Genomic DNA, 72,089 nt, shown 5'->3' with positions numbered 1-72,089 from the left:
CCCTCTCTCTCCCCTATGGTCCATGTAGGCCCAATACATCCCCCTGGGGGGGGGTCCGGTAACCCCTCGGTACTCCAATAAATATCCGAAATGTCCCAAAACAATTCTGGTGTCCAAATACCTTCGTCCAATATATCAATCTTTACCTCTCGACTATTTTGAGACTCCTCGTCGTGTCCGTGATCTCATCCGGGACTCCGAACAATCTTCGGTCACCAAAACACATAACTCGTAATACAAATCGTCATCGAACGTTAAGTGTGTGGACCCTACGGGTTTGAGAACTATGTAGACATGACCGAAACATATCTCCGGTCAATAACCAATAGCGGAACCTGGATGCTCATATTGGTACCTACATATTCTACGAAGATCTTTATCGGTCAAACTGCAATGACAACATACGTTATTCCCTTTGTCATCGGTATGTTACTTGCCCGAGATTCGATCGTCGGTATCCTCATACCTAGTTCAATCTCGTTACCATCAAGTCTCTTTACTCGTTCTGTAATGCATCATCCCGCAACTAACTCATTAGTCGCATTGCTTGCAAGACTTATCGTGGTGTGCATTACCAAGAGGGCCTACAGATACCTCTCCGATACTCGGAACGACAAATCCTAATCTCGATCTATGCCAACCCAACAAACACCATCAGAGACACCTGTAGAGCATCTTTACAATCACCCAGTTACGTTGTGACGTTTCATAGCACACAAGGTGTTCCTCCAGTATTCGGGAGTTGCATAATCCCATAGTCAAAGGAACATGTATAAGTCATAAAGAAAGTGATAGTAATAAAACTTAATGATCATTATGCTAAGCTAACGGATGGGTCTTGTCCATCACATCATTCTCCTAATGACGTGATCCCGTTCATCAAATGACAACACATGTCTATGGTCAGGAAACTTAGCCATCTTTGATTAATGAGCTAGTCAAGTAGAGGCATACCAGGGACACTTTATTTTGTCTATGTATTCACACATGTACTAACTTTCCGGTTTATACAATTCTAGCATGAATAATAAACAGTTACCATGATATAAGGAAATATAAATAACAACTTTATTATTGACTCTAGGGCATATTTCCTTCAGTCTCCCACTTGCACTAGAGTCAATAATCTTGATTACATTGTAATGCTTCTAACACCCATGGAGTCTTGGTGCTGATCATGTTTTGTTCGTCGAAGATGCTTAGACAATGGGTCTGCAACATTCAGATCCGTATGTATTTTGCAAATCTCTGTGTCTCCCTCCTTGACTTGATCACGGATGGAGTTGAAGAGTCTCTTGATGTGTTTGGTTCTTTTGTGAAATCTGGATTCCTTCGCTAAGGCAATTTCTCCAGTATTGTCACAAAAGATTTTCATTGGACCCGATGCACTAGGTATTACACCTAGATCGGATATGAACTCCTTCATTTGCTGCTTCCGAAGCAGCTATGTACTCCGCTTCACACGTAGATCCCGCCACGACGCTCTGTTTGGAACTGCACCAACTGACAGCTCCACCATTCAATATAAATACGTATCCAGTTTGCAACTTAAGAGTCATCCGGATCAGTGTCAAAGCTAGCATCGACGTAACCATTTACGACAAGCTCTTTGTCACCTCCATAAACGAGAAACATATCCTTACTCCTTTTCAGGTATTTCAGGATGTTCTTGACCGCTGTCCAGTGATCCACTCCTGGATTACTTTGGTACCTCCCTGCTATACTTATAGCAAGGCACACATCAGGTCTGGTAAATAGTATTGCATACATGATAGAACATATGGCTGAGGCATAGGGAATGACTTTCATTTTCTCTCTATCTTCTATAGTGGTCGGGCATCGAGTCTGACTCAACTTCACACCTTGTAATACAGGCAAGAACCCTTTCTTTGACTGATCCATTTTGAAGTTCTTCAAAACTTTATCAAGGTATGTGCTTTGTGAAAATCCAATTAAGCGTCTTGATCTATCTCTATAGATCTTGATGCCCAATATATAAGCAGCTTCACCGAGGTCTTTCATTGAAAAATTCTTATTCAAGTATCCTTTTGTGATATCCAGAAATTCTATATTATTTCCAGTCAACAATATGTCATCCACATATAATACCAGAAATGCTACAGAGCTCCCACTCACTTTCTTGAAAATGTAGGCCTCTCCAAAAGTCTGTATAAAACCATATGCTTTGATCACACTATCAAAGCGTATATTCCAACTCCGAGAGGCTTGCACTAGTCCATAAATGGATAGCTGGAGCTTGCACACTTTGTTAGCACCCTTAGGATCGACAAAACCTTCTGGTTGCATCATATACAACTCTTCTTTAAGAAATCCATTAAGGAATGTTGTTTTGACGTCCATTTGCCAAATTCCATAATCATAAAATGCGGCAATTGCTAACATGATTCAGACAGACTTAAGCATCGCCACGAGTGAGAAAGTCTCATCATAGTCAACTCCTTGAACTTGTCAAAAACCTTTCACAATGAGCTTTGTAGACAGTAACATTACCATCAGCGTCAATCTTCTTCTTGAAGATCCATTTATTCTCTATGGCTTGCCGATCATCGGGCAAGTCAACCAAAGTCCATACTTTGTTGTCATACATGGATCCCATCTCAGATTTCGTGGCCTCAAGCCATTTTGCGGAATCTGGGCTCATCATCGCTTCCTCACAGTTCGTAGGTTCGTCATGGTCTAGTAACATGACTTCTAGAACAGGATTACCGTATCACTCTGGTGCGGAACGTACTCTGGTTGACCTACGAGGTTCGGTAGTAATTTGATCTGAAGTTTCATGATCATCACCATTAGCTTCCTCACTAATTGGTGTAGGCATCACTGGAACTGATTTCTGTGATGAACTACTTTCCAATTTGAGAGAAGGTACAACTACCTCATCAAGTTCTACTTTCCTCCCACTCACTTCTTTCGAGAGAAAATCCTTCTCTAGAAAGGATCCATTCTTAGTAACAAATATCTTGCCTTCGGATCTGTGATAGAAGGTGTACCCAACAACTTCTTTTGGGTATCATATGAAGACGCGTTTCTCCGATTTGGGTTCGAGCTTATCAGGCTAAAGCTTTTTCACATAAGTGTCGCAACCCCAAACTTTAAGAAATGACAGCTTAGGTTGCTTGCTAAACCACAGTTCATATGGCGTCGTCTCAACGGATTTAGATGGTGCCCTATTTAACGCGAATTCAGCCGTCTCTAAAGCATAACCCCAAAACGATAGTGGTAAATCGGTAAGAGACATCATAGATCGCACCATATCTAATAAAGTACGGTTACGACGTTCGGACACACCATTACGCTGTGGTGTTCCAGGTGGCTTGAGTTTTGAAACTATTCCACATGGTTTCAAATGAATACCAAACTCGTAACTCAAATATTCCCCTCCACGATCAGATCGTAGAAACTTTATTTTCTTGTTACGATGATTTTTCACTTCACTCTGAAATTCTTTGAACTTTTCAAATGTTTTAGACTTATGTTTCATTAATTAGATATACCCATATCTGCTCAAATCATCTGTGAAGGTCGGAAGATAAAGATACCGCCACGAGCCTCAACACTCATCGGACCGCATACATCGGTATGTATTATTTCCAATAAGTTAGTTGCTCACTCCATTGTTTCGGAGAACGGAGTCTTAGTCATCTTGCCCATGTGGCATGGTTCGCAAGAATCAAGTGATTCATAATCAAGTGATTCTAAAAGCCCATCTGCATGGAGTTTCTTCATGCACTTTACACCAATATGACCTAAACGCCAGTGCCACAAATAAGTTGCACTATCATTATTAACTTTGCATCTTTTGGCATCAATATCATGAATATGTGTATCACTATGATCGAGATTCAAAAAATAGACCACTCATCAAGGGTGCATGACCATAAAAGGTATTACTCATATAAATAGAACAACCATTATTCTCTGATTTAAATGAATAACCGTCTCGCATCAAACAAGATCCAGATATAATGTTCGTGCTCAACGCTGACACCAAATAACAATTATTCAGGTCTAAAACTAACCCCGAAGGTAGATGTAGAGGTAGCGTGCCGACGGCGATTACATCGACCTTGGAACCATTTCCGACGCGCATCGTCACCTCGTCCTTAGCCAATCTTCGTTTAATCCGTAGCCCATGTTTCGAGTTGCAAATATGAGCAACAGAACCAGTATCAAATACCGATGCGCTACAACGAGCATTAGTAAGGTACACATCAATAACATGTATATGAAATATACCTTTCAATTTGCTATCCTTCTTATCCGCCAAATACTTGGGGCATTTCCGCTTCCAATGAGCAGTCCCTTTGTAGTAGAAGCACTCAGTTTCAGGCTTAGGTCCAGACTTGGGCTTCTTACCAGGAGCAGCAACTTGTTTGCTATTCTTCTTGAATTTCCCCTTCTTCCCTTTGCTCTTTTTCTTGAAACTAGTGGTTTTGTTAACCATCAACACTTGATGCTCCTTCTTGATTTCTACCTCTGCAGCCTTGAGCATTGCAAAGAGCCCGGGAATAGTCTTTTCCATCCCTTGCATATTATAGTTCATCATGAACCCTTTATAGCTTGGTGGCAGTGATTGAAGAACTCTGTCAATGACACTATCATCCATAAGATTAACTCCCAACCGAGTCAATTGGCTATGGTACCCAGACATTTTGAGTATGTGTTCACTGACAGAACTGTTCTCCAGCATCTTGCAGCTATAGAACTTGTTGGAGATTTCATATCTCTCAACTCGGGCATTTGCTCGAAATATTAACTTCAACTCTTGGAACATCTCATATGCTCCATGAAGTTCAAAACATCTTTGAAGTCCCGATTCTAAGCTGTAAAGCATGGCACACTGAACTATCGAGTAGTCATCAGATTTAGCTTGCCAAATGTTCATAACTTCCGGAGTTGCTCCTGCGTCAGGCCTTGCACCTAGCGATGCTTCAAGGACGTAATTCTTCCATGCAGCAATGAGGATAATCCTCAAGTTACGGACCTAGTCCGTGTAGTTGCTACCATCATCTTTCAACTTAGCTTTCTCTAGGAATGCATTAAAATTCAAGGGAATGGTAGCACGGGCCATTGATCTACAACATATATATGCAAAAACTATCAGGACTAAGTTCATGATAAATTTAAGTTCATTTAATCATATTACTTAAGAACTCCCACTTAGATAGACATCCCTCTAGTCATCCAAATGATCATGTGATCCATATCAACTAAACCATGTTCATTTAATCATTCATGTTTGACCTTTCGGTCTCAGTGTTCCGAGGCCATGTCTGTACATGCTAGGCTTGTCAAGTTTAGCCCAAGTATTTTGCACGTGCAAAACTGTCTTGCACCCGTTGTATGTGAACGCAGAGCTTATCACACCCGATCATCACGTGGTGTCTCGGCACGACGAACTGTCGCAATGGTGCATACTCAGGGAGAACACTTATAATTTGAAATTTAGTGAGGGATCATCTTATAATGCTACCACCGTACTAAGCAAAATAAGATGCATAAAAGATAAACATCACATGCAATCAAAGTGTGTGACATGATATGGCCATCATCATGTTGTGCCTTTGATCTCCATCTCCAAACACCGTCAAGATCTCCATCGTCACCGGCTTGACACCTTGATCTCCATCGTAGCATCGTTGTCGTCTCGCCAACTATTGCTTATACTACTATCGCTAATGCATAGTGATAAAGTAAAGAAATTACATGGTGATTGCATTTCATACAATAAAGCGACAACCATGAGGCTCCTGCCAGTTGCCGATAACTTTTACAAAACATTATCATCTCATACATCAAAAAATATCACATCATGTCTTGACCATATCACATCACAACATGCCCTGCAAAAACAAGTTAGACGTCCTCTACTTTGTTGTTGCAAGTTTTACGTGGCTGCTATGGGCTTCTAGCAAGAACCGTTCTAACCTACGCATCAAAACCACAACGATTTTTTTGTCAAGTGTGTTGTTTTAACCTTCAACAAGGACCGGCCATAGTCAAATTCGGTTCAACTAAAGTTGGAGAAACAGACATCTGCCAGCCACCTTTATGCAAAACAAGTTGCATGTCTGTCAGTGGAACCGGTCTCATGAACGTGGACATGTAAGGTTTGTCCAGGCCGCTTCATCCAACAATACCGCCGAATCAAAATAAGACGTTGGTGGGTAAGCAGTATGACTATGATCGCCCACAAATCTTTGTGTTCTACTCGTGCATATCATCTATGCATAGACCTGGCTCGGATGCCACTGTTGGGGATCGCAGCATGCAGTTTCAAAAAATTTCCTACAATCACGCAAGATCAATCTAGGAGATGCATGGCAACGAGAGGGCGAGATTGTGTCCACGCACCCTCGTAGACCGAAAGCAGAAGCGTTAGGTTAACGCGGTTGATGTAGTCGAACGTCTTTGCGATCCAAGCGATCAAGTACGGAAGTACATCACCTCCGAGTTCAGCACACGTTCAGCTCGATGACGTCCCTCGAAATCTTGATCCAGCAAAGTGTCGAGGGAGAGTTTCGTCGGCACGATAGCGTGGTGACGGTGATGGTGATGTGATCCGCGTAGGGCTTCGCCTAAGCACTATGTGAATATGACCGGAGGAGTGAACCGTGGAGGGAAACGCCGCACATGGCTTGGAACTATTGGTGTGTCTCCAAGGGGGGAGAGGGAGGAGGCCAACCAGGGGGCACGCCATAGGGGGGAGTCCTACTAGGACTCCCAGTCCTAGTAGGATTCGCCCCCCTCTTATTCCTTCTCATGGAGGGGGAAAGGGGGGAAGGAGAGGAGAGGGGGAAGGAAAGGGGGGCCGCGCCGCTTCCCCTTGTCTAATTCGGACAGCCCATGGGGGGAGTGCCTCCCCTTGTGGGCTTCCCTCTCTCTCCCCTATGGCCCGTAGGCCCAATACTTCCCCGGAGGGTTCCGGTAACCCCTCGATACTCCGATAAATATCCGAAACGTCCCGAAACCATTCCGGTGTCCGAATACCTTCGTCCAATATATCAATCTTTACCTCTCGACTATTTCGAGACTCCTCATCATCTCCGTGATCTCATCTGGGACTGTGAACAATCTCCGGTCACCAAAACACATATCTCATAATACAAATCGTCATCTAACATTAAGCGTGCAGACCCTACAGGTTCGAGAACTATTTAGACATGACCGAGACATATCTCCGGTCAATAACCAACAGCGGAACCTGGATGCTCATATAGGTTCCTACATATTCTACGAAGATCTTTATCTATCAAACCGTAATGACACCATACGTTATTCCCTTTGTCATCAGGATGTTACTTGCCCGAGATTCGATCGTCGGTATCCTCATACCTAGTTCAATCTTATTACCGGCAAGTCTCTTTACTCGTTTCATAATGCATCATCCCGCAACTAACTCATTAGTCACATCGCTTGCAAGGCTTATCGTGATGTGCATTACCGAGAGGGCCTAGAGATACCTCTCCGATACTCGAAGTGACAAATCCTAATCTCGATCTATGCCAACCCAAAAAACACCTTCGAAGACACCTGTAGAGCATCTTTATAATCACCCAGTTACTTTGTGACATTTTATAGCACACAAGGTGTTCCTCCGGTATTCGGGAGTTGCATAATCTCATAGTCATAGGAACATGTATAAGTCATGAAGAAAGCGATAGCAATAAAACTTAATGATCATTATGCTAAGCTAACGGATGGATCTTGTCCATTACATCATTCTCCTAATGATGTGATCCCGTTCATCAAATGACAACACATGTCTATGGTCAGGAAACTTAACCATCTTTGATTAACGAGCTAGTCAAGTAGAGGCATACCAGGGACACTTTATTTTTTCTATGTATTCACACATGTACTAAGTTTCTGGTTAATACAATTCTAGCATGAATAATAAACATTTATCATGATATAAGGAAATATAAATAATAACTTTATTATTGCCTCTAGGGCATATTTCCTTTACTATCCTTATAATCGTGTGCGGGATATATAATAAACGTTAGTTTGAATTTTTGTTCTCTTTACTTTCATGTTCAATAAATAGAAAGGAAATAAATGAAAAAGATCATATGCTAATTTTTTGGTAAGTAGTGATATCACATAAGGAAGAGTATAATAGTAAATTTTATTGGAGATTTACAAACATAACATTGGTCAATGATGCAATTCATGAAATAATTAATAAGGGAAGAGAAGATTCACATGCAAATACACTATCCTAGACATCTTTTGAGATTGTGAGCCCCCATCAAAATATTATATGCCAAAATTGTTGACGTTGGACAAGGAAGACAACGTAATGATTTATGTTTGTTCATATTCACATAGAAGTTATATTGTCATAGATCCTTCAATAGGTGGTGCTTGCCCCCATCTTTGATAGCTAAAAATTCCGCACCAAGTAGAGATACTACTTGTGCATCCAAAACCTAGTTCATCTCTTGTGTTCAATCTTTGTATCGGAACCTTAGATTGGTGCTTGTGGGTGACTAGTAGTGTTGATTACATCTTGTAGTTGATTACCATATGGTTTATTTGGTGGAAGATTATATGTTTAGATCCATTATGCTATTTAATACCCCTCTGATCTTGATCATGATTATCATTTGTGAGTAGTTACTTTTTGTTCTTGAGGTCACGGGAGAAATCTTGTTGCAAGTAATCATGTGAACTAGATATGTGTTTGATATTTTGATGGTATGTATGTTGTGATTCCCTTAGTGGTGTCATGTGAACGTTGACTACATGACACTTCACCATACTTAGGCCTAAGGGAATGCATTGTAGAGTAGTTATTAGATGATGGGTTGCGAGAGTGACAGAAGCTTAAACCCTAGTTTATGCTCTATTTCATAAGGGACCGATTTGGATCTAAAAGTTTAATGCTATGGTTAGATTTTATCTTAATACTTTTCTCGTAGTTGCGGATGCTTGCGAGTGGGTTAATCATAAGTTGTCGACGTCTTGGGAACCAGGGTATCCAGACTTGCCTGCCAGCGGCCCACGGCGTGGCTCCATCAACGGCCTGGTACGACCCATCTTCAACATCGGTAAGACAAGACCCTCGCAAAGAGCTAGCCTCGCGAGGCGGACGACACCAAGACCTCCAGAGGGAGCGGCCTCCCGAGGCTAGCTCTTGAGGAGCGGAGATTCCGATGCAAGCACCCATCTCATGAGATTTGGGTGACGTAATCCATGACGATAGAGGCCAGGCGGGCGCCAGCGGGCGCAGAGGAGCAGGTTTCCTCTTTAGTGCTAAGGAGGCAAGCGCAGGCGCGGAGTCCCGAGGAACCAGCCAAAGGTTTCCATTCCCATGCAACGAGACCAAGACCGCCAGGACGGAAGGACGGATGTCATCGCCGAGCCCACCACGACGTCATGACTAGAAGCTTTGTAGGCGAAGACCACCTTTCACTAGGACAAGATGTACTACTTGTCCCCCTTCAAAATTGGCCACTGTGGGATCCCTTCTCGCCTTCGTTTTGGGGGAAGAGGACCAAGGCCACTATAAATATAGCTTAGCCACCACCATAGGAGGGGGGGGGGTCCAATCAAAACCCTTGCTAGCTCACACGCATACAAGAACAAACCTCCTGAGGTTGTTCTTCCTCTGTACTAGTTCACCCTTAGCCCCTCGCGAGGCTAATCCACCCCAAAGCAGGAGTAGGGTCTTACACCACAAGGTGGCCCAAACCTAGGTAAACTGCTGTGTCTCTTTCCTTTCCTGTTCATCGAGCTAGGCGGTGAGAGCGCCGAGTCGGCTGGCTGGAGAGGTTGAGTTCTTCGCACACGCCCCAGAGTTCAAACCTTTCTTGGGTCAGCGGAACCCTGAATCCGACATTTGGCGAGCCAGGTAGGGGCGTGTCGAAGCCTCTCTTCCGTCGGTCATTCCGCCGCCGTTCCACCGTTCTCATGGCTGACGCTCATCGAGTTCGTGCTGAGCGCCGGGCAGCCCTCGCCGCCCGCATTGCTCAGATAGCGCCTGCGGGCGACGATGCCCCTCGCCGCTCCCCGTTGTCGGTGTCAAAACCGGCGGTCTCGGGTAGGGGGTCCTGAACTATGCGTCTAAGGTCGATGGTAACATGAGACAAGGGACACGATGTTTACCCAGGTTCGGGCCCTCTCTTTGGAGGTAATACCCTACGTCATGCTTGATTGATATTGATGAATATGAGTATTAAAAGAGTTCATCTACCACGAGATCATAATGGCTAAACCCTAGAGGTCTAGCTTGTATGGCTATGGTAATGAATCTATCTATCTCTCCGGACTAAGTCCTCCGGTTTATATAGACACCGGGAGGATCTAGGGTTACACAAGGTCGGTTACAAAGAAAGTAATATACATATTTGGTCGCCAAGCTTGCCTTCCACGCCAAGGAGAGTCCCATACGGACACGGGTGCAGTCTTCGGTCTTCGTGTTCTTCACATCCCATCAGTCCGGCCCATGGATAATAGGCCGGACACCCGAGGACCCCTTAGTCAAGGACTCCCTCAGTAGCCCCTGAACCTGGCTTCAATGACAAGGTATCCAGCGTGTAGATCTGTCTTCGGCATTGCAAGGCGGGTTCCTCCTTCCGAACTCCAAGATAGTCTTCAGACGTATTGAACGTGTCCGGACCTGTAACACACGCACCACACACAATCGTAGAGAGAATATAATATTCCACAAGTCCAATCTGCTGACAACTTTTCACAACATGACACCATGTCTGCCCAGTCATAATTTTGAACCATTTTTCGTCTGCCGCTCCATATTTCGAGATGCGGTTGCCATTGGCACGTCTTGTCGAAGCAGAGATCGTGTCCCCTTATTGCGGGATTCTCATCAATACGGGTGTGGGTAACCCAACCGTGTCGTTTACACAACCCTTGGGAGTAGGCGAGTTTTAAGGCGAGTGGGGAGGCGTTCAATATTCACTGCCCTTATAAGGAGATAAGAATCCCCTTTCTTCTCCCACGCCTTCTCTCTTCCTCTGCCCTTCCACTCTTGAGCTCCAGCGCCCAAGTTCTCATCTTTTTCCCACTCGAGCAAGCACTCAACCATGTCCGGATCCGGAGGTCAAGGCAAGTGGATGGCCTCCTCTGTCAAGGAGAAGGACATTGCCGAGCTTCGGGCGGCCGGGTATCTGGCGAAGGAAATCGCCCACCGTCTTCCAGCCAAGGGGCAAATCATCCCCACACAGAAGCCTAGCGAGAGGGTGGTATTCATCCCCCATTTCCTCCACGGGCTAGGGTTTCCACTCCATCCTTTCGTCCGCGGGCTGATGTTCTATTACGGGCTAGACTTCCATGATCTATCCCCGAAGTCCTTCCTCAACATCTTGGCGTTCATCGCCGTGTGTGAGGCCTTCCTCCGCATCCAACCCCACTTCGGGATGTGGCTCAAGATCTTCAACGTGAAGCCGAAGGTGGTGGATGGCCAGCATGCGGAGTGCGGAGGTGCTATGGTGAGCAAGCTGACCAACGTCTCCTGGCCAAAATGCACTTTCGTGGAGACTGTAAAGGAATGGTAGAAACAGTGGTTCTACATCACAGAACCCCGCGGCGCCACCTGGGTCGCGGCTGCCAAATTCAACTCCGGTTCTCCAATGCAACTCACCTCCTGGGTTGAGAAGAGCCCGAATTGGTCTTCGTCACACGAGCTGATAGCACTGCAAATGCGCATTCAAATCATGGTGGATAAAGACATCAAGCTCGTCGACGTAATCCAAGTGATGCTGGTGCGCCGGATCCTCCCCTTCCAAAGCCGAAGCCGCCCTCTATGGGAGTTCAATCCGAAGAAGCACCATACCCTAGAGAGGCTCTTCAAAACAACTCACGAAGATGCCTAGAAGTTGCTCTTCAAGGGCAATGAGATACCGCCGGCCATAGATTCGGACCGCGGGCATGACATTAACCACCTCCCCAACGAGGTATGTTATCTTCAACACATACCCTACTTGCTTGTTTCAAGGACGATATCTAAGCTTTTATTATCGTTGCTTCCTCAGAACTGGCTGGAGAGGGCGAAGCAGATCCGGTGTCCGGCTCCGCTGCCTGAAGAACCAGTCATCCCACGTTTAGCGAAGATGCTGGAGCCGGCGCCCTATAAGGCGCTGGAGAAGAAGGCCCAGGGGAAGGCCAAGGGGGTCCGGAGTGGCCCCCGCCACAAGGGCGCTTAGGACGTGATGTCTGAAGACAAGACTCGCTCCTCTGCCGCCGAAGACGACGACGATGAGGAGGAGGAGGAGAACAACCCTCCCCCTCATGAGGGGAAGAAGAAGAGGGCGGCCTCCACGAACCTGGAGGCGGAGATGTCCAAGAAAGGGAAGGGCTCCCTTGCGGATAACTCCGCGTGGGACGTCGACAGCACTCCGGAGAGACGCCCCTGCACTAAGCCTCGGGCTGCGTCGCAAGTGCTAGGACTCATACATGCCCATAAATCTAGCCTCTCCTCTTTGTTGTATTGACATGATTGGTTATACTATTGCAGTCCGGCCCATGACAGCTCCCGGCGATCCTCGTCAGGAGGTTCGTTGGATTCAAAGGCGATGGCCAGCGAGTCACCGCCGACCGCTCACTCCCCCAAGGCCAAGGACGACGCGGAGGTGCTGTCCCGAAGGACTTTCCCAGGCTGGGGAGAGGCTCAGGAGGCGCCAGAAGGCGATGCCTCTGTTGCCGGACACCAGGGGGAGTCGATCCCCATGGAGATTGGTGGTGAGGAGGGCCGTATTCAGTTCGACCCTTAGCCGGACTCAATTCCGGAGACTGATGCGGCTCCGGAATCCGACACACAACCTCCTTCGAAAGAAGGGGGTATGCCTATTCCGTCGGTGACCCCTGTCCAACCAGGGGCACCGGATAATCTATTGGAAGTGCTGCGAGGCGCTTCCATTGTGGATGAGCACCGTGTTCTTATGGGCATGGTAATTGAAAGGGTTCAGTCCACCAAGAGCGGACTAACCGAAACCTGCAGCAGCCCGCTGACAGGTTTTGAGGTAAGCGACGCCAAAAAGAGAAAATCCCAATATAGACAGTAGCCCCTGAGGCACTATCCGGTGTTCGGAAAGAAAAAGGCGGACAGAGGATCAATCTCCTATTCCAGGAAACTAGCTAAATTTGTCTGAAATGAATATGCAGGCGTCGCTGTTGGCCGCAGCCTCTCATACTGGTGAGGTCTCCGAACTGAAGCGGAGACTGGAGCAGGCCGTGGAGGAGCTCGGCCAGGTGAGGAGGCAGCTCCAAGAAAAACAAGGTATGTAATAACCAATTATTTATTTGAAAAAAGTAAAATGATATGCATAGATCGAAGTGTCATGATATGTACAGAAGCGACGATCGAGGTCGAGGCCCTGAGAAAGGCCCTGGCCGATGCCGAAGGGAAGGCTGTCAAGGAGAAGGCCGCCCATAAGAAGCTCAAGGCCCGGGTCAACGAGGTCCAACAGGAGCTCCAGGATGCGGTGAGGAAGTGCGAGACTTTGGACCACGATGTGTCGGCTCAAGAGTCCGAACTCGCCAAGGCTCGTAAGAGTGCGGAGACGGCCCGGAGTGAGGCCCAGGGCGCCCTCCAGGAGATCCAGAAGGCCAGGAAGATCATGGCGGGTAAGGCATTCAATATGCAAAGCAAGAATGTGAAGAGGAAATATCTTTTACTAACCGGGATTCGGAGTTCTCCAGGGGCTTTTGCTGATCTGCCACGCAGTGTGACCGATGCCGTGGAGTTCTTCCGAGCCAAAGAAGGGAGCTCCACGGAGAAGCTGTTCTGGTTGCAATATCTTGCGCCGGAACATCTGGTGCCCTTCAACGATAAGCTAAAACAGCTGATCGAGCTACATAGGGTGGCCGAACTGGCCATGAAGGACTTAATAATCTGGTTGTGGCCAGCCGAAGCTATACCCAACAGTTACTTCGGCCTTGTGAAGCGGCTGGTGGATGCCTGTCCTCGGCTGGATGTCGTCAAGCGGTCCGCCTTATCGAGGGCGCGCGTCTGGCCTTCTCCTATGTCAAGGTCTGGTGGGTGAAGATGGACACTGTCAAGTTAGCGACCGAGGGACTGCCTGAGGGCAAGGAGCACCACACACCCGAGCGATACTTTGGCGATGTCTTGGAGGGGTCCCGCATTGTTGCGGATCATTGTACGAAAGACACGATCTTTGAATGAATGTATTCAAGTTCCTTCTACCTTGTATGATAAAACAAAGTGGGTTTGTAATATAATGCTTGTCATGTTTTAAATTTTACCTCATGTGCGGCCGTGTTGTATGAAATCTGAGGGTTGGCCAGTCCTCGGCTTCTGCCCTCACGTAGGTAGTACGGAGGTGTTCGGGATGGAATCTAAACAATCTTGATCCAATTGTATGGTCCTTGAAGGAGTTGTTTAGTGCAACGAACCAGGCAACCAGACTATGCGGCTTTAACGCCCTCACTTAGCCATAGGAGTTCGACAATAAAAAACATGGGCGCAACCCCTAGTATCCGAACTAGAGTGCTATAAGCATCTGATTGGGAATTACCGATCCTTTGCATGATGCGGAAGAAATCTCCAACGATTTGCAACCTCCGAACAGCTGACCGGCTCTCGCCGCATCATGACAGTCAGTTTTCGGCTTTCTCTACCGAGGTGCTCCTTTGGATAAACCAAGCACAATCGTAGTAGTTCTCCCTTTACTACCTTAGCCGATATAGCGGAACGTAAGGTAGCAATCATAGGAGCCGAGCAACCCAAATATTGACCAAAGACATGATTCGGAGCCAATGCATATAATGCTAAATTCGGGGTGCCGAACTATACTAAAAAAAGTGTTCGGACTTTTGTTGTCATAGTGCAGGGTGCTATGAAGCCCCTGGCAAACATCAAACGTACCAAAGTGTACGGGTGCTACCTGATAAGGTTACCCACAGGAGGGAAAGAAAGAAGAAAAAAAGGAAGGGAAAATAGACAAGGTGCAAAGATAAAAAGCTAGGGCCCTAAAGCTTGGGCCGCAAACTGTTTCCATTGTAATTTGATTTATATGTCAAGGCGCATTGATACAAGTAGTGCGATAAGCAACAAGCTATTTAACATGCCAAAAACCAAGGGAGAGCTGCATGTGGGTCCTGAAAAATAGGTAGAGTGATTGTTAACGAAACCACCTTGAAAATCCCTCATACGTCTGCATTTCTTGCCGTCTTGATGTGTTTATACTTCAAGAGGGATGGCGATCAGGCCATCAGATGGGGCCTGCGGGATTGAGACTTGAGAAAAAAGGAAAAAGGTAAATGTGAAAGTATGCATGTATCCGGTGCCGGTTGAACCGTACTGTGGATCACAAGCTATCTATGCCTCCGTCGATGCCCATGGAACTTTGAGTGCATAGTTATGTACGCGTGGCATGCGTGCCACCACTTGATCGGGACTGAGATGGAGGCCGGATTGCTAGTCTAGCTCTTGACGAGCCGAGCTATCCTGCTGCAGGGTAGTTCGGACCCTCTTGACGGTGTCCGTGGGCTCGGCAGCCGAATAAAGGTTCAGCTTGAGAAGGCCGCTCTGTACTTCTGCTGCTAAGGCAACTGTGTGCTTTTCCGTACGGAGGGAGCGTTCTGTATTTCCATTGACTGTTATGACGCCATGTGGACCGGGCATCTTGAGCTTGAGATAAGCATAGTGTGGCACAACATTGAATCGGGTGAATGCGGTCCGTCCGAGCAGTGCGTGATAGCCGCTGCGAAAGGGGACTATGTCGAAGATTAACTCCTCGCTTCGGAAATTGTTCGGAGATCCGAAGATGACCTCAAGCGTGTTTGAGCCCGTACAGCGGGCCTCTACACCTGGTATGACTCCTTTGAAGGTAGTCTTTGTGGGTTTGATCCGTGATGGATTAATGCCCATTTTGCACATTGTATCCTAATAGAGCAAGTTGAGGCTGCTACCACCATCCATCAGGACTCGCGTTAGGTGGAACCCGTCAATAATTGGGTCCAGGACCAATGCGGCTGAACCGTCATGACAGATACTGGTCGGATGATCCTGGCGATCGAAAGTGATCGGGCATGACGACCATGGATTAAATTTTGGGGCGACTGGCTCTATTGCGTAGACGTCCCTGAGCGCGCACTTGCGCTCCCTCTTGGGGATGTGGGTAGCATATATCATGTTCACCGTTTTGACCTGAGGGGGAAACTTCTTATGACCCCCTGTGTTTGGCGGTCGGGGCTCCTCGTTATCGTCCTCGCTTTGCAATCCCTTATCCTTGTTTTCAGCATTTAGCTTGCCAGTCTATTTAAAAATCCAACAATCTCTATTGGTGTGATTGGGTGGTTTATCTGGGATGCCATGAATCTGGCACGGACGATCAAGTATGCGGTCCAAGCTAGATGGGCCTGAATTGTTTTTTTGGAACGGCTTCTCGGACTTAGAGCCACTAAATCCGGCATTGGCCGCCGTATCCTCGGTGTTGTCATTGTTGTTTCAACGCTTGTATCTGTTGCGTCGAGACTTGTCTTTGCTATTTTTAGCTTCAGGGGTGCCAGCGTCGCTTGCATTATTTTTGCTACAGGCCAACCAACTGTTCTCGCCCGCACAAAAGTGGGTCATGAGTGCCATGAGGGCCGCCATGGATTTTGGCTTTTCTTGGCCGAGGTGGCGAGCGAGCCATTCGTCATGGATGCTATGTTTAAAGGCCGCTAGGGCTTCGGCATCCGGACAGTCAACGATCTGGTTCTTTTTGGTTAGGAACCTAGTCCAGAATTTCCTGGCTGACTCTCCAGGTTGCTGAACTATGTGGCTTAAGTCATCGGCGTCTGGTGGCTGGACATATGTACCTTGGAAGTTGTCGAGGAAGGCTTCTTCCAACTCCTCCCAACTGCCGATAGAATTTTTAGGCAGGCTGTTTAACCAGTGCCGAGCTAGTCCTTTAAGCTTTAGTGGGAGGTATTTTATGGCGTGGAGGTCATCTCTGCGGGCCATGTGGATGTGGAGGATGAAGTCCTCGATCCATACCGCGGGATCAGTTGTCCCGTCGTATGATTCAATATTCACGAGTTTGAACCCTTCTGGGAATTCATGTTCCATGACTTTGTCAGTGAAGCAATGAGGGTGTGCGGCGCCTCTATATCGGGCTGTATCGCGATGTAGCTCTGATGGAGTCCGTCTGCGGCTTTCAGCCCGCGCGTGACTAGGTTTGTCACGTCTGAATAGATGGCCGTCGCCGCGTGTCGAGGCACGTTCTCGCGATCCATAGATCGATCTGGTATGTCCTGCTTTATTATTCAGGTCCTGCCAAAGGTCATATGTATGGCCGCGGGCCAATTTACCTCTGCCTTTGCGATGAGGTGGGGCGGGCTGGTGTTCGGCTTGAGTTGCAGTGTTGTCCTGACCACATGGTGGTCGGTCAGCCACATTGTGCGATGGTGGTATGTATTCCGTCGCCTCATCGTCGAACTGAGGTAGCAATTTGCACTTCGGGTAGCTTTTTGTTGGGTGCTTGAGGCCGTATTCTTCGGCTGCTAGGACATCGGTCCATTTATCATTGAGCAGATCTTGGTCAGCTTGAAGCTGTTGCTGCTTCTTTTTCAGGCTCCTTGCAGTGGCTATCAGCTGGCGCTTGAAGCGCTCCCGCTCAAGAGGTTCCTCAGGCACGATGAAATCCTTGGTGTCGAGGCTCGCCTCGTCCTCGGAGAGTGGAAGATAATTGACATCCTCCGAGTCTTCGTGCGTGGCCTGTTTACCAGGGCTAACCTGCCCATCTTCGCGTTCATCTTGTTCAGTAGCTGCGGCAACGGGATCTTCGTTGTCTTCAGCAACTTCCGGAGTATTATCTTCTCCTGTTGTGGTGTTGCTGTCTCTACTGCAGCGTGACTTAGAGCGGCGCCGCTGATGCCGGCGCTTTGATTGTATTTCGGAAGGTCTATCCTCTACTGGGTCTTCCTTTCCATCGCCGCTGTTCTCCTTTGGTGCATCCACCATGTATACATCATACGAGGAAGTGGCCATCCAGCGTCCGGTAAACGGCGGGTTCTGGGCCTCTTCTTCTCCGGCATCATCATCCATACCATCGATGTCATCGGAGCCATAATCGAGCGTGTCTGTTAAATCCTCGATAGTGGCTATAAAGTGGGTGGCGGGTGGGTAGCGAAATTCTCCGCTGTCAGCCCCTAGTTCGAACTGGACATAGTTCGGTTGTGGGTCCCCCGCCAAGGACAGGTTTTTAATGAGTTTAGCACATCGCCCTTGAAGATGTCTGCGGTGCTGAACTCGAAGGTCGATAAACAATCAAGTTCGGCGTCCGCGGGCTCGCATGGTTCGGAACTCATGGCCGGAGACGAGTTCGGAGTTCCGGTGACACAGATATCGTGTGCGGTTAAGTCCATGTGCGGCTCCAACGCTGGGGAATCTGTGCCCTCTGTGGTGGGGTTGAGCCTCCGATCTTGGATGGCGCAGTATGCTGCGGATCTAAGGCCAGAGCGGTTGCAGGAGCTATCTCCTGAATCCGGTCCGACGACAGATTTAGGTCATGTTCATCGAGGTGACCAGGAGCGGTCGCCGCGGTCTCAACTCCGGCAAAGATCAAATCTCCACGGATGTCCGCAATGTAGTTTAAGCTCCCAAATCTGACTTGATGGCCAGGGGCGTAGCTTTCGATCTGCTCCAGATGGCCAAGCGAGTTGGCCCACAGTGCAAAGCCACCAAACACGAAGATCTGTCCGGGGAGGAAGACTCCCCCTTGGACATCATCGTTGCAGATGATTGAAGGAGACATCAAACCTTTTGAGGACGACATAGTGGAACTCTCAATGAAAGCACCAATGTCGGTGTCAAAATAGGCAGATCTCGGGTAGGGGGTCCCGAACTGTGCGTCTAAGGTCGATGGTAACAGGAGACAAGGGACACGATGTTTACCCAGGTTCGGGCCCTCTCTATGGAGGTAATACCCTACGTCCTGCTTGATTGATATTGATGGATATGAGTATTACAAGAGTTGATCTACCACGATATCGTAATGGCTAAACCCTAGAGGTCTAGCTTGTATGGCTATGGCAATGAATCTATCTATCTCTCCGGACTAAGTCATCCAGTTTATATAGACACCGGGAGGATCTAGGGTTACACAAGGTCGGTTACAAAGAAAGGAGTCTACATATTTGGTCGCCAAGCTTGCCTTCCACGCCAAGGAGAGTCCCATCTGGACACGGGTGCAGTCTTCGGTCTTCGTGTTCTTCACAGCCCATCAGTCCGGCCCATGGCTAACAGGCCGGACGCCCGAGGACCCCTTAGTACAGGACTCCCTCACCCGTCACCTGCGGCTAACGCTGTCACCAGCCTCGTGGTCCATGAGCAGCATGACTCGTCGCTGCCGCCTTCCGTGCACCCCGATGGTCGCACTGCCACTCCGTCGCTGACTCCTGCCGCTGCCTCGTCTTCCCATGCTCGTCATGGTCCGGCGAACGTGAAAGCTGCATTGCTCATGGCACGCGAGCTTCTACGCTATTGTACGGCCAATGGCCTCTACGAAGACTGGCTGGACCGCATGGCCAAGCTCGTCAGCACCACTGGAGAGGCTCCTGCGCCGTCTCGCTCGCTGCCTCCCCCGCCGCCTCAAGCAAGCGACATGGCCCATGGTGTGCCCCCCTCCTCTCGGGCGCGATGTCGTCCTTGAGCCAAGGCATGAGGCCCCCTAGCTCGACCTACCGCGAAGGGCGCCGACGCATGATGAAGAAAGCTTCTAGGTGGTGCAGCGGCCTCAAGGAGAGGCACGTGTGCTCCTAGCACTGCCACATCAAGACCGTGTGCCGCCCGAGATGGCGGCACGCGGGTGCCAAGACTAGGCTCCCCCTCCACGGCGGGCTCCCATGGGCACGGCAGATTGTCGAGTGTTCACTCCAGATCTGTGCCGCGTGGTCTGGCCCGACAAGTTCAAGACGGATCTGCCTCCGTGCTATGACGGCACCCCTGACCCTGCTAAGTTCCTCCAGCTCTATGAGCTGAGCATCGAGGTGGCGAACGGCGATGAGAAGGTCATGGCGAACTGGTTTCCCATGGCTCTCAAGGATGGCACACGCTTGCGGCTCCTGAACCTCCTAGTGGGATCGATCTCCACCTGGGATGAGCTGCGTGAGCGCTTCATCGCCAACTTCCAGGGCACTAACGACCATGCCCCAGCCGCAGGCGACTTGCAGCGCATCAAGCAACAACCAGGGGATACCTTGCACAAATACATCCAGCACTTCACCAACGTTTACCTCAAGATCCCTAAGGTGTCGGACGAGGCCATTATCTCAGCATTCACTGATGGCTTCCGGGATATCAAGATGAAGGAAGAACTTGCCATGCATGAGGACCTATGCTCGGCTGTGGAGATGTTCAACATGGCAACCAGGTGCGCGAGGGAAGAGGAAGGTAGCCTCTCCCTCCTTGAGCTCCCAGAGGCCGACCTTGAAGACAAGAAGGCCAACGCCAAGGACGTGAAGAGCAAGGGCCTGACTGTGCTCGCGGCCGAGCCCGAGATGAAGCGCGGCCGCGACCACCCAGATTCCTCCAAGGGCAGTCGCCTGTTCTGCGTCTTCCACAATGTTTACGGCCACAACACCAATGACGGCCAAGAGCTCAGGGCCCTCCGAGACGGGCGCCTTGGCCGCTGCCCTGAGCGCAATGACCGTGGTGGAGGCCGCTGGGACAATCGTGACCCCCGCCAGGACTGGCGTGATCATCCTCATGAGGACCACTGGCAGGGTCAGCCTCACGATGGCCCCTGGAGGGAACAACCTTGTGAGGATCGTCCTCAGGGCAATGATGGCCTCCCTCCGCCGCCGCCAAGGAGGAACAACGACCATCACCAAGATGATGGGGCAGGGGGCTTCCAAGAGCCTCGCGCTATGGCATGTATCCTGGGTGGTGCTCAGGCCCCCGCCTCCCATCGCTTCTCCAAACAGTTTGCTCGTGAGGTGAATGCGGCCCTCCCAAAGCTCGAGGTGTCATGTCCCCTCAGGTAGTCCAAGTACGCCATCACCTTTGACTCTACAGATCAGCTCAAGTGTGCGGCCACTGCTGGCGTGCTCCCAATGCTCTGCTTGCCGACCATCAGCAACGTCCTCGTCACCAAGACAGTCATCGACGATGGCGCGGGACTGAATGTACTCTCTGCCGAGACGTTTGAGAGGCTCCAGGTGCCTTACGACCAGCTCCTCCCCACCAAGCCCTTCTCAGGGGTGACCGATGGCTCCATCGTCCCCATAGGACAGATTCGCCTCCCTGTCACCTTCAGCAAACGCGACAACTAATGCACCGAGCTCATCGACTTCGACGTCGCCCACATTCGTCTCCCATACAACGCCATCCTCAGGTACCCGGCCCTCGCCAAGTTCATGGCGGTGACTCACCATGGCTACAACGTCCTCAAGATGCCAGGGAGCTGCGGCATCATCTCGATCGCCTGCGATGAGAAGGACGCGGTGTGTGTAGGAGATATGCCCTAGAGGCAATAATAAATGCTATTACTTATATCCATGTTCATAATTATGTTTATGTTCCATGCTATAACTGCTATGGTTCTCGAGTCTACAATAACACGTGGCTCAGAGGAAGACTCATATGCACGTGTGAAATAATAAACGGTAAGAAGTACTCCTAGTCTGGCCTCTAAGACTAGCTCAAGTGTTGCATGATGATTCTGTTTTCCTGGTCATGGGCATGTCTATGCCAGCAACTTTGAGGGCACAATGTTAAGAGAACATTTGTGTTGAATCGACCTAGATTGATGTTATGCTATGAGATTCGTTCGTCACAAGTTAATGGTACATACCACAAAGATGGTTAACATTTGCATAATTCCTTAGACCATGAGAGTATCGAGTTTCTTCATACTTGCTTCATGAACTCTGGGGTTTGTTAAATGTCATCCGTAAATGGGTGGCTATTACGGCGGCTTACGGGTTCATGGAAAAGTGTGTCAAGTAACTTGATAGCTCAAGATTGGGATTTGCTCCTCCGATGATGGAGAGATATTCTCGGGCCCTCTCGGTGTTACGGTATCCATCATCGTCTGGCCAGACACAGTATGATTTGATCACAGGGATGCCGCAACACGGAAACGAGAAAAGAGAACAAAACCAGTAACGATGTAACTAGCATAGTGGACAAGTCGTTGATCCACATGGATGCAAGTAAATCTCACCTCGGGTATTTGTAACATATCACGAAGCAACAGGAATAGCACACGACAACTGGAGGTTCACTCGAATATTCATTCGTGTGGGTATAGGGGTCAATATGGGTGTCCACGGCTCCGATGTTGATCATTGATCGGAAGGGGTTCCAGGTCATGTCTATACTTCACCGAACCTATAGGGTCACACGCTTAAGGGTCATCTATGTGCTGAATACTAGACAGGGAGTCTGAGAGAAAGTCACCGGAAAAGTTTCGGAGACAACGGAAGACTTCCGGAGAGAGAACACCGAAAGAGTTTCGGTAAAACCGAAAAGTTGTTTCGGAATATATTATTAGGTCAAAATGGTTTCGGCACTCGCCTGGAAATTCATAGAGGGCCCCAGAATTGGTCTGGGAACTTTTGGGAATTTTCGGAGAGAAAAACCAAAAATGTTCCGGAGCTGTCGTAATTGCCGTTGTTGCTTTTCGCTGATAAAAATCACCACACCGAAAATGTTTTGGATCATTCCTAGAATAATTTTAGAGGGTGCCGAAAATGTTCTAGGACCTTCCAGAATTTTTCAGAAAAAATGTTTCGCGGAAAACATCTTGTCTCATCACGAGGGGACAAGATCCCACGAATTGGGGGTTACATGTTTGGTGGCTTTTTGTCTAGGGAGCACCCATGTTTCTAGGATACATGTTGGTGGCTTGTTGGCCCCCCCATGGGAGGGGGCAAGGTTGTGGCTGGCCAAGGGGGTGCCTCCATGGTGTCCCCTTGGTGCCCCACTTGAGTTACCATTTCACCCTTCATGTGGGACATGTAGCATGGGTGTTTTGGTATTTCCTCCACCACCCCACCCCTTGCCTTGGCCTATAAAAGGAGGAGAAGGGGCTGTCATTATCCTCATCCCTTCTCACATACAAGTGCCATGCAATGATCTGGCTTCTATCTCCCTCCCCGCGAAATAGTTTCGTAGAGCCGAAAGGCTGTCTGGGTTCCGGCAGGAACTAGTTCTGGACGGCGAAGCCCTAATGGATAGATGACACCGTATGTGTGTAACTCTGTAGAGAGATCGTAGTTTCGGTCTTAGTTTGTGAGTGCCTCCCGGAGGGCTGTCCGTGTGACCGTCCGAGTTTCGAATGTCCTCCCGAAGGGCTGTCCAAGTGACCATTCGAGTTTCGAAGGTCCTCCCGAAGGGCTGTCCGCGACACCGTCCGGGGGGCTATTCGACCGCCTCCTGGAGGGCTATCTGAGGAGCAGATGAGGGTATACATCCTCGCGGTTTGGAGGTTGTAATTCCTAGTTGCAGGGATCTGCACCGCCGATCGTCATCGACTCTACTTCCCGCTGTGCTACGAGTCGGTAACAAAAAAGATCAAACCATGTATGTAGTCTCCATAGTGGTCCTGGGCTGGTGCGTAGGTCAGAATTTTTTTGTTTTCTGCTGCGTTACCCGACAATGGTATCAAGAGCCGTGCTATGCGTAGATGCAGGTTTCGATCTAGAATACATGGAGATGTATGGGTATTGCATAATATAATTGGGTATTAGATGAGATCTATTGTGGAAAATTATTTATGCGGGTGACAGATGAAATCTGATACCCGACGTTCTTGTTGCTTCCCTAGAATTTGCGTTTGCTCAATCTCGAGACAACATGGTGGAATTTGACAAAGTTCTGGCAATCCGTGATCCTGATTGATCATGGAAGTGCTATCAGTTCTTTGGGTTCTGCCGTAGTCAAAAGAAAGAAGAAATTCGTAGATGAAAGGGCATTGCAGATATGATCTACACGGGGGTCATGCGTATGACGAAGTTTAGTATGGGGCTCGATATTTAATTATCTCGTGTTTCATACACCCCGAGATGTTAATATAGCAACTTGAATAATCATACTTGATGATAAAACGTTGGTAGCTGCGGTTTAAGTCAAAACCTTAGAAGCCATGTAAAATAAATTTTTGCATAAACCGATTAGAGGCGTCTAACTTGGTTTTGCTGGATGTGCATGTGATGTGGTATAGCAATGCTCATATTCATTTTGATTATGTATGAGATGACTATATGATGTAATTAACATGACCCGCATGTCATGATTCAGCATGATGGTTGGAGCCATATGATTGTCACTTTAATGACCTGCATGTCAACCTTAAGTAATGCACTTATTTTATTAGCTATAGAGATAGCAATATTATCTGGTGCATCGACAAGGTGGTGGCAATCTTCGTGAAGGTGAACACCGACGCGAATGCCGAAGACGAAGAAATGAAAGACTTCTCCGTCAGAAAGGGCTATACCATATCATGCTATTATGAATTACCTGAGATGTTTATCCCTTATGATGCACCCTTCTTGATTGCGCGGTAGTCGCTTTTTATTAGGTGATCTCTCACTAAAATATCAAGTAGTTAGTGTACTCCCGAGTGTAGCACTATCACGACACCGATCTTTTCGGGGTGGGCCATGGATGCATGGGTACGAACGATTAGAGAAGTGTGAGGCGGGTGAGGTCAGACCTCGCAGCAAGATCACTTGGTTGTCTTGACGTTCATGGCAGGATCGTCCTGAGCTTGGAACACACACATCGAAAGATGAGCAAGTGTCACATAGAGATGTGATCGGCAGGTTAGCCTACCGATTAAAATTCCCGTTATGAGATGATGATTCTATGGCGATGAATTGAAGTCTGGATCTTGTATCACTCAATATTAATTATGAGAGATACTGATTTGAGTGGGAGCGCACTGTTGAATTAACATGTTTAATTCTCAGTGCAATTAATTATGAACACTGTCTAAGTGTTTCTTGCAAAATAGTTGTAGAATAATGGCTCGCGTTTCCACCTTCCCTGTTAAAATTGAATAGATGTTAAATATCTGGTTAAAACTTTATGATTGGTAATGTAATGTGAGGATTGTCCTCAAAAGTGCCGAGAAGGACTTTGTCCTATCGCATGCTTTCTGTATCCTCCCGCTAATGCTATGGATCATGTGACTCTCGTCCTTCGATCCAAAAACTAGAATTCTGTTACGGGCAAGTGGAATATGTTTGCTTCCATGAAACCCAAACTTCGAAAGTTGGGATAGTTATATGATATTCATGGAACTGAAAATTATTTTCAGATACAAACAAAGCAATGTTTGTTTGCAAGTATTAGTAAAAGTGTTTACTATGCATTTGACTGTTGGGAAAGGGATCCATAAGAACGCCTGCCATATAATGAAAGGTGAATAAAACAACAACTTAAAGAGAAAAGTGTCCAAAGGATGTTAGTATGACTTACACGCCTAGGAAGTCCGGGGCTAACGCCACTCTTAAGTTGGGTGCTTATTTTGCGAGTAGGAGAAATACTAAAAGTTAAACTGTTAGAAGTATAAAGGCAGAAAGAAAGATGACTGGAATATCTAGCTCATGTATGAATGTCATACAAGTTTTTGATGTATAGTAGGCTGGTCAAAGATATAGTTCTTGGGAATTATGGTTAAACATTGTTAATCACTAATTCTTGGGTATTGTGAGTTAATCATAAAGATACCCGCTCGATTGCATTCTGTTGCGAATCAATGTAAGAGCTACTATGGCCTAAAAAGACTAGCCAGAAATGAGGTTAAGGTATTCACAGGGAACATAGTAAATGTTACTATACCTTCCATCGGTGTATTGCCGTCTGTATTTATTTTCATAATTCATTTAGAGTTTTACAAACTCTAGACCATTGCATAAGGTATCTTGCAAGAAGGTTGTTCATAAGAGAACTTTTTATGTTTGATGTTATGAATAACACAAGGGCCATACTTTCATTATGAATGAGATGTATGTTATGAATATTGATAATAATACAATACCTCTGGGTTTACTTTCATAATTCATTTTAGAGTTTCATACACTCTAGCCCATTGCACAATGTTTGTTGCAAAAGAGTTGTTCATAAAACCAACAATTGTTGTTAAGTATTATGAATAACATGAAGGGTCATGCTTCCATCCAAGATGGGATGTATGTTATGAATATTGATGGTAATATGATACATCCATAACGCTGACGCTAAATGTCGCGAGACTATGAGAATACCACACATGTGTGGCACTGCATTTGGTCACATTGGAGAAACCCGCATGGAAAAATTCCATTATGATGGATTTTGAAGTCGTTTGATTTTGAATCATCTGACACTTGCAACTTTCCTCCGAAAAGTGAAGTGACTGAAATACCGTTCACGGGCCATAAGGAACGAGCAACAAAATTATTGGTGATCATACATTTTGATGTGTGTAGTTCAATAAATGTTGTTGCAAGTGGTGGATTTATTTATCTTCAGAAATGACTCAAGTAGATATATGTATATTTACTTGATGAGACGTAAGTCTGGATCTTTTGAAATCATTCTAAAGGTTTTCAAAAATGAAGTAGAAGTTATTGTAACAAGAAAATTATGTTTCTGCAATTTGATTGCACAAAGGAATATTTGAGTTACATGTTTAGCGAATGTCTGATGAGTTGTGAAAGGGGTTTCATAACTTGCACCTCCCGGAACACCACTGCAAGTGGAAAGTCCGTGGAGATGTAAGCTAACCATTTATGACATGGGTAAGGTCAAAGATGACATAAATAAATTTGCCATTATCCCTTTTAAAGTGATGCTTTAGAGACTGCGGCTTTTACACTGAAAAGAGCTACATCAGGTCTATTGAAATGAAGCCATGGTATGGTACGCCCGACCATGTTATATCTTTTCTTAACATTTGGAATATGGGGCTTGTGTAAAAGGTTGCAAACCTAATCCAAATCAGACAAGTGCTACTTTGTAGGTTATACCAAAATGTTGGGTATTCCTCCCTCACTATACCGAGGCAAATAGTTTTGCCGCGAAACGGTGTGCTTTTAAAGAGAATGGTTCTTTCAAAAAGGTGAGTGGGAGAATAGTGCAACTCGATGAGATAAACAGTATCTTCGTCATCAGATCAAAGGAAAGAGACCTTGGAAGTAATTCCAGAGTTTCCTACTGCGACTGATACAGAAGTCTCTACAATAAAATGTATGAACTTCAGTCGAACTTGCAGCTGAACCACGTAGGCAAGGCTCGTGCAAACCTCTCAGGTGCGCAAACGAGATATTGTTGTTATACAACATTATACCTACGATACACAAGGAAGTGTTGATGGGCCCTGACTCCGGAATTGGCTAAATGCCAATACAACCCGAGTTAGTTTCCATATAAGTGATTCAAGATTAAATCCTTGATACACCTTTCGGAAGACTTAGAGTCTAACGAATATTTATGGAACTTAAAACTAATACGGATAAAAATGTTTTATCCATAAAGCTCGACTTGTTGAAATAACAAGTTCAAGAGTTGACTACAATGAGGTTGTTTTCATCGTAGCGATGCTTAAAGTCGGTTCGGGTTGAACTAGCAATTAATACATATTTCAATCATGAGATATGAAACATGGATGACAATAGGATTTCCATCTGATGGAAATGAAACCAAGGACTTGCATGTGTTACAGTCCAAGGCATTTTGTCTATCCAGAGGATGCTAGTAAGGGTGCAAACTTCAGAGTTCCAGCGATGGACAGAAGAGAGCAAAATGGAGTTTGAATCTTTGTGCTTTGATGAAATGGTCAAAGGGTTCTGACTTCATCAATGGGTAACGAAGATGCTTGTAATTCAAGAAAGTAAGTGGGAGCATAATAATATTTCTAAAAACCTTGTGTGCTTGACACATTGTTAATTGGAAATAAATTTCTTAACACGAATTAGGAATTATTTGAAAATAGTTTTTTGATGAAGTGCTTAGTATAAATAGCCTCAATATTAGGCATAATGATCTATGGCGATAGATTTACCTAATAGGGATAAGCAATGAATACATATTGACAAGGTGCTAAAACCTTTTAGCATTTAAAACCGCCAAGGAGTGATTCTTGCCGGAGTCACATGGAAGAGTTTTTTGCAAGATTCGGTGTCCCAAAACACTGATGAGCAAAATACATGATGCAGATTCCACACACTTTTGTGTTTGGATTAATCATGTACTCCATGGTATGTAAAACAACTAGATATGTCCGATACTCCCAAGGTGTTGCGAGTATGGATATTAAAGTGATCAAAGTACTCATCGTGGGACAACAATGAAAGATGTCATTGAGTACTAGAGTAAGTAGTGATGATATGTTTTCTCGCAAGCGGAGATCATGAAGAGTTCATTGTAAAATGTTACATCGATACAATCTTCATCTTTTCTCCATGCAATTTTCAATTTAAGTTAAGGGTTTTGTGTAATACACAATATGGTGGCACGGTAGTTGGAAATTGTTCCCAACAGGATACTGTGGCGAATTCTATAGCAAATAACTAAGTATGTTGACACTTTAGAAGCGACAAATAAGATGTTGAATCATATAGTTCATTCATGAACTTAGTATGGTTCCAAGATGGCTTTTGTCAATGGGACACTACTGCAGGTAGTTTCTCCATAACTCAGTCTGAGGAATCCAGGTTCGACCTGTGATTCACATACATAAAAGCCAAGTCCACAAAAAATATGAATTTTGTGAAAGCGTGAAAACGCGAGGATATGCAGAGATAGACACGGAACTAAGGTTGTCAGATCCAATGGAAATCAGGCTATACCACATGCGAAGCAATTTTTACACGGAACTGAGGTTGTCAGATCCAATGGAAATCAGGTGTAAAGTGCATTAGCATTAACTAGATTATTGACACTAGTGCAAGTGGGAGTCTGTAGGAGATATGCCCTAGAGGCAATAATAAATGCTATTAGTTATCTCCATGTTCATAATTATGTTTATGTTCCATGCTATAACTTCTATGGTTCTCGAGTCTGTAATAACACGAGGCTCGGAGGAAGACTCATATGCATGTGTGGAATAATAAACGGTAAGAAGTATTCCTAGTCTGGCCTCTAAGACTAGCTCAAGTGTTGCATGATGATTCTGTTTTCCTGGTCATGGGCATGTCTATGCCAACAACTTTGAGGGCACAATGTTAAGAGAACATTTGTGTTGAATCGACCCGGATTGATGTTATGCTATGAGATTCGTTCGTCACAAGTTAATGGTACATAACACAGAGATGGTTAACATTTGCATAATTCCTTAGATCATGAGAGTATCGAGTTTCTTCATACTTGCTTCATGAACTTTGGGGTTTGTTAAACGTCATCCGTAAATGGGTGGCTATTACGACGAATTACGGGTTCATGGAAAAGTGTGCCAAGTAACTTGATAGCTCAAGATTGGGATTTGCTCCTCTGACGATGGAGAGATATTCTCGGGCCCTCTCGGTGTTATGGTATCTATCATCGTCTGGCCAGACATAGTGTGATTTGATCACAGGGATGCCGCAACACAGAAACGAGAAAAGAGAACAAAACCGGTAACGAGGTAACTAGCATAGTGGACAAGTCATTGATCCATGGGGATGCAAGTTAATCTCACCTCGGGTATTTGTAACATATCACGAAGCAACAGGAATAGCACACGGCAACTGGAGGTTCACTCGAATATTCATTCGTGTGGGTATAGGGGTCAATATGGGTGTCCACGGCTCCGATGTTGATCATTGATCGGAAGGGGTTCCAGGTCATGTCTATACTTCACTGAACCTATAGGGTCACACGCTTAAGGGTCATCTATCTGCTGAATACTAGACAGGGAGTTTGAGAGAAAATCACCAGAAAAGTTTCGAAGACAACGAAAGAGTTCCGGAGAGAGAACACCGAAAGAGTTTTAGTAAAACCGAAAAGTTGTTTCAGAATATATTATTAGGTCAAAATGGTTTCGGAACTCGCCTGGAAATTCTTAGAGGGCCCCAGAATTGGGCTGGGAACTTTTGGGAATTTTCGGAGAGAAAAACCGAAAATGTTCCGGAGCTGCCGTAACCGCCGTTGCTGCTTTTTGCTGATAAAAATCACGACACCGGAAATGTTTCGGATCATGCCCAGAAGAATTTTAGAGGGTTCCGGAAATGTTCTAGGACCTTCCGGAATTTTTCAGAAGAAATGTTTCGCAGAAAACATCTTGTCTCATCATGAGGGGACAAGATCCCGCGAATCGGGGGTTACATGTTTGGTGGCTTTTTGTGTAGGGAGCACCCATGTTTCTAGGAGACATGTTGGGGGCTTGTTGGGCCCCCCCATGGGAGGCAGCAATGTTGTGGCTAGCCAAGGGGGTGCCTCCATGGTGTCCCCTTGGTGCCCCACTTGAGTTACCATTTCACCCTTCATGTGGGACATGTAGCATGGGTGTTTTGGTATTTCCTCCACCACCCCACCCCTTGCCTTGGCCTATAAAAGGAGGAGAAGGGGCTGCCATTCTCCTCATCCCTTCTCACATACAAGTGCCATGCAATGATCTGGCTTCTCTCTCCCTCCCTGCGAAATAGTTTCGTAGAGCCGAAAGGTTGTCTGGGTTCCGACAGGAACTAGTTCTGGACGGCGAAGCCCTGCCGGATAGATGACACCGTATGTGTGCAACTCTATAGAGAGATCGTAGTTTCGGTCTTAGTTCGTGAGTGCCTCGCAGAGGGCTGTCCATGTGACTGTCCGAGTTTCGAAGGTCCTCCCGAAGGGCTGTCTGAGTGACCGTTCGAGTTTCGAAGGTCCTCCCGAAGGGCTGTCCGCGACACCGTCCGGGGGGGGGGGGGAGGGGGGGCTATTCGACTGCCTCCTGGAGGGCTGTCTGAGGAGAAGATGAGGGTATACATCCTCGCGGTTGGGAGGTTGTAAATCCTAGCTATGGGGATCTGCACCGCCGATCGTCATCAACTCTACTTCCTGCTGCGCTACGAGTCGGTAACGAAAAAGATCAAACCATGTATGCAGTCTCCATAGTGGTCCTGGTCTGGTGCGTAGGTCGGAATTTTTTTGTTTTATGCTGCGTTACCCGACAGTGTGCTCCCTCGAGCGCGCCTACCAGGCAACAACGGTCGAGAACTCAGGTGACGAGGGCGCCATCCACCCTCTTGAGGTCGTCCCTAAGAAGAAGAAGTAGGTAGTCCTCAGATGACCTCGGGAGGGTGGGGTGTCTGATGATCGTGCCTCAGGACCTGCGCCCACTGCTGGGGCACCTTCCCCTCTCACATAGGAAGGCGCGCCTGGCGCCCCTCTCAGGTTGGTCTCGGGCGCTCTCCTCTGGAGGGCCTCTGACCTGGCCAACGTCATGAGGGAGGTGTCCGGGCACTATGTGGAGGCGTGCTTCAACGCGTGCTTCCACGAGCAAGGCGCAGGGCGCGAGGCACCAGGTGCTCGGGAGTTGATCACCAAGGCGATTGGAGAGCTCCAGGAGGTGCGAGCCATGCGCGGCGAGCGCCATCCCGCATCAACCGGTGCAGCTGCCGCCCCTGATATGGGAGGCGAGTTGCGCGTCTGCGTTAACATCTCGGGGCTCAATGGAGTCACTTCTCAGGAGCTCTTCTAGTTTTCCTACATCGGAGGGTGCGGAGGCTGCCCTCACAGCTACGTTCGCATGCCCTTCAGCTTGCCAAACGCATCTACCATGCACCAGCGCCGTATGCAGGGCATCCTGGAGGCTCACGAGGCCACGCGCCAAGCGATCTTGATGACGGAGGTGCCGACCCCTCGCGAGCCTCCCGAACCTCTGGAGCCTCATGAGACCCAGGAGCCAGACGACTCGTGAGGAGCGACTTCTACATCGCGCATCTTCAACTGCCCCAACACTTGTCCAACGTCGGTGCCAGGTGACTTTTTGGTTTATTCAATTGAGGGCGCTCATCGGGCTGCATTATCCTCAAGCTGCCAGGGCCAGTCCCGCAGCCACACCATTTTGATTCATGTACTCCGGACCAGTATGCACGCTTGTGTTATCATGGTTATTCAACATTACCCCTGTCGTCTCGTTACCTATGGAGTTGCCCCTCGCGTCCTCTACGCGCTGCTAACCCACCTCCTGCTCATCCCGCAACGGGGGCTACTGGCACGGCGCCTGTGCTTGGGTCCGTCCCTGCAGTGCTGATAAATCTGAGAACTGAGCTCTGGCTCACGGCCAGCCCCGCGCACGTCACCTCACCGGGTCCTTAATGCCATCGTCTTCTTGTAGAAAGATCACCGGCTGGACAGCAAGCGCGGCTATGTTTTCTTTCTTCGGCTAACTCGCAGGGACCTCCGGATCTGGGATCACGAGAGGCCCCGCCAGCACCTCGAGAGCCACTGCTTTTTCATGCAAACCACATGCACGTTAAAGGGCGGGCTGAGCAACGCGCCTCAGGGGCTCCTACTGGCTCTTGAGCCCTCACTCCCTGGCCTTGACCACGGCATCGCGAGCTGGCATACCAGCGGCAGCTGAGTCTTGCTCGAGGGCCGGGACCCGAGGACGTAGAGCACCCAGATGAGCGAACAAGAAGGGGTCAGCGCGGGTCTTGCCTGGGAGCGCTGATGTCTACTACGCAACCTTCTTCTTGTAGACGTTGCTGGGCCTCCAAGTGCAGAGTTTTGTAGGACAGTAGAAAATTTCCCTCCAGTGGATGACCTAAGTTTTATCAATCCGTGGGAGGCATAGGATGAAGATGGTTTCTCTCAAACAACCATGCAACCAAATAACAAAGAGTCTCTTGTGTCCCCAACACACCCAATACAATGGTAAATTGTATAGGTGCATGATAATCCCCAAGTGCAAGGAATCATCATAGCAATTTCCAAAGGTGGAAGTGATAAGTATGGAGTGTCGAACCCACAAGGAGCTAAAGGTAAGATCAATATTCTCTCAAGCCCTATCTGCCACTGATACGACTCTACGTACACCGAACGTTTGCTTCCAACTAGCAACGAGAAATAAAACTAGGTTGTGGGTATGAAGAGGATAACTTTGTATGATATCGGAGAGCTAAAATATAAAAGTAGGTGCTGTTATCATGAAGTTAGAATATATTACTAAATATTATAAATAGCGAGTGTGGAATAATGGTGGATCGGTGTGCAGAATTGTCCTAGGCAATCGTTAACAAGACCGGTAATCACTATTGTAGTTTCATATGAGGGAGAGGCATAAGCTAACATACTTTCTCTACTTGGATCATATGCACTTATGATTGGAACTCTAGCAAGCATTAGCAACTACTAAAGATCATTAAGGTAAAACCCAACCATAGCATTAAAGCATCAAGTCCTCTTTATTCCCATACGCAACAACCCCCTTACTCGGGTTTGTGTTTCAGTCACTCACCAACCCACTATAAGCGAATCATGAACGTATTGCAACACCCTACAACAGGAACCCCTCATGCTTGCGCGACACGGAGGGCACCATAGGACATCATCAAAGTAAAACATACAACTCATACCAATCTAGATCATCAATCAACCCAAAGACAAAAGATATCTACTCAAAACATCATAGGATGGCAACACATCTTTGGATCATAATATGTGGCATAAAGCACCATGTTCAAGTAGGGATTACAGCGGGGTGCAGGAGAGTGGACCGCGTAAAAGAGATGAGGGTGATGATGATAATGGTGATGTTGATGAACACGATCACCGCGGCGATGATTCCCCTCCCGATGGCACTCCGGTGCCACCGAGAGAGAGGAGGAGAGGTTCTCCCCCCTTGTGCTTCCTCCTCCATGGCCTCCCCCCTAGATGGGGAGAGGTTCTCCCTCTGGCCCTTGGCCTTCATGGTGATGATGGCCCCTCCGGGATCCTCCTCCATGCCCTCCGGTGAAGACGGCCCCCTACGGCAGGGTGCCAGAGAGGGCCTAGATTGGTTCTCGGTGGCTACGGAGGCTTCTGGCGGCGGAACTCCCGATCTAGGTTAATTTTCCGAGGTTTCTGTATTTATAGCAATTTTTGGCGTCTGTCTCACTTCAAGGAGGTGCCCGAGGCGTCCACGAGGCAGGACCACACGCCTGGGGGGTGGGGGGGGGGGCGCCCCCACCCTCGTGGACGCCCCGGGACTCTCCTGGCCCAACTCTTTTACTCCGGAGTCTTCTTTTGGTCCATAAAAATCGTCAAAAATTGGCACGTCAATTGGACTCCGTTTGATATTCCTTTTCTATAAAACTCAAAAAACAAGGAAAAACAGAAACTGGCACTGCGCACTAGGTTAATAGGTTAGTCCCAAAAATCATATAAAATAGCATATAAATGCATATAAAACATCCAAGGTTGATAATATAATAGCATGAATACTTCATAAATTATAGATACGTTGGAGACGCATCAGCATCCCCAAGCTTAATTCCTGCTCGTCCTCGAGTAGGTAAATGATAAAAGAAATAATTTATGAAGTGTGAATGCTAATAAGTGCATAAGTTTCATCAATGATAGTTTCAATCACTTTTTATAACATCATTATATATCATAACAGTAGCTCATCTTCATAGAACTTTTCATGATCAAGTAACAAGCTATTCACATGTTAAAGTATAGATCATAAACTTTCTTGAAACTAACAAACTATATTCTCAGTCATCAAACAATTGCAATTCAACTTATTTTCAGGAAGGGTCTATGTCAGAGCTTTGGTTTAGCAAACGCCACATACTCAACTATCATTTAGTCTTTCACAATTGCTAACACTCACGTGATATTTATGGGTTCGAAGTTTTAATCGGACACAGAGAAAGATAGGGGCTTATAGATTCGCCTCCCAACCTTTTACCTCAAGGGTAATGTCAACAATAATAGTTCATGATAACTTACATCCAATTGGATATATATATATATCAGGATCTTTCCAACACAATGTGCTTGCCAAAGGATAAAATGTAAAAAGGAAAGGTGAAGATCACCATGACTCTTGCATAAGGTAGAAGATAAAAGTAAAAGATATGCCCTTCGCAGAGGGAAGCAAAGGTTGTCATGCGCTTTTATGGTTGGATGCACAAAATCTTAATGCAAAAGAACGTCACTTTATATTGCCACTTGTGATATGGACCTTTATTATGCAGTCCGTCGCTTTTATTTCTTCCACATCACGAGATCGTATAAAGTTTATTTTCTCCACATTAATAGATCATACATATTTAGAGGGCAATTTTTATTGCATGCACCGATGACAACTTACTTGAAGGATCTTACTCAATCCATAGGTAGGTATAGTGGACTCTCATGGCAAAACTGGTTTAAGGAATGTTTGGAAGCACAAGTAGTATCTCTACTTGGTGCAAAGAATTTGGCTAGCATGAGGGGGAAAAGCAAGCTCAACATGTTGGATGATCCAAGACAATATACTTTATTTCGGATATAAGAAAACATAACCCATTACATTGTCTTCCTTGTCCGACATCAACCTTTTAGCATGTCATATTTTAATGAGTGATCACAATTACAAAAGATGTCCAAGATAGTATATTTATATGTGAAATCTCCCTTCCTTCAATATTCTTTCATGAATTGGTCAAGTGACCAATTCTACGTTTGCTAACTTTCAATAAGTTTACTAACTATACTTATTCTATGTGAAGTCATTACTCCCCATGGTATAAGCATATGAAACATATATAAATTGAGATTTATGATATTCAATTCATTCAACCATTTACTCATAGGATATATGTGAAGCACGTGAGTAATGACAAACTACTCCAAAAAGATATGAGTGAAGGACACTGAGTAGTCAAATAATTAACTAGCCATGGGAGGATTCTTTTTCATTTAAGATTTCAGGTCCAATGATTTTATTCAAACAGCAAGTAAAATTGAAAATATGCTCCAAGCAAAACATATCATGTGACGAATAAAAATAGAGCTCCGAGTAAGGTATACCGATAGTTTTGAAGACGAAAGAGGGGATGCCTTCTGGGGCATCCCCAAGCTTAGGCGCTTGAGTCTTCCTTGAATATTACCTTGGGGTGCCTCGTACATCCCCAAGCTTAGGGTCTTTCCACTCCTTATTCTCCTCATATCGATATCTCACCCAAAGCTAGAAAACTTCAATCACACAAAACTTAACGGCACTTCATGAGATAGGTTAGTATGATAAAGAGTAAACCATTCACTTTGGTACTGTCAAATACAAGGTTCATAATTGTTCTCACACAATGCCTACTGTACCATATCATTTCTACAATTTATATTGAGAAATATAAGTCATAGAAACTAGAAAACAAGCAAACTATGCAATGAAAACAGAATCTGTCAGAAATAGAACAGTCTGTAATGATCTGAATACTAACCATACTTCTGCTACTCAAAAAATTATGAAATAAATTGGTGGACGTGAGGAATTTGTCTATTAATCTTCTTCAAAAAGAATTAACCTAATCGCACTCTCCAATAAAAAATGGCAGCAAATCTCGTGAGTGCAAAGTTTCTGTTTTTTACAGCAAGATCACATTAATTTTCACCCAAGTCTTCCCAAAGGTCTTACTTGGCACTTTATTGAAACAAAAGCTATAATACATGATTAATACAGTATATTAATCATGTAAACACACAAAAACAGTAAGGGTAAATATTGGGTTGTCTCCCAACAAGCGCTTTTCTTTAATGCCTTTTAGCTAGGCATGATGATTTCAGTGATGCTCACATGAAAGATAAGACTTGAACATAAAGTGAGCATCATGAAGAATATGACTAGCACATTTAAACCTAACCCACTTCCTATGACTAGGGATTTTGTGAGCACACAATTTATGGGAACAAGAATCAACTAGCGTAGGAAGTAAAAATAAGTATAACTTCAAAACTTTAAGCACATAGAGAGAAAACTTGATATTATTGCACTCCTACAAGCATGTATTCCTCCCTCATAATAATTTTCAGTAGCATCATGAATGATTTCAACAATATAACCATCACATAAAGCATTCTTTTCATGATCTACAAGCATAGAAATTTTTCTACTCTCCACATAAGCAAAATTCTTCTCATTCGGAATAGCGGGATCACTAGTTCCTAGAGTTGACACTCTTCCAAACCCGCTTTAGATGATAGTATTATTGATACTCCAAAAGATATAAGTGAAGTTCATGGAGCTTTCTATAAATCAATTAATGGCTATATCATACTAGTATGGTTCATAAAGGAAGAACAAAAAAACAAAGGACACAAATCATGTGAACGAAACAAAAACCGAGGTATACCGATAATTGTTGAAGAAGAAAGATGGGATGCCAACCGGGGCATCCCCAAACTTAGATGCTTGAGTATCGTTAGAATATTTACTTGGGGTGCCTTGGGCATCCCCAAGCTTGAGATTTTTCCTCTCTTTATTCTTCTCACATCGGTAACTCCTCGTTCTTCGAACACTTCATCCACAAAAAACTTAACAAAACCTTTGTGAGATCCGTTAGTATAATAAAGCAAATCACTACCTTTAGGTACTGTTGAAAACTCATTCCAATTTCATATTAGAACTATATCTACTTTATTCCAACTTCACCATGGTTCATACCCCCCGATACTACCCATAGATTCATCAAAATAAGCAAACAACACACGAAAAACAGAATCTGTCTAAAACAGGACAGTATGTAGTAATCTGAAGGTTTAGTAAACTTCTGTATATCCAAAAATTATGAAATAAATTTGAAAATTTGAAAAATTTATACATAAGTAATTTTCAAAAAATTTCAGACCCATTTTACTTTCCAGTAAAAACTGTAAAATCATGTGCTACAGCCAAAGTTTCTGTTTTTGTTCTGCACATAGTAAACAAGCAATCTAATCATCCTAAAACCAAAGCTTGGCACATTATTTTTATAATACAATGGATATATATATATATAAGGGGATAATTATTTACAGAGAAACTTCCATGAAAAATTCTACATTGTTTCCGTGAGCATGAACACGAGTGCTCAAGGTCGACCCTCACTTCTTCAATGCATAACTTTCGCATCACTTCTCTTTTTGAAAAACTTTTTAGGCATGAGAGGCAAGTAATTTTTTGGTATTTTCATTCTTTTAATTTTTTTTGTATGTTTCACCCACAACTAAACAGAAACAAAAAGGAAAAACAAAATCTACTTAGTGAAGAAAGCAAACAAGCACACACGAGAATATCAACCCCACGCTATTGCTCCCCGACAACGGCGCCAGAAAAGAACTTGATAATCCCCAAGTGCAAGGAATCATTGTAGCAATTTCCAAATGTGGAAGTGATAAGTATGTAGTGTCGAACCCACAAGGAGCTAAAGGTAAGATCAATATTCTCTCAAGCCCTATCTGCCACTGATACGGCTCTACGTACACTGAACGTTTGCTTCCAACTAGCAACGAGAAATAAAACTAGGTTGTGGGTATGAAGAGGATAAATTTGTATGCCATCAGAGAGCTAAAATATAAAAGGAGGTGTTGTTATCATGAAGTTAGAATATATTACTAAATATTATAAATACCGAGTGTGGAATAATGGTGGATCGGTGTGCGGAATTGTCCTAGGCAATCGTTAACAAGACCGGTAATCACTATTGCAGTTTCATATGAGGGAGAGGCATAAGCTAACATACTTTCTCTACTTGGATCATATGCACTTATGATTGGGACTCTAGCAAGCATCTACAACTACTAAAGATCATTAAGGTAAAACCCAACCATAGCACTAAAGCATCAAGTCATCTTTATTCCCATACGCAACAACCCCCTTACTCGGGTTTGTGTTTCAGTCACTCACCAACCCATTATAAGCGAATCATGAACATATTGCAACACCCTACAGCAGGAACCCCTCACGCTTGCGCGACACGGAGGGCACCATAGGACATCATCAAAGTAAAACATACAACTCATACCAATCTAGATCATTGTAGCGACCAGACCTCAAACGGTCCAATCTCTGTGCTCCGGTGTCATCCCTGGATCAGTAATGCCGACACCACACAGTACTTGAATGATTTATAACAGAGTAGCAATCACACACTTGTTACATCGAGTGTCTCAAAAGAGAACTATTACAATAAATATGGCTTAAGGCCATCTAATAACGATAACAGCGGAAGGCTTGGAAGATAAGTGACTCCATCAACTCCAACGGCATCACTGAGTATAGAACCACGACCTAAAACTACTTAATCATCGTCTGAAAAGTTTGCAACATTAACGTTGCAGCCCGAAATGGGTCAGCACATGGAATATGCTGGCAAAATAACACATAGAGAGTAATGGAAAGAAACAACTATACTATATGCATATTTGGCTGGTGGAAAGCTCTATGGTTACAGTTTTGCGTAAAGCCAATTTTTCCCTACTGCAAAGGAATAAATTTATTTAACTATCATGGTGGTTGTTAAACATTGAGAATGGTTGACAGCATTCTCAATCCCAATTAAGCATCATCATTAAACAAACCCATCAAAATTACTTTTATAGTAACATGTTGAGGTTCACATGATAATCCAGGTACTAGATACTCAAGATGTCCATGACCGGGGACATGGCTAACCATGATTAGTTTATACACTCTGCAGAGGTTTGCGCACTTTTCCCCAGAAGACTCGATCGCCTCCGTTTGGTTTCTTGCACTACATGGTGTTTGAGAAACGGATGACCGAGACATAGTCTTTCAGAAGCGCTAGCACCTTACGATGGGTAGACTGTACCACCTACATCCCCTACATCTGCTAGTCTACCACTATAAGAGTTCGCACGACTTAGTCAACTATGCTAGAGCCCATAATAGCTTGCGGCTGCACACGGAACTTTCTAGCATGAATAATCTCATGATCCCTTTGAGCCTGGGTGGCGGTCCATAAAGAAAAACAGGCAATCCTGGAATACCCAGGTACCTCAATCCACCCAGATGTGTTTTTAAGTTGCCACCTTAAATAAACCATTAATTAACAATCTCACATCTGTCATGGATACACTCACCCAATCCACGTCTACTAGCATAGCATGGCATAATAAGCAAACGTAGAAGTAACTCCCAAAGGTTTGATAATAAATAGGTAATAGGTACTACCTCAACTACTTCCCAAACCCATAATTTAATTAGATCCTAATCATGCAATGTGTAAGGATTGACCTAATGCAATAAAATTGGGTAGTAGGAGGTATGATCAAAGTGTTACTTGCCTTGCTGATGATCCGGGAAACCTAGCGATTCGAAGTAGCAAGCGGCGCACTCCGGGTACTCTATCACAAACAAACAAGCATACAATAAGTACTCAACTAATGCACAGGTAAAACTCAAATAAGAGATCTAACCAGAAGGTTCAACTTAAGAACTCCGGTTGGCAAAAAGAATCAAATCAAACGAAGCAACGAAAGACAAACGGCAAAAGAAACAGGCTTCATTTACTATTCTGGATCTAGGGCAATTTTTACAATGGCAAAAACTTGTTTAAGTTGGTTAAACGGAAAGAGGGTTTCGAGACGAAACTCCAGGCGCTTGAATCATCTGATTCCGATAAACGAGCGAAAAGTTAGACTAAAACGAAAATCGCGATCAGAAAAATCGTGGATTTAATCCGAGAAAAAGAAAAATGACGAACATTCGTTAAAACGAACGAACGGACAAACGCTCGCTATTTAAATAAATCGGAAAACCGATCTTAAAAAAAACGAAACTAAAAAACGAACAAAACCGTCGGAAAACGGAATGGTTTTTCGGGAAAAAACGGCGACTAAAAAAAACTACCTCCGGCAACTCCGGCGACTAAACAGGCGGGCGGCGGCGGTGCTCCGGCGATGGCGGCGGCGCGGGGCGGTGGTGCAGCGCGGCGGCGGGGGCGGCGGTGGGGCGGCGGCGCTAGGGCGGCGGGGGCTGGGTGCTATGGTTTGGGAGGTCCCTGGCTGGGCTCCCCGGCTTATAAAGCCTGGACGGGCCTAGTGTCCGGGTCGGACACGGCCCATAGGTCGGTTGCGTTTTTTTATATAAATAGTTACGCTCAAAAAAAGGACTACTAAACGGACTCCAAAATCCCGAAATAAATTTTCCCCGGCTTCTAAAATCAAGACGCATAGGATGAACATTTATTTGGGGCCTAAATGCAATTTTGAAAAACGCACATTTTTCCTAAATTCAAATAAAATAGCAATTAAAACCAAATAAAATCTTATTTGATTTTTTTATTAAATCCTCAATATTTCTTTATTTTGGGAAAGTCATTTTATTCCCTCTCTCATATTTTTGTAATAGAAATAATTGAAGATAAAATAAATAAAATCAAAAGATCCTATTTTCAAAATTTGAGACAACTCAAATTTGAAAATAACGAAATCCCCAACTCTCTCCGAGGGTCGTTGAGTTGCGAAAAATTTCTAGTATCAACCAAAATGCAATAAATATGATATGCAATGATGATCTAGGGTATAACATTCCAAATTGAAAATTTGGGATGTTACAATCATCAATCAACCAAAAGACAAATGATATCTACTCAAAACATCATAGGATGGCAACACATCTTTGGATCATAATATGTGGCATAAAGCACCATGTTCAAGTAGGGATTACAGCGGGGTGCGGGAGAGTGGACCGTGTAAAAGAGATGAGGGTGATGATGATGATGGTGATGTTGATGAACACGATCACCGCGGCGATGATTCCCCTCCCGATGGTACTCCGGTGCCACCGAGAGAGAGGAGGAGAGGTTCTCCCCCCTTGTGCTTCCTCCTCCATGGCCTCCCCCTAGATGGGGAGAGGTTCTCCCTCTGGTCCTTGGCTTTCATGGTGATGATGGCCCCTCCGGGATCCTCCTCCATGCCCTCCGGTGAAGACGGCCCCCTACGGCAGGGTGCCAGAGAGGGCCTAGATTGGTTTTCGGTGGCTACGGAGGCTTCTGGGAGCGGAACTCCCGATCTAGGTTAATTTTCCGAGGTTTCTGTATTTATAGGAATTTTTGGCATCGGTCTCACTTCAACGAGGTGCCCGAGGCGTCCACGAGGCAGGACCACACGCCTGGGGGGGGGGCGTGGGCGCGCCCCCCACCCTCGTGGACGCCCCGGGACTCTCCTGGCCCAACTCTTTTACTCCGGGGTCTTCTTTTGGTCCATAAAAAATCGTCAAAAATTGGCACGTCAATTGGACTCCGTTTGATATTCCTTTTCTGTAAAACTCAAAAACAAGGAAAAAACAGAAACTGGCACTGGGCACTAGGTTAATAGGTTAGTCCCAAAAATGATATAAAATAGCATATAAATGCATACAAAACATCCAAGGTTGATAATATAATAGAATGAATACTTCATAAATTATAGATACGTTGGAGATGTATCAGTGCACTAGTTCGATTGGCGAAGAGATGGTGATACAAGTACAATATGGATGGTGGCAAGAATATACAGATCCATAAGATTCGAAACAAAAGTTTAATATTGACATAAAAACAATAATACTTCAAGTATACTAACAAGGCAATTATGTCTTCTCAAAATAACATGGCCAAAGAAAGCTTATCCCTACAAAATCATATAGTCTGGCTTTGCTGCATCTTCATCACGCAACATACTCGAATCATGCACAATCCCGATGACAATCCAAGCAATTGTTTCATACTTTTGATGTTCTCAAACATTTTCAACTTTCACGTAATACATGAGCGTGAGCCATGGACATAACACTATAGGTGGAATATAATATGGTGGTTGTGGAGAAGACAAAAAGAAGGAGATAGTCTCACATCAACTAGGCGTATCAATGGGCTACGGAGATGCCCATCAATAGATATCAATGTGAGTGAGTAGGGATTGCCATACAACGGATGCACTAGAGCTATAAGTTTATGAAAGCTCAAAAAGAAACTAAGTGGGTGTGCATCCAACTTGCTTGCTCATGGAGACCTAGGGCATTTTGAGGAAGCCCATCGTTGGAATATACAAGCCAAGTTCTATAATGAAAGATTCCCACTAGTATATGAAAGTGACAATATAGGAGACTCCCTATCATGAAGATCATGGTGCTACTTTGAAGCACAAGTGTGGTAAAAGGATAGTAGCATTTCCCCTTCTATCTTTTTCTCTCATTTTTTGTGCCTTCTTTATTTGTCCTTCTCTCTCTCTCTCCCTCTCTCTCTCTCTCTCTCTCTCTCTTTTATTTCCTCACATGGGACAATGCTTTAGTAATGAAGATCATCACACTTTTATTTACTTACAACTCAAGAATTACAACTCGATACTTAGAACAAAATATGACTCTATATGAATGCCTCCGACGGTGTACCAGGATGTGCAATGAATCAGGAGTGACATGTATGAAAGAATTATGAATGGTGGCTTTGCCACAAATACGATGTCAACTACATGATCATGCAAAGCAATATGACAATGATGAAGCATGTCATAATAAATGAAATGGCGGAAAGTTGCATGGCAATATATCTCGGAATGGCTATGAAAATGCCATAATAGGTAGGTATGGTGTCTGTTCTGAGGAAGGTATATGGTGGGTTTAAGGTACCGGCGAAAGTTGCATGGTACTAGAGAGGCTAGCAACGGTGGAAGGGTGAGAGTGCGTATAATCCATGGACTCAACATTAGTCATAAAAAACTCACATACTTATTACAAAAATCTATTAGTCATCGAAACAAAGTACTATGCGCATCCTCCTAGGGGGATAGATTGGTAGGAAAAGACCATCGCTCCTCCCCGTCCGCCACTCATAAGGAAGACAATCAAAAAAATCTCATGCTCCAACTTCGTTACATAACGGTTCACCATACGTGCATGCTACGGGACTCACAAACCTTAACACAAGTATTTCTCAAATTCACAATTACTCACTAGCATGACTCTAATATCACCATCTTCATATCTCAAAACAATCATAAGGAATCAAACTTCTCATAGTATTCAATGCACTTTATATGAAAGTTTTTATTATATATCTCTTGGATGCCCATCATATTAGGACTAAATTCATAACCAAAGCAAATTACCATGTTGTTTAAGACTCTCAAAATAATATAAGTGAAGCATGAGAGTTCAACAATTTCTTCAAAATAAAACTACCGTCGTGCTTTAAAAAGATATAAGTGAATCACTAGAGCAAATGACAAACTACTCCAAAAGATATAAGTGAAGATCAATGAGTAGTCGAATAATTATTGTAGAAGTGCATGCTCTAGCCAATGCAACCAAAAGACCGATCTGATGGAAGAGACTAGGCATCACATTATATGTCAACACTCCCCCTCACGTGTGGCTCCCTCAGGCCTAAACATGGACCGAAAGTGGGCTGCAATTTAATTGCGCCAGCTGGGTCTTGAAGTCGAGACCTCTTGGCTCTGATACCATGTAGAAGTGCATGCTCTAGCCAATGCAACCAAAAGACCAATATGATGGAAGAGACTAGGCAACACATTATACGTCAACAATTATGTAACTATGTGAAGACTCCCTCTCATAAATAAAATTTCAGATCTTAAGTACTTTATTCAAACAGTAAGCAAAACAAAATAAAATGACATTGCAAGTATAGCACATATCATGTGAAGAAGCAAAACTTAGGCTCAACCAAAACTGAGTGATAGTTGTTGAAGAAGAAAGGTGGGACGCTAGCTGGGGCATCCCCAAGCTTAGATGCTTGAGACTTCTTGGAATATTTATTAGATGCCTTGGGCATCCCCAAGCTTGAGCTTTTGTGTCTCCTTAATTCCATTCATATCGCGGTTTTCCTAAATCTTAAAAACTTCATCCACACAAAACTCAAAAAGAACTCGTGAGATAAGTTAGTACAAATCAATGCATAAACCTTATCATTCTCTACTGTAGAAAATCACTAAAATTATTATTTGACATTGCATACTAAATGCCTCTGCATATTTAATAGTCCTATCCTCAAATAGAATCATTGAACAAGCAAACATATGCAAACAATGCAAACATAACAGCAATCTGCCTAAACAGGATAGTCTGTAAAAAATGCAAGAGAAATCATACTTCTCTAACTCGAAAAATTCTGAAAAATTGCCACACTGTAGATAATTTGTTGTTACTCATTGTGTAAAAATGTCAAGATTTTATCATACTCTGACTATTCACAAATATTCAAAACATAACAGCAAACTTTCTATTTTTAAAACAGGAACATATGGACTTGCAAAAAAAGCATGGTAAAGGCTATCTTGTCCTTTTTATTGAACTAAAAGATGCAAAGTATTACTCTAAATAACAGCAAGAAAATCCTAATAAAATAAAATGATGCTCCAAGCAAAACACATATCATGTGGTGAATAAAAATATAGCTCCAAGTAAAGTTACCGATGAATGAAGACGAAGGAGGGGATGCCATCCGGGGCATCCCCAAGATTAGGCTCTTAGTTGTTATTGAATATTACCTTGGGGTGCCTTGGGCATCCCCAAGCTTAGGCTCTTTCCACTCCTTATTCTGTAGTCCATCAAAACTTTACCCAAAACTTGACAACTTCACAACACAAAACTTAACAGAAAACTCGTAAGCTACGTTAGTAAAATAAGGCAAATCACCACTTAGGTACTGTCAATACAAGATTCATAATTTTTATCACCTTAACTCGAACTCTATATATTCATGTTCGGGGAGAAAAAATCAGGGAGAAGGATTCATCACGTTTTACGATACGGAGCCGCCGTCACCCCCTGTTCTTCATCGGGAGGCCAGATATGGAGTCCGTTCGGGGCTCCAAAGAGGGGAAATAGTCGCGATCATCATCACCAACCTTCCTCCATCACCAATTTCATGATGCGCACCGACATGCGTGAGTAATTCCATCATAGGCTTGCTGGGCGGTCATGGGTTGGATGAGATTTACCATGCAATCGAGTTAGTTTTGTTAGGGTTTCATCCCTAGTATCCACTATGTTCTAAGATTGATGTTGCTATGACTTTGCTATGCTTAATGCTTGTCACTAGGGCCCGTGTGCCATGATTTCAGATATGAACCTATTATGTTTTCATGAATATATTTGTGTTCTTGATCCTATCTTGCAAGTTATAGTCACCTACTACGTGTTATGATCCGGCAACCCCAGAGTGACAATAGTCGGGACACTTCCCGGTGATGACCGTAGTTTGAGGAGTTCATGTATTCAATAAGTGCTAATGCTTTGGTCCGATTCTCTATTAAAAGGAGGCCTTAGTATCCCTTAGTTTCCAATAGGACCCCGCTGCCACGGGAGGGTAGGACAAAAGATGTCATGCAAGTTCTTTTCCATAAGCACGTATGACTATATTCAGAATACATGCCTACATTCTATTGATGAATTGGAGCTAGTTTTGTGTCACCCTATGTTATAAATGTTGCATGATGAATGCCATCTGACATAATTATCCATCATTGATCCATTGCCTGTGAGTTCGTTTCATATTGATCTTTGCTAAGTTACTTTTTCGTGGCCACTATTACAATTGCTACAAAACTACTACGATTACTTTTTCCACCATTACCATTACTTCCATACTACTTTGCTACTAAATATTTTGCTGCAGATATTAAGTCTTTCAGGTGTGGTTGAATTGACAACTCAACTGCTAATACTTGAGAATATTCCTTGGATCCCCTTGTGTCGAATCAATAAATTTGGGTTGAATACTCTACCCTCGAAAATTGTTGTTATCCCCTATACTTGTGGGTTATAAAGACCTTTTTCTGGCACCGTTGCCGGGGAGCATATCTACATTCTCTGAGTCACTTGGGATTTATATCTATTGATCACTATGAGGAATTTTAAAGACAACAAAACCAAGATCTATCCCTCTACTACGAGGGGACGTAAGGAACTGCCATCTAGCTCTGCACTTGATTCACCTTCTGTTTTGAATAAGCTTGCGACACCTACACCTGCTATTGATTCCGATATGACGCATGTTATTGATGATGCCACTTCTACTATGCATGATGCTTATGATGATACTACTTCTTTGCTTGATAATACTGTGCCACTAGGTGAATTTCTTGATGAACAACTTGCTAGGGTTAGAGAGAATGAAATTACTGAAACTGATGATATTATTGAATATGAAGATTATGATTCTCCCCCTAGATATGAATTGCCTGTTGTACCTGAGGGTTATATTATGGATGAAGAAACTGCTAGAGACTTTTTTCTTGCAATGATAGAGATGATCTTAAGAAACTATTAGCTAAGCTGAAAGAAAAATCTTTGAATGCTAGAATGCAATATGATCCTAAGTTTGCTACTTCACCTATCTTTGTTACTGATAAGGATTATGAATTCTCTGTCGATCGTGAGTTAATTAGTTTGGTTGAATCTGATCCTTTCTATGGTTATGGATCTGAAACTGTTGTGGTACATCTTACTAAATTTAATGATATAGCCACCCTATTTGCTCATGAGGAAAATTTTTGCTATTACTATATTCTTAAATTGTTTCCTTTCTCATTAAAGGGTGATGAGTATGGTTTAATTCTCTTGCTCCTGGTTGTGTGCATAGTCCCCATGATATGATCTATTGCTTCTCTGAAAAATATTTCCTTTCTCATAAGAAACAAGCTGCTTTAAACGAAATATTTAACTTTGTGCAAATTGAAGAAGAGAGTCTCCCACAAGCTTGGGGGAGACTTCGCCAATTACTTAATGCTTTACCAAATCATCCTCTCAAGAAAAATGAAATACTTGATATCTTTTATAATGGACTAACCGATGCTTCCAGAGACCACCTGGATAGTTGTGCTGGTTGTGTTTTCAGGGAACGAACTACTGAGCAAGCTGAATTGCTATTGAATAATATATTGAGTAATGATAATGATTGGACACTTCCTGAACCAACTCCTAAGCCAACTCTGAAGAAAAGAGGTATTCTATTTCTCAGTCCTAAAGATATGCAAGAGGCAAAGAAATCTATGAAAGAAAAAGGTATTAAAGCTGAAGATGTTAAGAATTTACCACCTATGAAGAAATATATGGTCTTGATAACCTGACACGGGTAGTAGAGGTAAACTCTCTTTATAGATTTGATGAAGGTCATATTCCTCATAATAAGTCTGCTAGTCAATGCTTGGACGAGTTTGATAATTTTATTGTTAAACAAGAAAACTTCAATGCTTATGTTAGTAGACAATTGAAATGTAATGCTTACATGCTTGACCACTGATGTCTACTACGCAACTTTATTCTTGTAGACACGTGTTGGGCCTCCAAGCGCAGAGTTTTGTAGGACAGTAGCAATTTTCCCTCAAGTGGATGACCTAAGGTTTATCAATCCATGAGAGGTGTAGGATGAAGATGGTCTCTCTCAAACGACCCTGCAACCAAATACAAGAAATCTCTTGTGTCCCCAACACACCAAATACAATGGCAAATTGTATAGGTGCACTAGTTCGGTGAGGACATGGTGATAAAAGTGTAATACGTATGGTAGAAATATATTTTTATAATCTGAATAAATAAAAACAGCAAGGTAGCAAATTGTAAATGGGCACAAAAACGGTATTGCAATGCTTGAAAATGAGGCCTAGGTTCCGTACTTTCACTAGTGCAATCTCTCAACAATGCTAATATAATTAGATCATATAACCATCCCTCAACGTGAAATAAATAATCACTCCAAAGTTCCTATCTAGCGGAGAACATAAGACGGAATTGTTTGTAGGGTACAAAACCACCTCAAAGCTATTCTTTCCGATCAATCTATCCTAGAGTTTGTACTAAAATAGCATGAAGCTATTCTTTCCGATCGATCTAACCAAGAGTTCGTACTAAAATAACACCAAAGAAAATTCAGATTCATAATACTCAATCCAACATAAAGAACTTCAAAGAGTGCCCCAAGATTTCTACCGGAGAAATAAAGACAAGAACGCGCGTCAACCCCTATGCATAGATTACCCCAATGTCACCTCGGGAATCCGCGAGTTGAGTGCCAAAACATATATCAAGTGAATCAATACGATACCCCATTGTCACCACGAGTATTCAATTGCAATACATATATCAAGTGTTCTCAAATCCATGAAAGTATTCAATCCGATAACAACGAAATCTCAAAGGAAAAAACTCAATTCATCACAACAAGATAGGGAGGGGAAAACACCATATGATCCGACTATATTAACAAAGCCTGCGATACATCAAGATCATGACATCTCAACAACATGAGAGAGATAGAGAGAGATTAAACACATAGCTACTGGTACAAACCGTCAGCCCCGAGGGCGGACTACTCCCTCCTCATCATGCTGGCTGCCGGGATAATGAAGATGGCCGTCGGCGATGATTCCCCCCTCCGGCAGGGCACTGGAACGGGGTCTGGATTGGTTTTCGGTGGCTATAGAGCCTTGCGGCGGCGGAACTTCTGATCTAGGTTAACCCCGAGGGTTTCTGGAATTTGTGGGAATTTATAGGGTAAAGAGGGGTGTGGGAGGCCACTGAGGTGGGCACAACCCACCTTGGCGCGCCTGGGCCCCCAGACGCGCCCTGGTGGGTTGTGCCCCCTCGGGGCACCCCCAAGTGCTGCTCTGCCCATCTTGGGTGTTCTGGTCCATAAAAAATCTCCAAGAAGTTTCGTGGTGTTTGGACTCGTTTGATATTGATTTCCTGCGATCTAAAAAACAAGCAAAAACAGCAACTGGCACCGGACACTGGGTCGATAAGTTAGTCCCAAAAATTGATATAAAGTTGCTATAAAATGATTGTAATACATCCAAGAATGATAATATATCAGCATGAATACTTCATAAATTATAGATACGTTGGAGACGTATCAGTATCCCCAAGCTTAATTCCAACTCGTCCTCGAGTAGGTAAATGATAAAAGAAATAATTTATGAAGTGTGAATGCTAGCAAAGTGCACAAATTTGATCAATGATAATTTCAATCACTTTTCCTAGCATCATAACAACAATTCTTTCTTATGAAACTTCTCATGTTATAGTGGCATCCAATTCACATGTTAAGGTTCAAACCATGAATTCTCTTGAAACTCAACAACCTATGTTCTCAGTCACCAAACAATTGTAATTCAACTTATTCAATAGAGTCTAAGTAAGAGCTCCACATACTCAACCATCATATAGTATTATATGATTGCTAACACTCACCGCATACACATGAGCAAAACGTTTCAACCGGACACATAGAAAGATAGGGGCTTATTGTTTTGCGTCCCAACCTATTCACCTCAAGGGTTATGTCAACAATAATAACTCATGCTACCCATATCCAATTGGATATATGTGCCTAGATCTTTCCTCACCACATGATGCTTGCCAAAAGAGAAAAATAAAAAGGAATAGAGAGAAAAACTTTGACTCTTTGCATAAAAGTAAATACTGAAAAGTAAAAGATAGGCCCTTCGCAAAGGGAAGTAGAGGTTGCCATGCGCTTATTTGTTTGTATGCTCAACCCCTTAGTGCAAAAGAACGTCACGCTATATTGCCCCTTATGATAGCAACCTTTATTATGCAGTCTGTCGCTTTTATTCTTTGCCATCACAAGTTCGTACAACGCTCAATTTTCTCTTACACTAAATGATCTAACACTTTTAGAAGAAATTTTTACTGCCTTATTGCACCGATGACAACTTACTTGAAGGATCTTATTCAATCCTTAGGTAGGTATGGTGTACTCTTGAAAATAAGATTTGGGTTTAAGGTTTTTTGGATGCACAAGTAGTATCTCTACTTGGTGCGGAATTTTTGGCTAGCAAAGATGGGGGGAAAGCAGCACATGTTGAAGGATCTATGACAACATAACTTCTATGTGAATACGAACAAACATAAACCATTACGTTGTCTTCCTTGTCCAACTTCAACAATTTTGGCATACAATATTTTGATGGGGGCTCACAATCACAAAAGATTTCCAAGATAGTGTATTTGCATGTGAAAGTTCTCTTCCTTATACTTTTTATTCTTGAATTGCTTGTATGACTAATATTGTGGTTGTCAAGTCTCAAAAGATTTCTCTTTCTAAACCCAATGTGAAGCTACCACTAGGCATGATATGATTTCAACTTCATGACATTAAATTTATTCAACAATTTACTCATAGGATATAAGTGAAGCACAAGAGTAAATGACAAGCTACTCCAAAAAGATATAAATGAAGATCATGAGCATAATATTTCTTTCTCTCAAATTCATTTAAGTGAGGCAAGAGCGAATTTCTTCAAACATACTAAATCACACCATGCTCAAAAAGATATAAGTGAAGCACTAGAGCAATTCCATAAAAAAGAGCTTCATTGACGGGATGTGAATGCCGCTTATTTAAAAACTTTCATATCTAAGTATTTTATTAAAACATCAAGAAAAAACAAAATAAAATGACATTCTAAGAATATCACACATCATGTGAAGAAGCAAAAACTTAGGCTCAACCAAAACTGAGTGATAGTTGTTGAAGAAGAAAGGTGGGATGCCTACCAGGGATCCCCAAGCTTAGATGCTTGAGACTTCTCGAAATATTATATTGGGGTGCCTTGGGCATCCCCAAGCTTGAGCTTTTGTGTCTCCTTAATTCTTCTCATATCATGGTTTTCCTAAATCTCAAAAGCTTCATCCACACAAAACTCAACAAGGACTCGTGAGATAAGTTAGAATAAACCAATGCAAAAACCTTATCATTCTCTAATGTAGAAAATCACTAAAATTATTATTTAACATTGCACACTAAATGCCTCTGCATATTTAATACTCCTATCCTCAAATGGAATCATCAAAAAAGCAAACATATGCAAACATAACAACAATCTTCCAAAACAGTACAGTCTGTAAAGAATGCAAGAGTATCAATACTTCTTTAACTCCAAAAATTATGAAAATTTTACCACACTATAGAAAATTTATCAGATCTTATCGTGCAAAAAGTTTCAACATTTTATCACATTCTAACTTTTCTAGGGAATTTTTGCAACATCGATAAACTTTATGTTTTCAAACAACAACATGTAGACTTGTAAAATAAGCACAGTAAAGGCTATCATTGCCACTTTTATTGAAATAAAATATGCAAAACATTATTCTAAATAAAAGAAATAAAATCCTAAAAAAATAAAATTATGCTCCAAGAAAAACACATATCATGTGACGAATGAAAACATAGCTCCAAGTAAGGTTACCGATAATGTTGGAGACGAAAGAGGGGATGCCTTCCGGGGCATCCCCAAGCTTAGTTGCTTGGATCTCCCTTGAATATTACCTTGGGGTGCCTTGGGCATCCCCAAGCTTAGGGTCTTGTCACTCCTTATTCTCCTCATATCGACATCTCACCCAAAACTTGAAAACTTCAATCGCACAAAACTTACCATAACTTTCTGAGATAGGTTAGTATGATAAAGAGCATACCATTTCACTTTTGGTACTGTCAAAGACAAGGTTCATAATTGTTCTCACACAATTCCTAATGTAGCATATCATTTCCACAATTTATATTGAGCAATATAAGCCATGGAAACTAGAAAACAAGCAAACTATGCATTGAAAACAGAATCTGTCAAAAATAGAACATTCTGTAGTAATCTGTACTCCAACCATACTTCTGCTACTCCAAAAATTCTGAAAAATAGGAAAACCTGGGTAATTTGTCTATTAATCTTCTGCAAAAAGAATCAGTATTTATCACGCTTCTGTTAAAAATTAGAATTGTTTTCCTGAGCGCAAAAGTTTCTATTTTTCAGCAAGATCAAATCAACTATCACCGTAAGCCATCCCAAAGGTCTTACTTGGCACTTTATTGAAACAAAAGCAATAAAACATGATTACTACAGTAGCCTAATCATGTGAACACACAAAAACAGTAGGTAAAAGTGTTGGGTTGTCTACCAACAAGTGCTTTTCTTTAATGCCTTTTAGCTAGGCATGAAGATTTCAATGATGCTCACATAAAAGATAAGAATTGAAACATAAAGAGAGAGTCATGAAGCATATGACTAGCACATTTAAGTCTAACCCACTTCCTATGCATAGGGATTTTGTGAGCAAACAACTTATAGGAACAAGAATCTACTAGCATAGGAAGGCAAAACAAGCATAACTTCAAGATTTTCAACACATAGAGAGGAAACTTGATATTATTGCAATATGTAGACGCACATGTTCCTCTCCCATAATAATTTTCAGCAGCATCATGAATGAATTTAACAATATAGCTATCACATAAAGCATTCTTTTCATGATCCACAAGCATAGAAATTTTATGACTCTCCACATAAGCAAATTTATTCTCATGAATAGTAGTGGGAGCAAACTCAACAAAATAACTATCATGTGATTGAAAATTAAAATCATGATGACAAGTTTCATGGTTATCATTCTTCAATATAGCATATATGGCATCACCATAATCATCATAGATAGCAACTTTGTTGTCATAATCAATTGCAACCTCTTCCAAAATAGTGGATTCATCATTAAATAAAGTCATGACCTCTTTGAATCCACTTTCATCAATACAATCATCATAATATTTTTTTCTCATCAAAACTTGGGGGACTAAAAATTTCATCTTCATCAAATATAACATCTCCAAGCTTATGGTTTTGCATATCATTAACATCAAGGATATTCAAAGAATTCATACTAACAACATTACAATCATGCTCATCATTCAAATATTTTGTGCCAAACATTTTATTGACTTCTTCTTGTAACAATTGAGCACAATTTTCCGATCCATCATTTTCAAGAAAGATATTAGAAAGATGATCAATAATATGATGCAACCTAAATTCCATTTTTATGTAGTTTTCTTTTATAAACCAAACTAGTGATAAAACAAGAAACTAAAAGATTCGATTGCAAGATCTAAAGATATACCTTCAAGCACTCACCTCCCCCGGCAACATCGCCAGAAAAGTGCTTGATGTCTACTACGCAACTTTATTCTTCTAGATACGTGTTGGGCCTCCAAGCGCAGAGTTTTGTAGGATAGTAGCAATTTTCTCTCAAGTGGATGACCTAAGGTTTATCAATCCGTGAGAGGTGTATGATGAAGATGGTCTCTCTCAAACGACCCTGCAACCAAATACAAGAAATCTCTTGTGTCCCCAACACACCCAATACAATGGCAAATTGTTGTAACATCCCAAATTTTCAATTTGGAATGTTATACACTAGATCATATGCATATCATATTTTCTTGCATTGTGGTTGATCCTAGAAATTTCACGCAACTCAAGGACCCTCGGAGAGAGTTGGAGATTTCGTTATTTTCATATTTGAGAGTTCTCTCGAATTTTGAAAATAGGATCATTTGATTTATTTATTTTATCTTCAATAATTTTTCTGGTGTCAAAATATGAGAGAGGGAATAATATGACTTTCCCAAATTTAGGAAAATGAAGATTTAATAAATAGATCAATTTTGTTGCCGGAGTTTTATTTGCATTTTATTTGGATAGGGAAAAATGCGCGTTTTCGAAAATTGCATTTTAGGTCCGGAGAAAAGTTCATTTTGTTCGGCTCATTTTTAGGAGTCGGGGAAAATTTACTTTAGATTTTTCGGAGTTCGTTTACATCCCTTTTTGTTTTTTTTTCTGCGCGAGGAAACTATTTAAAAAAAATTGAGCAGCGCCTTGGGCCAAAGGCCCAAGCCAAGCCACCTACAGCCGCGCGTGCGCTTGCCAGGCGCAAGGCCGCCGCCGCCTCTGCCTCTTAGCCGAATCCTTTATGGATTCTAGGCTTTAGCCCCTCCCCTTTCCTTATTCCGTTTATTTTCTAGATCTTTCCTACTCCTATTCTAATTCCTTGTCCTCTACCCCAAGTAAACCCCTCCCCTCCCCAATATAAATACCCAAGCACCCCCCGCCGCCGCGCCGTATCACACCGCGCCCTGCGTCACCGCCGCCTCACCTTGCCGCCGCCACCCCACACCCGCGCCGCCGCCGCACCTTGCCCACGCCGCCGCCCTACGCCGACGCCGCCGGAGCCCCTCACCGGAGACCTCGCCAAGGTTGCCCCGCGCTACATCTATTCTTTTACTCGGATCGTTTTCTTCTAATCGTTCCGATTCTTTTCTTCTCTAAACCGTTCCGGTTTTCTAGATCAGTTTTTCGATCGGTTTTCTTCTCCAAAACCCTAGATCGGATTCGTTTTCTTCTCCGATTTAGTTGCTTTGGACCGTTCGCCGGACCGTTCGTCCTAACGAACGTGATCACCGGATTCTTCTAGGTTAACGAACGTCCGTTCGTTTAACCGTTCTTCTTTTTCTTTTCGTCGGATTTATTCCGCGATCGCGATCTCAGATCCGATCTTCTTCCTAGTCTATTTTTTCCGCTTGTTTATCGGAATCAGGTGATTCAAGTGCCTGGAGTTTCGTCTCGAAACCGCCGTTCCGTCTAATCAACTTGAACAAGCTTTTGTTACAGTAAAATTTTGACCTAGATTCAACTTGCTAGAACCGAGTTGTTTTCTTCCACCGTTTGTTTTTCGTTCTTTCTTTGCAACCGGAGTTCTTAAGTTGAACTACCTGGTTCGTTCTCTTGTTCGAGTTTTACCTGTGCATTAGATGAGTACTTATTGTATGCTTGTTGTTTGTCTGCGATAGATTACCCGGATTGCGCCGCTTGTTACTTCGAAACCCTAGGACTCGCGGATCATCAGCAAGGCAAGTAACACTTTGATCATACCTTTTCTACAACCCATGTTTTACTGCATTAGATCAATCCTCACACATTGCATGATTAGGATCTAATTAAATTGTGGGATGGAAAGTAGATGAGGTAGTACCTATTACCTGTATTATTATCAAACCCTTGGGAGTTACTTCTACGTTGCTTATTATGCCATGCTATGCTAGTAGACGTGGATTGGGTGAGTGATATCCATGACAGATGTGAGATTGATAATTTTAATGGTTTATCTAAGGTGGCAACTTAAACACACATCTGGGTGGATTGAGGCACCTGATGTCTATCAGGACTTGCTTGTTTTTTTTGGACCGCCACCCAGGCTCAAAGGGATCATAAGATAATTCATGCTAGAAACTTCCGTGTGCAGCCACATGCTACTATGGGCTCTGGCATAGTTGACTAAGTTGTGCGAACTCTTACGGGGTGGACTAGCAGATGTAGGGGATGTAGGTGTACCGGTCTACCCCACATGTAAGGTGCTAGTGCTTCTGAAAGACTATGTCTCGGTCATCCGTTTCTCAAACACCATGTAGTGCGAGAAAACAAACGGAGGCGATCGAGTCATGTGGGGAAAAGTGCGCAAACCTCTGCAGAGTAACAAACTAATCATGATTAGCCGTGTCCCCGGTTATGGACAACTTGAGTATCTAGTACTTGAATATCATTGTGAATCTCAACATGTTACTTCTAATTAATGTTATTGGGTTTTAATTACTTTTAATTGGGATTGAGAATGCTGTCAACCATTCTCAATGTTTCACAACCACCATGATAGTAAATAAAATTTATTCCTTTGCAGTAGGGAAAAGCTGGCTTTACGCAAAACTGTAACCATAGAGCTTTCCACCAGCCATATATGCATGTAGTATAGCTGTTTCATTCCATTACTCTCTATGTGTTACTTTGCCAGCATATTCCATGTGCTGACCCGTTTTCGGGCTGCAACGTTAATGTTGCAGACTTTTCAGACGACGATTGAGGTGCGTTTAGGTCATGGTTCTATACTCAGTGATGCCGCTGGAGTTGATGGACCCATTTATCTTCCAAGTCTTCCGCTGTTATCTTTAAAATATGGCCTTAAGCCATATTTATTGTAATAAGTTCTTTTTGAGCCATCGATGTAATAAGTGTGTGATTGCAACTCTGCTATAAAACCTCGATGTACTGTGTGGTGTCAGCATTACTGATCCAGGGATGACACCGTAGCACAGTAGACGTGATCCATTCGGGTCAGGTCGCTACAGAGATGGTATCAGAGCACACGCTGACTGTAGGACATGACCACTAAGTTAAAGCCATAGATCACCCTTCTCTTCTCATTTTCTAACTCCTCATCTTTTCTACTCTTTTAGGATGACGCACGCGAAGATTAAGTATGCTCAACCGGATGAAGGCACACCATTTGGATTTCACCTGAAGGAAGTCACCAAGTACCTGAACATTGGATTACCAAGCTTCACGGGAACCTTCAACGCCACTCTGCCTGAAGAGGAGCGCTGGAAGATTCAAGCTCACGTTCCGGGAAGAACATTCGCGCCAATCACGAAGCCCATAGATAGTGTTTTCAATGCACCAACCTGGAGTCTAGGAAGGAGCATGGCAGCTCATATCACCATAGGACGCATTGGAGAAGTTTATCAAGAAGACCTCAAGGATACTATCTACCAGATTTGCGGACGCCGTGATGAACAATGGGAGTTAGTCAGGACCAAGAAAGATAGATCCATTGCATCTTTCATCCAGGAGTTAAACCAGCACATTCGACGCCACGAGAACCAGATGTGCAATGATATGGTAGAGTTGAAGAATGCGAAGGCAAGGATCATCGAGCTAGAAGGAGAACTAAAGTCTACACGCAAGGACTATATGGACGAGATCGTAGCTCTAGCAAGGCACAATTGCGATCTTAAGCAGGAGATTGAAGAACTCAAGAGCAAGTTAGCATCCGAGGAGGACGACAAGTACGTCGCATGTCCAGACAACTACATCATCATCGACGACACCGATTCGGATCCAAGTGAACCCGACTTTGAAGACGAAGCTGGAGTAGATATCATGGAGTCTTCCACCGGTTCAAATTTCTAGATGACCACAAGATAGTAGTAGTATTCCCCCATGTAAACACATTATAGTCGAGCACTTTTGCGATAGTTAGACCGTTTGTAAGCCCTTGTTTGATTGATTGAAGTGAATTGTGTGCTTTTGCCTCATGTGCATATGGGTAGTGTTTTCCCTTTAGACCCCCTCTATTCTTAATTCTCGTCTTTTCTAAACCCTCAGATGCCTCCGAGACGTGATAATGGATTTCCACCGGAGCTCACTCAGTTGATCCAGCAACAGAATCAGTTGATGCAGATGTTAGTTCAGAATCAGCAGAACAACAACAACAACCCACCACCACCACCTGTTGACCACTTAGCCCGTTTCCTTAGGCTGAATCCGCCGGTGTTTTCCAGTAGCACCGAGCCAATAGTAGCAGACGATTGGCTCCGTAAGATAGGAAGGGAGTTGACCACTGCAGGATGCACGGATGGTGAGAAAGTGAAGTTTGCCGCACACCAGCTTGACGGACCCGCGGCAGCATGGTGGGAGGATTTCACAGCCACTTACCCAGTTGACACTGTCACATGGGATCAGTTTCAGCAAGCTTTCCGCACTGCCCATGTTTCAGCAGGAACTATGGCCATAAAGAAGCGTGAGTTTCGCAACTTACGCCAAGGAGGAAGGACTGTTGGCCAGTATGTGGAAGAGTTTAGTAAGCTAGCCCGTTATGCCCCAGATGACGTTGCTCCGGATGCAGCCAAGCAGGAGAAGTTTCTGGAAGGATTGAATGATGAACTAAGCATGCAGTTGATGGTAGCAAGTTTCAACAACTACCAGGAGTTGGTAGATCGTGCCATCATGATTGAAGGGAAGCAACAGCAGATTGAGAACCGTAAGAGGAAGTATGGACAGGGGAAGTATAACTCTGGAGCCCAGCAGAAGCCCCGTTTTACCCCTAAATCGGGATTTAAGTTTCAGCACACCCATGGAGGAGGTAGCTCGCACAACCATAATGGCCACAAGAATGGTAATGGGAATGGAGGAAGCAACGGCCAGAACCGAACAACCCCATCGACCCCAACTAAGAGAGACCTGAGTCAAGTCACCTGTTTCAAGTGTTCGAAGACCGGACATTATGCCAATGAATGTCCTGAAGGCCAGAATGGAAATGGCAATGGAAGCTCTGGGAAGAAGCCGAACCCTTTCAATAGGGGACAGGTGAACCACGTTAATGTGGAGGAGATTGAAGATCAGCCCGATGCAGTAATCGGTAAGTTTTTGGTTAAGTCATTTACTGCACTCGTTCTTTTTGATACTGGTGCATCGCATTCAAACATATCAAGGGGATTTGTGGAAAAGTATAGCCTGCCCACTAGGATTCTTAAAACACCTATGCTAGTAAGCTCGCCAGGAGCAGAATACATGGCCAGACAAGGATGTTTTCAAGTACCATTGAGTATAGGAAGGCATGTATTCCCAACGGATTTAATTATTCTGGAATCCCAAGGTCTGGATGTGATTCTTGGTATGGATTGGCTGTCGATGTATGGAGGAAACATCGATTGCGCCAGTAAGACAATTTTGCTTACCACACCAGAAGGAAGAAGGATCAAGTATGTATCCCGGCATGTGCCAAACAGGACACAAGTGAATTGCTTATCAGGAGTTGTGCAGGAGGAAGTACCAGTGGTAAAGGATTTTCCTGATGTATTTCCTGAGGAATTACCAGGCATGCCACCGGATAGAGATATTGAGTTTTTGATTGAGTTATTGCCAGGTACAGGCCCAATATCGAAGCGACCGTACCGGATGCCAGCAAAGGATTTGGTGGAAATTAAGAATCAGATTAAGGAGTTATTGGATAAAGGTTACATTCGCCCAAGTTCTTCACCTTGGGGATCACCCGTACTTCTAGTGGAAAATAAGGATGGATCATTAAGGATGGTTGTAGATTATCGGGGATTGAATGAAGTAACCATCAAGAACAAGTACCCACTGCCAATGATTAATGATCTGTTTGATCGATTGCAAGGAGCTAAAGTGTTTTCCAAGATCGATTTGCGATCAGGGCACCATCAGTTGAAGATTCGAGAGCAGGACATACCTAAGACAGCATTCACCACAAGATATGGATTGTATGAGTATACCGTTATGTCATTTGGATTGACTAACGCACCTGCCTATTTTATGAACCTGATGAACAAAGTGTTTATGGAGTTTTTGGATAAGTTCGTCGTAGTGTTCATTGATGACATCCTAGTTTATTCAAAGAATGAAGAGGAGCATAAGGAACATTTGCGTTTGGTTTTGGAGAAACTAAGGGAACATCAGTTATATGCCAAATTCAGCAAATGTGAGTTTTGGTTGAAGGAAGTTGGATTCCTCGGACACGTTATATCCGGAGAAGGTATAGCAGTTGACCCCACAAAGGTTGAGACCGTAACCAAATGGGAAGCACCAACAACAGTTGGAGAGATCCGGAGTTTTCTTGGACTCGCAGGATACTACCGGAGATTTATTGAGAATTTCTCAAAAATTGCAAAGCCTATGACGGAGTTGTTGAAGAAGGATACTAAGTTCAAATGGACTGAGGAGTGTGAGGCTAGTTTCCAGGAGTTGAAGAAACGATTGGTTACCTCACCGGTATTGATTTTGCCAGATCAGACCAAGGATTATGAGGTGTATTGCGACGCTTCACGTCGAGGACTTGGAGCAGTGCTTATGCAGGAAGGGAGAGTTGTTTCGTATGCATCACGACAACTGAAGCCTCATGAGTTGAATTATGCCACGCATGATTTGGAGTTAGCAGCCGTAGTGCATGCGTTGAAAACGTGGAGACATTTCCTCATTGGAAATCATTGTGAGGTGTACACGGATCATAAGAGTTTGAAGTACATTTTCACTCAGAAGGAGTTGAACCTCCGACAAAGGAGATGGTTGGAGCTCATCAAGGATTATGACATGAGATTGCATTACCATCCCGGAAAGGCTAATGTAGTAGCTGACGCATTGAGCCGTAAGAGCCATGTCAATACGATAATGACGGGAAGTATACCCAAGGAGTTAGCAGAAAACCTTCATGAACTAAGCTTAGAGATAGTTCCGAAAGGCTATGTAGCAGCATTGGAGATTCAATCAACATTGATGGATAAGATCAGAGAAGCTCAGAAATCTGACAAAGAGATTGCTGCTATAAAAGAGAAATTGAGCGAAGGAAAAGCAAAGGGATTTCGTGAGGATGAGCATGACACCTTATGGTTTGAGGACCGTGTTTATGTGCCCAATGACCCGGAGATCAGGAAGTAGATTTTGCAGGAGGCACATAATTCACCACATTCGATTCACCCAGGGAATACCAAGATGTATTTGGATTTGAAGGAAACATTCTGGTGGACCGGAATGAAGAAGGATATTGCAGCGTATGTAGCAGTTTGTGACGTATGTCAGAGAGTAAAAGCAGAACATCAAAAGCCAGCAGGATTGTTACAACCACTGCCGATACCCGAATGGAAGTGGGATAAGATAGGCATGGATTTTATCACAGGACTACCCAGGACAAAAGCCGGATATGACTCGATATGGGTAGTAGTTGATCGTTTGACGAAGGTAGCACATTTCATTCCAGTTAAGACCACTTACACCAGTGCTAAGTTGGCAAAGATATACATGACTAAGATCATTTGTTTGCATGGAGTCCCGAGGAGTATCGTATCAGATACCAGTTTCATTCCATGACAACAGTAACGAAGTTGGAGACCGTCAATTCTTTGGACTAGATTTGATTAAGGAGTCTGAACGGAAGGTTAAGTTGATTCGCGATAGGCTCAAGGTAGCCCAGTCCAGGCAGAAGAGCTATGCAGATTCTAAACGCAAGGAGACAGTTTACGAAACCGGAGACAGAGTTTACCTTCGAGTATCCCCACTTCGAGGAGTTAAGCGCTTTGGAGTTAAGGGAAAGTTAGCACCGCGTTTCGTTGGACCGTTTAAGATCGTGAAACGTATGGGAGAAGTCGCTTATAAGTTGGAACTACCAGAAGGACTGTCAGGAGTTCATGATGTATTCCATGTTTCTCAGCTGAAGAAATGTCACGCTGAGATGGCGGAGGTAACGCTAAGAGATACAGTGCCATTAGAAGCAATTCAGTTAAAGGATGACCTAATATATGAGGAGAAGCCAGTCAAGATTCTCGATGTTGCCAGTAGAGTTACTCGCAGCAAGTTTATCAAGTTTTGCAAAGTTCAGTGGAACCACCACTCAGAAGATGAAGCCACCTGGGAGAGAGAAGAAGATTTGCTCAAAGACCACCCTCACCTATTTTCTAGCCAACCCGAATCTCGAGGGCGAGATTCATCTTAAGGGGGGTAGGTTTGTAACATCCCAAATTTTCAATTTGGAATGTTATACACTAGATCATATGCATATCATATTTTCTTGCATTGTGGTTGATCCTAGAAATTTCACGCAACTCAAGGACCCTCGGAGAGAGTTGGAGATTTCGTTATTTTCATATTTGAGAGTTCTCTCGAATTTTGAAAATAGGATCATTTGATTTATTTATTTTATCTTCAATAATTTTTCCGGTGTCAAAATATGAGAGAGGGAATAATATGACTTTCCCAAATTTAGGAAAATGAAGATTTAATAAATAGATCAATTTTGTTGACGGAGTTTTATTTGCATTTTATTTGGATAGGGAAAAATGCGCGTTTTCGAAAATTGCATTTTAGGTCCGGAGAAAAGTTCATTTTGTTCGGCTCATTTTTAGGAGTCGGGGAAAATTTACTTTAGATTTTTCGGAGTTCGTTTACATCCCTTTTTGTTTTTTTTTCTGCGCGAGGAAACTATTTAAAAAAAATTGAGCAGCGCCTTGGGCCAAAGGCCCAAGCCAAGCCACCTACAGCCGCGCGTGCGCTTGCCAGGCGCAAGGCCGCCGCCGCCTCTGCCTCTTAGCCGAATCCTTTATGGATTCCAGGCTTTAGCCCCTCCCCTTTCCTTATTCCGTTTATTTTCTAGATCTTTCCTACTCCTATTCTAATTCCTTGTCCTCTACCCCAAGTAAACCCCTCCCCTCCCCAATATAAATACCCAAGCACCCCCCGCCGCCGCGCCGTATCACACCGCGCCCTGCGTCACCGCCGCCGCACCTTGCCGCCGCCACCCCACACCCGCGCCGCCGCCGCACCTTCCGCCACCCCACACCCGCGCCGCCGCCGCACCTTGCCCACGCCGCCGCCCTACGCCGACGCCGCCGGAGCCCCTCACCGGAGATCTCGCCAAGGTTGCCCCGCGCTACATCTATTCTTTTCCTCGGATCGTTTTCTTCTAATCATTCCGATTCTTTTCTTCTCTAAACCGTTCCGGTTTTCTAGATCAGTTTTTCGATCGGTTTTCTTCTCCAAAACCCTAGATCGGATTCGTTTTCTTCTCCGATTTAGTTGCTTTGGACCGTTCGCCGGACCGTTCGTCCTAACGAACGTGATCACCGGATTCTTCTAGGTTAACGAACGTCCGTTCGTTTAACCGTTCTTCTTTTTCTTTTCGTCGGATTTATTCCGCGATCGCGATCTCAGATCCGATCTTCTTCCTAGTCTATTTTTTCCGCTTGTTTATCGGAATCAGGTGATTCAAGCGCCTGGAGTTTCGTCTCGAAACCGCCGTTCCGTCTAATCAACTTGAACAAGCTTTTGTTACAGTAAAATTTTGACCTAGATTCAACTTGCTAGAACCGAGTTGTTTTCTTCCGCCGTTTGTTTTTCGTTCTTTCTTTGCAACCGGAGTTCTTAAGTTGAACTACCTGGTTCGTTCTCTTGTTCGAGTTTTACCTGTGCATTAGATGAGTACTTATTGTATGCTTGTTGTTTGTCTGCGATAGATTACCCGGATTGCGCCGCTTGTTACTTCGAAACCCTAGGACTCGCGGATCATCAGCAAGGCAAGTAACACTTTGATCATACCTTTTCTACAACCCATGTTTTACTGCATTAGATCAATCCTCACACATTGCATGATTAGGATCTAATTAAATTGTGGGATGGAAAGTAGATGAGGTAGTACCTATTACCTGTATTATTATCAAACCCTTGGGAGTTACTTCTACGTTGCTTATTATGCCATGCTATGCTAGTAGACGTGGATTGGGTGAGTGATATCCATGACAGATGTGAGATTGATAATTTTAATGGTTTATCTAAGGTGGCAACTTAAACACACATCTGGGTGGATTGAGGCACCTGATATCTATCAAGACTTGCCTGTTTTTTTTTGGACCGCCACCCAGGCTCAAAGGGATCATAAGATAATTCATGCTAGAAACATCCGTGTGCAGCCACATGCTACTATGGGCTCTGGCATAGTTGACTAAGTTGTGCGAACTCTTACGGGGTGGACTAGCAGATGTAGGGGATGTAGGTGTACCGGTCTACCCCACATGTAAGGTGCTAGTGCTTCTGAAAGACTATGTCTCGGTCATCCGTTTCTCAAACACCATGTAGTGCGAGAAAACAAACGGAGGTGATCGAGTCATGTGGGGAAAAGTGCGCAAACCTCTGCAGAGTAACAAACTAATCATGATTAGCTGTGTCCCCGGTTATGGACAACTTGAGTATCTAGTACTTGAATATCATTGTGAATCTCAACATGTTACTTCTAATTAATGTTATTGGGTTTTAATTACTTTTAATTGGGATTGAGAATGCTGTCAACCATTCTCAATGTTTCACAACCACCATGATAGTAAATAAAATTTATTCCTTTGCAGTATGGAAAAACTGGCTTTACGCAAAACTGTAACCATAGAGCTTTCCACCAGCCATATATGCATGTAGTATAGCTGTTTCATTCCATTACTCTCTATGTGTTACTTTGCCAGCATATTCCATGTGCTGACCCGTTTTCGGGCTGCAACGTTAATGTTGCAGACTTTTCAGACGACGATTGAGGTGCGTTTAGGTCGTGGTTCTATACTCAGTGATTCCGCTGGAGTTGATGGACCCATTTATCTTCCAAGTCTTCCGCTGTTATCTTTAAAATATGGCCTTAAGCCATATTTATTGTAATAAGTTCTTTTTGAGCCATCGATGTAATAAGTGTGTGATTGCAACTCTGCTATAAAACCTCGATGTACTGTGTGGTGTCAGCATTACTGATCCAGGGATGACACCGTAGCACAGTAGACGTGATCCATTCGGGTCAGGTCGCTACAATTGTATAGGGGCACTAGTTCGGCGAAGAGATGGTGATAAAAGTGTAATATGGATGGTAGAAATATATTTTTATAATCTGAATAAATAAAAACAGCAAGGTAGCAAATAGTAAACGGGCGCAAAAACAATATTGCAATGCTTGAAAATGAGGCCTAGGGTCCGTACTTTCACTAGTAAAATCTCTCAACAATGCTAATATAATTGGATCATATAACCATCCCTCAACATGCAACGAAGAATCACTCCAAAGTTCCTATCTAGCGGAGAACATAAGACATAATTTTTTGTAGGGTACGAAACCACCTCAAAGCTATTCTTTCTGATCAATCTATCCTAGAGTTCGTACTAAATAACATGAAGCTATTCTTTCCGATCAATCTAACCAAGAGTTCGTACTAAACTAACACGAAAGCAAATTCGGATTCATGATATTCAATCCAACACAAAGAACTTCAAAGAGTGCCCCAAGATTTCTACTGGAGAAAAAAAAGGCAAGAATGTGCATCAACCCCTATGCATAGATTACCCCAATGTCACCTCAGGAATCCGTGAGTTGAGTGCCAAAGCATATATCAAGTGAATCAATATGATACCCCATTGTCACCACGAGTATTCAATTACAAGACATATATCAAGTGTTCTCAAATCCATAAAAGTATTCAATCCGATAGCTACAAAATCTCAAAGGGAAAAAACTCAATTCATCACAACAAGATAGAGAGGGGGAAACACCATACGATCCGACTATTTAACAAAGCCCGCGATACATCAAGATCGTGACATCTCAAGAACACGAGAGAGAGGGAGAGAGAGAGATTAAACACATAGCTACTGGTACAAACCCTCAGCCCCGAGGGTGGACTACTCCCTCCTCATCGTGGTGGCCACCGGGATGATGAAGATGGCCACCGATGATGACTTGGGCATTCATTGTCATATTGCTTTGCATGATCATATAGCTGACATAGTAGTTGCAGCTCAGTCACCGTTCATCATTTTTCATACATGTTACGCTAGATCATTGCACATTTTGGTACATGCCAGAGGCATTCATATAGAGTCATACTTTGTCATAGATATCGACTTGTACTTTTTATTTCTTTTGAGTTATAAGTAAATAGAAGTGTGATGATCATCATTATTCATTTTTAGAGCAGTGCCCCAGTGAGGAAAGGATGATGGAGACTATGATTCCCCCACAAGTCGGGATGAGGCTCCGGACAATGAGAGAAAAAGAAAAAAAAGAGAAAAAAAGAGAAAGAAAAAAAGGGAAAAAAGAAATAAAAAAATAAATAAAGAGAGAAGGGGCATTGTTAGTATCCTTTACCACACCTATGCTTCAAAGTAGCACCATGTTTTTCATACGGAGAGTCTCCTATGTTGTCATTTTCATATACTAGTGGGAATTTTTCATTATAGGATTAGATACACACCCACTTAGTTTCATATTGAGCTTTCATACACTTATAGCTCTTGGTGCATTCATTGCATGGCAATCCCTACTCCTCACGTTGATATCGATTGATGGGAATCTCCATAGCCCGTTGGTTAGCCGCATCGATGTGAGACTTTCTCACCTTTTTGTCTTCTCTATATTTACCCCTATCATCATACTCTATTCCACTCGTAGTGCTATATCCATGGCTTGCGCTCGTGTATTGCGTAAGAGTTGAAAAAGCTGAAGCGCGTTAAAAAGTATGAACCAATTGCTCGGCTTGTCATCGTGGTTGTGCATGATAAATACTTTGTGTTAAGAAGACAGAGCATGACAAGACTATGATTTTGTAGGGATAACTTATTTTAGCATTGATATATTGAAAGACATGGTTGCTTGTTGATATGCTTGAGTATCTAAATTATTATGTCAAAACTAGACTATTGCTTTGAATCACATAAAAAGTCCAAATGTCCATGCTATAAAGAAAAGAATATGATATGACATGTTAAACATCACTCCACATCAAAAATTTTGTTTTTATCACTTACCTACTCGAGGACGAGTAGGAGTTAAGCTTGGGGATGCTGATATGTCTCCAACGTATCTATAATTTTTTATTGTTCCATGCTATTTTATTATCAATCTTGGATGTTTTATAATCATTTTATATCATTTTTGGTACTAACCTATTGACATAGTGCCAAGTGCTAGTTCTTGTTTTTTCCGTGTTTTTACATCACAGAAAATCAATAACAAACGGAGTCCAAATGCCATGAAACTTTACAGAGATTTTTTATGGACCATAAGGAACATGTTGGGCCCTGATTACACCTGGGGGGAGTCCCGAGGAGGGGACAACCCACCAAGGCGCGCCAGGAGTCCCAGGCGCGCCCTGGTGGGTTGCGCCCACCTCGGGTGCCCCCTGGACCGCCTCTTTGCTCTATAAATACCCCAAAAATACCAGAACCCTAGGGGAGTCGACGAAATATTCATCCAGCCGCCGCAAAGTCCAGAACCACCAGATCCAATCTAGACACCATCTCGGATGGGGTTCACCACCTCCATTTGTGCCTCTCCGATGATGCGTGAGTAGTTCTTTGTAGACCTTCGGGTCTGTAGTTAGTAGCTAGATGGCTTTCTATCTCCCACTGAATTCTCAATACAATGGTCTCTTGGAGATCCATATGATGTAACTCTTTTTGCGGTGTGTTTGTTGGGATCTGATGAACTTTGAGTTTACGATCAGTCATATCTTTTTATATCCATGAAAGTTATTTGAGTTTCTTTGATCTCTTCTATGCATGATCTCTTAGAGCCTCGTATTTCTTCTCCGATATTTGGGTTTTGTTTGGCCAACTTGATCTATTTATCTTGCAATGGGAAGAGGTTCCCGGTAGTGGGTTCGATCTTATGGTGCTTGATCCCAGTGACAGAAAGGGAAACAACATGTATGTATCGTTGCTACTAATGATAAAAAGAATATACGCAATAGATAAACGGATCTTGTCTACATCATGTCATCATTCTTGTTGCGTTACTCTGTTTTCCCATGAACTTTATACACTAGATGCATGCTGGATAGCGGTCGATGTGTGCAGTAATAGTAGTAGATGCAGGCATGAGTTGGTCTACTAATCTTCGATGTGATGCCTATGTAATGATCATTGCCTGGATATCGTCATAATTATTTGAGGTTCTATCAATTGCCCAACAGTAATTTGTTTACCCACCGTTTGCTATCTTTCTCGAGAGAAGCCACTAGTGAAACCTACGGCCCGTAGGTCTTCTTCCTCATATATTTGCTTGCGATCTACTTTTCCTTTGCATTTTTATTCAGATCTATTAAACCAAAAATACTTTGCTGCACTTTATTTTATTTGCGATCTATTATTTCAATCTACTACAAATTTTTGGCATCGTTACCTGAAAGGGATTGACAACCCCTTTAACACATCGGGTTGTGAGGTGTTCTTCTTTGTGTGTAGGTGCTGTTTACGTTGTGTTGCTTGGTTCTCCTACTGCTTCGACAACCTTGGTTTCTTCACTGAGGTAAATACCTACCATCGCTGTGCTGCATCATCCCTTCCTCTTTGGGGAAATACCGATGTAGTCCTAGCAGACAGGAGCTTTTCTGGCGCTATAGTCAAAGAGCAATCAAAAGGAATTTCTGGTGCCGTTGCCGGGGAGGATCTTCTTCATAACCAAGTTCCTAATCAAAAATCTCATCTCCACGCAATTTACATTATTTTCCATTTGCCTCTCGTTTTCCTCTCCCCCACTTCACAAAAATTTGCCATTTTATTCGGCCCTCTTTTTCCGTTCGCCGTTTTCTTGCCACATCTGTTTTTGAGTGCAATCTTGTTGTGTGGTCATCATGACTCAAGAGAACACCAAGTTATGTGATTTCTCAAACAACAACAACAATGATTTTAGTGGCACTCTGCTTGCTCCTCCCGCCGCTAGTGCGGAGACTTGTGATATTAATACTGCTTTGTTGAATCTTGTTATGAAAGACCAATTTCTAGTACTCCTAATGAGGAAGCCGTGTCCCATCTTAATACCTTTGTGGAATTATGCGATATGCAAAAGAAAGAAGATGTGGACAATGATGTGGCCAAGTTGAAATTATTTCCGTTTTCTTTGCGCGATTCTGCAAAAATTTGGTTCTCTTCTTTGCCTCGCAACAGTATTGATTCTTGGAATAAGTGCAAAGATGCTTTTATCACTAAGTATTTTCCTCCCGCAAAAATTATTTCCCTTAGAACCCAGATCATTAATTTCAAGCAACTTGAACATGAGAATGTTGCACAATCTTGGGAAAGGATGAAAATGATGCTAAGGAATTACCCAACTCATGGGTTAATTCTTTGGATGATCATACAAATTTTTTATGCGGGGTTGAATTTTGCTTCTCATAATATTTTAGATTCCGCCGCGGGTGGTACTTTTATGGAAATTACTTTGGGTGAAGCCACCAAATTTATTGATAATATTATGGAAAATTATTCTCAATGGCATACCGAAAGAGCTCCTACTAGTAAAAAAGTTAATTCGGTTGAAGAAATTTTTTCCTTGAGTGAAAAAGTTGATGCTCTAGTGAAATTGGTTGCTAGTAGAAGTGCTCCTATTGATCTTAATGATATGCCTTTGTCTACTTTGATTGAGCAAAATAGTGATGCCATAGATGTGAATTTTATCTCTCGAAATCATTTCAACAACAATCCTATGCCTTTTCCTAGTAATTTTAATAAGAATGCTTATAGAGGTAATTTTAATCGAAGGCCTTTTCCTAGTAATTCCTCTAATAATTATGGTAATTCTTATGGAAATCAATATTATAATAATAATAGGAACACCTCTGATCTTGAGAATAATATTAAAGAATTTATCAACACGCAAAATGTTTTGAACACTTCCATAGAAGAAAAGTTGAGTAATATTGATGATTTGTCTAGAAGTGTTGATAGAATTGCTCATGATATGGAAAATCTCAAAATGAAAATTTTTGTGCCTAAAGTTGATGAATCAATTAGAGCTCTCTATGTTTCTATGGATGAAAGTAAGAAAAGAGTCGCTATGCTGATACGTCTCCGTCGTATCTACTTTTCCAAACACTTTTGCCCTTGTTTTGGACTCTAACTTGCATGATTTGAATGGAACTAACCAGGACTGACGATGTTTTCAGCAGAATTGCCATGGTGTCATTTTTGTGCAGAAATAAAAGTTCTCGGAATGACATGAAAATCAACGGAGAATCACTTTGGAATATATAAAAAATACTGGAAGGAAGATCCATGTCAGGGGGCCTCCACCTGTCCACGAGGGTGAGGGCGCACCCTACCCCCTGGGCGCGCCCCCTGCCTCGTGGGCCCCATGACGCTCCACCGACCTCAAACCTGACTCCATATATTCACTTTCGAGGAGAAAAAACCAGAGAGAAAGATTCATCACGTTTTACGATACGGAGCCGCCGCCAAGCCCTAAACTCTCTCGGAAGGGCTGATCCGGAGTCCGTTCGGGGCTCCGGAGAGGGGAATCCGTCGCTATCGTCATCATCAGCCATCCTCCATCACCAATTTCATGATGCTCACCGCCGTGCGTGAGTAATTCCATCGTAGGCTTGCTGGACAGTGATGGGTTGGATGAGATTTATCATGTAATCGAGTTAGTTTTGTTAGGGTTTGATCCCTAGTATCCACTATGTTCTGAGATTGATGTTGCTATGACTTTGCCATGCTTAATGCTTGTCACTAGGGCCCGAGTGCCATGATTTGAGATCTGAACCTATTATTTTTTCATCAATATATGAGAGTTATTGATCCTATCTTGCAAGTCTATAGTCACCTATTATGTGTTATGATCCGTTAACCCCGAAGTGACAATAATCGGGATACTTACCGGTGATGACCGTAGTTTGAGGAGTTCATGTATTCACTATGTGTTAATGCTTTGGTCCGGTACTCTATTAAAAGGAGGCCTTAATATCCCTTAGTTTCTGCTAGGACCCCGCTGCCACGGGAGGGTAGGACAAAAGATGTCAGGCAAGTTCTTTTCCATAAGCACGTATGACTATATTCGGAATACATGACTACATTACATTGATGAGCTGGAGCAAGTTCTGTGTCACCCTAGGTTATGACTGTTACATGATTGATCGCATCCGGCATAATTCTCCATCACTGATACATTGCCTACGAGCTTTCCATATATTGTTCTTCGCTTATTTACTTTTCCGTCGCTATTGTTACCATCACTATAAAACACCAAAAATAATACTTTTGCTACTGTTACCTTTGCTATCATTACCACTACTATCATATTACTTTGCTACTAAACACTTTACTATAGATATTAAGTTATCTAGGTGTGGTTGAATTGACAACTCAGCTGCTAATAGTTGAGAATATTCTTTGGCTCCCCTTGTGTCGAATCAATAAATTTGGGTTGAATACTCTACCCTCGAAAACTGTTGCGATCCCCTATACTTGTGGGTTATCAAGACTATTTTCTGGCGCCGTTGCTGGGGAGCATAGCTCTATTCTTTGAGTCACTTGGGATTTATACCTACTTATCATTATGAAGAACTTGAAAGATCCAAGAACTAAGATTTATCCCTCAACTACGAGGGGAGGTAGGGAACTGCCATCTAGCTCTGCACTTGATTCACCTTCTGTTTTGAGTAAGCTTGCGACACCTAAACCTGCTTCTGCTATTAATTTTGATATGTCGCATGTTATTGATGATGCCACTTCTGCTATGCATGATACTTATGATGAAACTACTTCTATGCTTGATACTACTGTGCCACTTGGTGAATTTCTTGATGAACAACTTGCTAGGGCTATGTGACGCCCGGATATTTAGCTACAGTAATTCCCTATTAATGATGCCACGTCACCTCGATTAAAGTTGCTGATCTCGAGTTAGTTCGAAACCGATTCAAATTCAAATTCAAAATCAGGCAAACAATAAATTTTTTTAATATTAAAGCTAAAATGTTCGGAGTGAACCAAATATTACATAGGTAATTGTGGTGGAGAAACCACACCTTTATAAAATGTTTAAATACTATGAGGTGAATAAAACAGTAGCAAAAACGATTATTTAAATACCTTTTATAATTAATAAAATGTCAAACTAAGTTGTTTGGGGTCTAGACTTTTTGTGACTGTGGACTAAGTTGAAATACTAATTTAGATACTAAGTATATAATTTACTAAAATACTATGCAACTAAAATAAAACATGAAAGAATAAATGAAAATAAGAATGATAAATATAATAATAAAACAACAACAACAAAATGTGCCTAGGAATGCCTGCTAAGCTAGGT

This window comes from Triticum urartu, chromosome 2A, assembly GCF_056163025.1.
Source record: "Triticum urartu cultivar PI428250 chromosome 2A, HENAU_Tu73, whole genome shotgun sequence".
Classification (NCBI taxonomy): domain Eukaryota; kingdom Viridiplantae; phylum Streptophyta; class Magnoliopsida; order Poales; family Poaceae; genus Triticum; species Triticum urartu.
This window is presented reverse-complemented; position numbering follows the sequence as displayed.